Source organism: Bos indicus, chromosome 15 (assembly GCF_029378745.1).
Source record: "Bos indicus isolate NIAB-ARS_2022 breed Sahiwal x Tharparkar chromosome 15, NIAB-ARS_B.indTharparkar_mat_pri_1.0, whole genome shotgun sequence".
NCBI classification, from domain to species: domain Eukaryota; kingdom Metazoa; phylum Chordata; class Mammalia; order Artiodactyla; family Bovidae; genus Bos; species Bos indicus.
In genome coordinates this window covers 3,614,158-3,686,246 of record NC_091774.1, presented here as the reverse complement: position 1 = coordinate 3,686,246, position 72,089 = coordinate 3,614,158, and the positions used below count along the sequence as shown (strand labels likewise).

The window sequence follows — 72,089 nt, the reverse complement described above, 5'->3', positions numbered from 1 at the left end:
TGATTCGTTTATAGACTTGGATTACTGTGATATTGAATGGTTTGCCTTGGTAATGAACACAGGTCATTCTATCATTTTTTAGATTGCATCCAAATACTGCATTTCGGACTCTTTTTTTGACCATGATGGCTACTCCCTTTCTTCTGATGGATTCCTGCCCGTAGTAGTAGATATAATGGTCATCTGCATTAAATTCACCCATTCCAGTCCATTTTAGTTCGCTGATTCCTAGCATGTCAATATTCACTCTTGCCATCTCCTGTTTGACCACTTCCAACTTGAAGTTTAAGTTCATTTGTTTGTAGGTCACCCAGTCTGTGGTATCCTGTTACAGCAGCACAAATGTTAAAATGCATATCGTGTTCTAAACTCAACTATAAATCATTTCTATCACCACACTTGCCCTTGCCAGAATCCTAGCTTTGTAAGTTATTTCCTTCTATTTCCTCTTCTGACATGAAATTAGTCACAAAATCTGCCAAATTTCTGTGTCATTTCCAAATTTGTTTTGTCTTCCTGTAGTCACTCTGACCAGTTCATGTCAAACCCTCTTTATTTTTCATTTGAAATACCACCTAGATGCATACTGGCCAACATAAATTCATATTTGTCTTTCTCTAATATATTAGACTATCATTAGAGAGATTGCTCTAAAATGAATGCCATTCATCATTTTACCAGTTTCCTATTCTTTTCAGAGAAAAATACAAACATATTATCATAACTTGAAAACTCTATTGTGTGCTTACCTTCAGCTTTCCTCTTCTATTTTGAATCCCAGCTATGCTAGAATATACTTACAAGTCTCCATGCCATATTCTATGTGCCTCTACATGCCTTTCTGGGTATTAATCTTGCTTCTCTGGAAAAACTACATTCTCCAACCCTAGACCTTTATCTATTAATCTCTGGTCTTTTCTCATTATAGTATTTTGAGTAATAGCACCAGTAGTAGCAACAAAAATAGTGGCAGCATGAGTCACATGAGAAATATTCATTTTAAATATTATATTTATATCAGAAAACATTTTAAAAATATTTTCTTATTGAAGGTTCAGTTCCTCAGGGAAATTTTCTTTGTGTGTGTGTGTGTGTTTTTTTTTTTTTTTTTTTTTTTTTTACCAGTTCTTCAGTCATTTCAGTTCAGTTCAGTCGCTCAGTCGTGTCTGATTCTTTGAGACCCCATGAATCGCAGCATGCCAGGCCTCCCTGTCCATCACCAACTCCCGGAGTTCACTCAGACTCACGTCCATCGAGTCAGTGATGCTATCCAGCCATCTCATCCTCTGTCGTCCCCTTCTCCTCTTGTCCCCAATCCCTCCCAGCATCAGAATCTTTTCCAATGAGTCAACTCTTCGCATGAGGTGGCCAAAGTACTGGAGTTTCAGCTTTAGCATCATTACTTCCAAAGAACACCCAGGGATGATCTCCTTTATTTTTTATTTATTTTATTTATTTATTTATTTTTATTTTTAAACTTTACAAAATTGTATTAGTTTTGCCAAATATCAAAATGAATCCGCCACAGGTATACATGTGTTCCCCATCCTGAACTCTCTTCCCTCCTCCCTCCCCATACCATCCCTCTGGGTCGTCCCAGTGCACTAGCCCCAAACATCCAGTATCGTGCATTGAACCTGGACTGGCAACTCATTTCATACATGATATTTTAAATGTTTCAATGCCATTCTCCCAAATCTTCCCACCCTCTCCCTCTCCCACAGAGTCCATAAGACTGTTCTATACATCAGTGTCTCTTTTGCTGACTCGTACACAGGGTTATTGTTACCATCTTTCTAAATTCCATATATATGTGTTAGTTTACTGTATTGGTGTTTTTCTTTCTGGCTTACTTCGCTCTGTATAATAGGCTCCAGTGGACTGGTTGGATCTCCTTGCAGTCCAAGGGACTCTCAAGACTCTTCTCCAACACCACAGTTCAAAAGCAGCAATTCTTTGGTGCTCAACTTTCTTCACAGTCCAACTCTCACATCCATACATGACCACAGGAAAAACCATAACCTTGACTAGCTGGACCTTTGTTGACAAAGTAATGTCTCTGCTTTTGAATATGCTATCTAGGTTGGTCACAACTTTCCTTCCAAGCAGTAAGCGTCTTTTAATTTCATGGCTGCAGTCACCATCTGCAGTGATTTTGGAGCCCCAAAAATAAAGTCCGACACTGTTTCCACTGTTTCCCCATCTATTTCCCATGAAGTGATGGGACCAGATGCCATGATCTTCGTTTTCTAAATGTTGAGCTTTAAGCCATCCTTTTCACTCTCCTCTTTCACTTTCATCAAGAGGCTTTTTAGTTCCTCTTCACTTTCTGCCATAAAGGTGGTGTCATGTACATATCTGAGGTTATTGATATTTCTCCCGGCAATCTTGATTCCAGCTTGTGCTTCATCCAGCCCATCATTTCTCATGATGTACTCTGCATATAAGTTAAATAAGCCGGGTGACAATATACAGCCTTGACGTACTCCTTTTCCTATTTGGAACCAGTCTGTTGTTCCATGTCCAATCATTATTTTCAAGTTAGGTCAAAATCAAAGTAAATGGATAAATTCACATTCGTTAGTCTAACACATGTATTTATTTATTTATTTATTCTTAATTAGAGGACAGTTGCTTTACAATATTGTTTTGGTTTCTGCCATACATCAACATGAATCTGTCATAGGTATACATACATCCCCTCTTTCTTGAACCTATCTCCCACATCCTAACCCATCCCTCTAGGCTGTCACATAGTACTGGTTTGAGCCCAGCTATCTACTTTGCAAATGGTAATGTATAAATGTCCATGCTACTCTCTCAATTCATCCCACCCTTTCCTTCCCCTACTATGTTCACAAGACTGCTCTCTATGTCTGCATTCCCACTACTGTCTTACAATTAGGTTCATTAGTAGCATCTTTCCAGATTCCATATATATTCATTAATATAAATTTTTTTTTCCTGTTTCTGACTTACTTCACTCTGTATAATAGGCCTTGGTTCATCAACTTCTTTAGAAATGACTCAAATGTGTTTTCAAATGTAAGACCAGAAACTATAAAATTCTTAGAGGAAAACAAGCAGAACATTCTTTAACATAAATCACAGCAAGATCCTCTATGATCCATCTTCTAGAGTAACTGAAATAAAAAGAAAAATAAACAAATGGGGCCTAAGTACACTTAAAAGCTTTGGCACAATAAAGGAAATGATAAGGTGAAAAGATAATCCTCAGAATGAGAGAAAATAATGGCAAATGAAAAAACTGACAAATGATTAATCTCCAAAATATACAAGCAGCTCATGTAGGTCAATACCAGAAAAACAAACAGCCCATATATTCTTTTTTTTTTTTTTTATTGGCTAACCATTTAATGATTCAAATATAAAAATAATGTCTCATATATAATATAATTTTAGGCATATATTCACAATTATACTAATTCCACTCCTACTTAGAAAACTCAAGAAAATAATTTTTAACATCTGTAATCCATCTGTGGATCATGTGGTTCTCTGATTTCCTCTGCTAATTTATCATATCAGCTGAGGATCCATTTAATAGGTAAGTGTTGTTGTTGTTGTTCAGTCACTGAGTCATATGCAACTCCTTGCAACCCCATGGACTCCAGCACGCCAGGCTTCCCTGTCCTTCACCATCTCTTGGAGCTTGCTCAGACTCATGTCCCTTGAGTTGATGATGCCATCCAACCATCTCATCCTCGGTTGTCCCCTTCTCTTCTTGCCTTCAATCTTTCCTAGTATCAAGGTCTTTTCCAATGAGTCAATTATTTGCAACAGGTGACCAAAGGATTGGAGCTTCAGCCCATATATTCTTTAGAGGAAATTTAAGACACTTAAATCTCATGTGTTTGCCCTTGAGTAATCTGAGAAGAATTTATCTTTAAGTTTTACTGGTGGAGAGAATGAAAAAGATTTCTTAGTTGAAGTGAGTGGATCCCCTGCCTTTAATCAGAGTAACCAACCTTAGTCTGAAGAAGCCTCCATTAACATCAATCCAATCAGTCTGAGGCACCAGAATTTGGAAGATCCAGAAAAGAAAAGGGAATCTGGGATCTTTTGAGAGTTTAAGGACGGCAAGTAGGAGCAATGCTCTCATTAAAGAAGATCTAAAAACCTTTTAAAGAAGACCTTTGGACGGCCCAGAGGGATGGTATGGGAAGGGAGGTGGGAGGAGGGTTCAGGATGGGGAACACATGTATACCTGTGGCGGATTCATTTTGATATAAGGCAAAACCAATACAATACTGTAAAGTTAAAAAATGAAATTAAATTAAATTAAAAATAAATAAATAAAAAAGATCCAAGTTTTGAAGATTAAAAAGAAATTATATGTGATATTTGCATAGAACATATGTAGTTTCCCTAAAGTACTGTGCACATATACACATACACATACAGAGGAGGAAGAACACCTCTCTCATCTTCCACTATGTCTTGTTTTGGTATGTTTCTATAGCCCTTTCATTTCAGAAGTATTCAATCCTCTACTACCTTTGAATGTATCTTTGGTCTGACATAACAGATCTCAGGAAGAATCACTCTAATTTCTAAAAACTTTAGAACTGGAAAAGTAGAGTAACGATCGTCTTACCTATCTAAAGAAAACTATACAGAGAGATGGCCCCTGAGCATTATAAACCAGCAGAACAATTTTCCTGATCTTTCTTCATTCAGATCAGATCAGATCAGTCGCTCAGTCGTGTCCAGCTCTTTGCGACCCCATGAATCGCAGCACGCCAGGCCTCCCTGTCCATCACCAACTCCTGGAGTTCACTCAGACTCACGTCCATCGAGTCAGTGATGCTATCCAGCCATCTCATCCTCTGCCGTCTCCTTCTCCTCTTGCCCCCAATCCCTCCCAGCATCAGAGTCTTTTCCAATGAGTCAACTCTTTGCATGAGGTGGCCAAAGTACTGGAGTTTCAGCTTTAGCATCATTCCTTCCAAAGAAATTCCAGGGCTGATCTCCTTCAGAATGGACTGGTTGGATCTCCTTGCAGTCCAAGGGACTCTCAAGAGTCTTCTCCAACACCACAGTTCAAAAGCATCGATTCCTCAGTGTTCAGCATTATTTATAGTCCAACTCTCACATCCATATATGACTACTGGGAAAACTATAGCTTTAACTAGATGGACCTTTTCTGGCAAAGTAATGTCTCTGCTTTTTAATATGCTGTTTAGGTTGGACTTAACTTTCCTTCCAAGCAGTAAGTGTCTTTTAATTTCATGGCTGCAGTCACCATCTGCAGTGATTTTGGAGCCCAGAAAAATAAAGTCTGACACTGTTTCCACTGTTTCCCCATCTATTTCCCATGAAGTGATGGGACCAGATGCCATGATCTTCGTTTTCTGAATGTTGAGCTTTAAGCCAACTTTTTCACTCTCCACTTTCACTTTCATCAAGAGGCTTTTTAGTTCCTCATCACCTTCTGCCATAAGGGTGGTGTCATCTGCATATCTGAGGTTATTGATATTTCTCCTGGCAATCTTGATTCCAGCTTGTGATTCTTCCAGTCCAGCGTTTCTCATAATGTACTCTGCATATAAGTTAAATAAGCAGGGTGACAATATACAGTCTTGACATACTCCTTTTCCTGTTTGGAACCAGTCTGTTGTTCCATGTCCAGTTCTACCTGTTGCTTCCTGACCTGCATACAAGTTTTTCAAGAGGCAGATCAGGTGGTCTGATACTCCCATCTCTTTCAGAATTTTCCACAGTTTATTATAATCCACACATTCAAAGGCTTTGGCATAGTCAATAAAGCAGAAATAGATGTTTTTCTGGAACTCTTTTGCATTTTCCGTGATCCAGCGGATGTTAGCAATTTGATCTCTGGTTCCTCTGCCTTTTCTAAAACCAGCTTGAACATCAGGAAGTTCACGGTTCACGTATTGCTGAAGACTGGCTTGGAGAATTTTGAACATTACTTTACTAGCATGTGAGATGAGTGCAATTGTGCGGTAGTTTGAGCATTCTTTGGCATTGCCTTTCTTTGGGATTGGAATGAAAACTGACCTTTTTTAGTCCTGTGGCCACTGCTGAGTTTTCCAAATTTGCTAGCATATTGAGTGCAGTACTTTCACAGTATCATCTTTCAGGATTTGAAATAGCTCAACTGGAATTCCATCACCTCCACTAGCTTTGTTCCTAGTGATGCTTTCTAAGGCCCACTTGACCTCACACTCCCGATGTCTGGCTCTAGGTCAGTGATCACACCATCATGATTATCTGGGTCGTGAAGATCTTTTTTGTACAATTCTGTGTATTCTTGCCATCTCTTCTTAATATCTTCTGCTTCTGTTAGGTCCATACAATTTCTGTCCTTTATCAAGCCCATCTTTGCATGAAATGTTCCTTTGGTATCTGATTTTCTTGAAGGGATCCCTAGTCTTTCCCATTCTGTTGTTTTCCTCTATTTCTTTGCATTGATCGCTGAAGAAGGCTTTCTTATCTCTTCTTGCTATTCTTTGGATCTCTGCATTCAGATGTTTATATCTTTCCTTTTCCCCTTTGCTTTTCGCTTCTCTTCTTTTCACAGCTATTTGTAAGGCCTCCCCAGACAGCCATTTTGCTTTTTTGCATTTCTTTTCCATGGGAATGGTCTTGATCCCTGTCTCCTGTACAATGTCACAAACCTCATTCCATAGTTCATCAGGCAGTCTATCTATCAGATCTAGGCCCTTACATCTATTTCTCACTTCCATTGTATTATCATAAAGGATTTGATTTAGGTCATACCTGAATGGTCTAGTGGTTTTCCCTACTTTCTTAAATTTAAGTCTTCATTAAGCCATATGTAATATCTTCATAAGATTAAAAATGATAAAATTAAAAAGGCCTGCTATATTAAGCTCATGTTAAATAGCCCTGTTTCTTTTTTTTGCATTCTTCCTACTCTCATCCTTCTTTCTAACTTTTCCTTATTCAAATAATAGCCTGAGTAATCTTAAATTGAAATACAAAATCCTTAACAGAACTTCCTGATTCTCTAGTGAATACTGTTCATTTTACAATGATTTTTGTTGCTGCTTTTGTTTGTTTATTTTAGATTCTTTTCCCACATATCCCATTACAGAGTATTGACTAGAGTTCCCAATGTTATAGAGCAGGATTTTATTAGTTATCTGGTTTATATACACTTGTAGAAGGAAATAGCAACTCACTCCAGTACTCTTGCCTGGAGAATCCCATGGATGGAGGAGCCTGGTAGGCTACAGTCCCTGGGGTTGCAAAGAGTTGGACACGACTGAGCAACTTCACTTTCACTATCACTTATTTACAGCAGTGTGTGTATGTCAGTCCCAATTTCCCAATTTATCCCTCCCCCATGCTTATCTTCCAGTAACCATGTTTGTTTTCTACATCCAGAATTCTGCTTTTGTTTTATAAATGAATACTATGTACCTGTTTTCAGATTTCACATCTAAGTGACATCATATGATATTTATCTTTCGTGTCTGAATGTCACTCAGTATGAAAATCTCTAAAGTCCATCCCTGCTGTGACATATGGTGTTATTTTGCTCTTTTTTATGACTGAGTAATATTCCATTGTATATATATGCACCACATATTCTTTATCTGCTGATGAACATTTAGGTGGTTTACATGTCCTGGCTACTTTAAGTAGTGCTGTAATGAACACTGAGGCACATGTATCTTTTTCAATTATGGTTTTCTCCAGGTATATGCCCAGAAGAAGGACAGATGTGCCAGAACGTAGTTCTATTTTTAGTGTTTTTTAAGGAAACTCCATACTGTTCTCCACAGTGGCTATACCAATTTACGTTCTCACCAAGAGTATAGGAGGGTTCCCTTTTCTCCACACCCCTTACAGCATTTATTCTTTGGTGATTTTTTGATGATGGCCTTTCTGAATGATGGGAGATGATACCTCACTGTAGTTTTGTTTTGCATTTCTCTAATAATTAGTGATGTTATTTTTTTTCTTTTATATGCTTTTTAGCCTGTATCTTTAATCCAATTTTAGCCTGTATCTTTAATCCAATTTTCTGTTGATGCACATGGCTGTGTTTCCTCCCTGTTGTTTGACCTGGGGCCAAACTATGGTGCAGGTAATGAAGATAATGGTGATCTCCCTCAAAATGCCCCATGCATGCACTGCTGCATTCAGTGCACCCAAACCTGCAGCAGGCCACTGCTGACCCACACCTCTCCTGGAGACTCCTGGACAAGTCTGGGTCAGTCTCTGTTGGGGGTTACTTCTCCTTTCTCTTTGGTCCTGGTGTACACACAGTTTTGTTTGTGCCCTCCAAGAGTCTGTTTTCCCAGTCCTGTGTTGGTGGCTTCATGGTGGGGTTAATGGCGACCTCCTCCAAGAGGGCTTATGCCATACCCAGGTCTACTGAACCCAGAGTCCTTGCCCCTGCAGCAGTCCACTACTGGCCTGTACCTCCACAGGAGACATTCAGACACAGTTCTTGCTCAGTTTCTGTTGGGTCTCTGGATCCTGGTGCACACAAGGTTTGTTTGAGCACTCCAAGCATCTCTGGCATGTATGGGTTTTGATTCTAAATGCAATTTCGCCCCTCCTACCATCTGTCTGGGGCTTCTCCTTTGCCTTTGGATATGGGGTATCTTTTTTTGGTGGGATCCAACATTCTCCTTTCTACAGTTGCTCAGCAAAGAGTTGTAATTTTGGACTTCTCACTCAGCAGTATCCCAATTCTTTGTGGGCTCTTTGTAGCCCACCAGACTCTTCTGTCCATGGATTTCTCCAGGCAAGAATACTGGAATGGGTTGCTGTTTCCTCTTCCAGGGGATCTTCCTGACCTAGGAATTGAATTCACCTTCTTGTGTCTCCTTCACTGCATGCAGATTCTTCACCACTGAGCCACCAAGCTTCCCAGGTGGCTCAGTGGTGAAGAATCTTCCTGCTCAAAAGCTTACCACATAGTGCAGAATCTTTCTGCCAATGCAGGAGGCATAGAAGACATGGATTTGATGCCTGGGTCAGGAAGATGTCCTGGAGGAACTAATGACAACCCACCCCAATATTTTTCCTGGGCAAATCCTATGGATAGAGAAGCCAGGTAGGCTACAGTCCAATGAGTCACAAAGAGCCAGAACACTACTGAGCACACACACATGCACACTGAATTATAACTAAGCAGGAAGATGTCTTTAATCTCTGTATTCCCAATATCTAGAGTGATACCTGGTAGATTTAAAATACATAACACCTCATTAATGAATATTTTCACATACTTGAAGATAGCTGCCAACTATTTTCTGGTTTTACATTTTCCCCTAGGCAAGCAACCTTCTCCTCTTCCTAATATTTTTGCATAAGAATTTCATCATTGGAGATCAAAATGGTGGAAGAGTAGAAAAACTGGGGCATGGAGCTCATTTCTGCCCACAAATACAACAAAGATACATCTACTAATCGAACAATTCTCACAGAGGACCAGCTAAACACTTGTAGAGGACCTTGGACACCTAAAAGGAAAAAAAAAAAAAAATCCCAGTAGGATGAAAGAAGGAAGAAGGGGAAAAGAAGAGGAGATGAAGAAGGATCAAAATGGCACCCCTGCAGAGGGAGGGTAGCTGAAGGTGAGGACAGCTTCCTGCATCAGAAGAAGCCCTTAACCCCTAACCGGATCAGTTGGGACAAAAGGGGAGCTTTGAGGGTTATCAGAAGAGAGGGAAACAACTTAGGTTGGGAGTCAGGACAGAGTGATACCTACACAGATGGTCTGCACTACAGTCCTGCACACCCCAACCTTTAGACGTGTCTACCTGTGCATGTAAGACTGGGTGTTGGAATGTGTGGTTTAGAGATTAAACCCAGGAAAGGAACTGCTGTCGGCTGGAAGAATACAGTCTGAGGTGACAGAAGTGAGGAAATCTACAACCAGGAATGTTCCTGGAGAAAACCCAGACAACCATAGATGCAAAGTTCCATTATTGAATGACACATAAGGAAGATAACTGTCATTGCAGCCTGTCTTTCCACATACTGGCCTGTTACTTCTCAGGCACTAGGAAGTGCCCACACCAGAGTTGACTCTTGCATGCCCATGACCACTGGCTCCTCAGGTGACCGTCACCACCAGGGCTCCTAAAACATGGGCTGTTATGCTGTTTCCAAGCATTCAAAGAAATTGACAGATTCTTAGAAAGTTACAACCTTTCAAGACAACCAGGAAGAAACAGAAGGTGGGATCAGACAAATCACAAATACTGAAATTGAAATTGTGATTAAAAACTTCCAATAAACTAACATCCAGGACCAGATGGCTTCATAGGTGAATTCTATCAACATTTAGAAAAGAGTTAACACCTAACTTCTTCAAACTATTTCAAAAATTGCAGGAGAAAGAACACTCCCAAGCTTATTCAACAAGGCTACCATCACCTTGATCTCAAAACCAGAAAAAGATATCACATACACAGAAAAAAAATTACAAGCCAATATCACTGATTAACATGGACCCAAAAAATTCCAAAAAATAATACTAATGAACCAAATCCAGTAGCACATTAAAATGATCATACACTGGGGCCAATTCAGATGTATCCCCGGGATGCATGGATTCTTCAACATACATAAGTCAATGAATGTGCACCACCATATTAATAAACTGAAGAATAAAAAACAATCATCTCAATAGGTGTATGAAAATCTTTTGAGAAAATCCAAACCCACTAGGAATTAAAAACTCTCAAGAAAATGGACATAGAGGGAGCCTACCACAACAAAACAAAAGCCATATATGAAAAACTCATGGAAAATATCATTCTCAATCATGACAAACTGAAAGCATTTCCTGTAGGATCAGGAACAAGGCATGAATATCCACTGTCTCCACTTGTGTTTAACATAGTTTTGGTGTTCCTAGCCATAGCAATCAGAAAATAAAAATAAATTTAAAAAAATCCAAATTGGAAAAGAAGCAAAAGTGTCATTGTTTGCAGATGATATGGTACTATATAGAGAAAATCCTAAACATGCTCCAAGAAAGGTACTAGACATCATCAATGAATTTGGTAAAGTTTTAGAATACAAAATTTATACACAGAAACCCCTTGTATTTCTACACACTAACTACAAAAGATTAGAAAGATAAATTAAGGAAATGATCCCATTTACTGACAAATCAAGAAGAGTAAAATATCTAGGAATAATCCTATCTAAGGAGGCAAAATACTTAAACTCAGAAAAATATAGACACTAATGAAATAAATCAAAGACAACACACACATATGGAGAGACAGACCATGTTCTTGAATTGGAAGAATCAATATTGTCAAAATGACTACACTACCCAAAGTAATCTATAGATTCAATGTAATCCCTATCAAATTACCAACAGCATTTTTCACAGAATTAGAACAACAACAAAAATTGCAACTTATATGGAAACAAAAAAGACATGGCCAAGGCAATCTTAAGGAAAAACAAAAACAAAAAAAAAAAGAAAGAGCTGGATAAATCAAACCCTTGACTTCAGACTATACTAGAGATCTTTGTAATCAAAGTAGTATGGTACTGGCATAAAAAATAGAAATATAGATCAGCAAAATAGGATAGAAATTTCAGAAATAAACACATGCACATTCAGCCACCTAATCTATGACAAGGAGGCAAGAACATATTACAGGAAAATGACAGTCTCTTCAATAAGTGGTGCTGGGAAAATTGGATAGTTACATGTAAAGGAATACAATTAGAATATTCTCCGACACCATTCACAAAAATACATTCAAATGGATTAAAGACCTAAATGCAAGACCAGATACTATAAAACTCATAGAGAAAAATATAGGCAGAACACTCTTGGACATAAATCATGAGATCTTTTTTTGATTCCCTTTGAGACTGAAAATAACAAAAAAAATAAACAAGTGTGATCTAATTAAACTTAGCTTTTGTACAGTAAACAAAACCATCAACAAAGGAAAAAAAAATGAAAACCCAGAGATTATGAGAGAAAATCTTTGAAGAGGAAGCAACTGAGTGATTAATCTGCAAAATATAAAAACAGCAGATGAAGTTCAATAAAAAAAAAAAAAAAACAGAAAGTGAGCAGAACACTTTAATGGACACTTCTCCAAAGAAGACATATAGATGGCCAAAAGACACATGAAAAGATGTTCAATATCACTATAGAAAGGCAAATCAAAACTTGATTTTGATTTGCAATGAAATATCACTTTACACCAGTTGAGATGGCTATCATTAAAGAATCTACAAACAATAAATTCTGGAGAGGTTGTGGAGATAAGAGAACCCTCCTACACCATTGGTGGGAATGTACATTGGCAGAGTCACTATGGAGAATAGTATTGAGATTTCTTCAAACACTAAAAACAGAACTGTCATATGATCCAATAATCCCAAATCTGAAGATATATTTGGAGAAAACAATAATTCAGAAGTGTTCAGTGCAACACTATTTTCAATGGTGAGAACATGGAAGCAACCTAAATGTCTGTGGATAGAGTATGGATAAAGAAGTTGTGATACATATATAGAATGGAATATTACTCAGCCATAAAAAAGAATTAATTCAATTTTGAATGACAATGGATATATCTAGAAATTGTCATATTGAGTGAAGTAAGTCAGACAGAGATAGACACATATATGATATCACTTATATGTACAATCTAAAGACATGGTACAAATGAACCTATTTACAAAACAGTTATTGAATCACAGATGTATATAAAAACTTGTGATTCCCAGAAGGGAAAGGTAGGGAGTGATAAATTGGGAGATTGGGATTGACATATACACAGTACTATATATAGAAGAGATAACTAATGCAATAACTATAATACTGCATACAGCACAGGGAACTCTACTCAATATTCTGTAATGACCTATATGGGAATAGAATCTAAAAAAGTGTGGATATATATGAATGCATAACTGACTCACCTTGTTGTACAGTGAAACTAACACAACACTGCAAATCAACTATACTCCACAAAGTTAAAAATAAACAAGTAAACATTAGAGAATGAACTCTTGATTAATGGGAGTTGAGGGGAAGGGTGGTGGGAGATTGTGACTAACATGCACACATTGGTATATTGTAAGTGGATAACCAAAAAGGAGAGGGAACTCTGCTCAACAAAGAAAATGGGAAAAGATTTTTTTTAAAAGAATAGATAAATGTATATATAATAAATTAATATCACATCAAAAAAGAATGATTCCATTCTTTTAATCAAAAAATTCATCAAGTTATCTATGTCTCTACCCACCTAGTTGTTTGTCCCCTCCTACTGAAAAGAAAGGTAATTCTTCCTCTGATCTGAGGGTGATACCACCGCTTACACTCTGAGTCCCATTCTGTCTCACACACAGAAATTTTACTCAAGCATTTATTCCACCACGCTTTCTACAGTGTCAGTTTCTCTCTCTCTCCCTTCTGTGTCATTCCCATTGGCATATCAACATGCTCTAGTGTTAATTTTATCCTTTGAAAGCACTTTCCCTTGACTATGTTTTCCCTCCAGTTATTTCCCATTGCTCTGCTCCTCTTCTTAACACAAGTCCTTAAAGGCATTTTCTGTTTTCACAGTTTTCGTTTTTCCAAGTCTTATTTTTTTTTTTAATGCAAAAGAATGACCATTATCTTCACCAGTTAAATAAAAATACTTGCTATAAAGGTTACCACTGACTACTTTTTGCTTTCTTAGCATTTAACATGGTGGGACACATCTTTCTCGAAAAATGCTCTCTTTTTTCAACCAAAATACACTTCTGTGATGCTGCATTTTTAAGCCATTCTTTCTAAATCTGTCTACATTGCTGGCTTTTCCTCTTCTGTCAGACATCTAAAAGTGAGATTACTTATATTGGAGCCTCTGTTTTTCTTTATCAACCTCTCCTTAGGTGGCCTCTTTTAGGTGGTACCATCATCTTAATATTACCTACATGCTGATTCCTCTGTGATTTCACTAGTTGTATATCATTTGTTTATTCAACATTTTCTCTTGGATGTACCATTTTCTAAACTAAAGATACATAGAAGGACTTCTGATATCATCTTCTATAAATCTGATTTTCCTAAGGTTTCTCTCACCACAAGTTTGCTCTGCCTCAGTAATTAATACATTTCACCCAGTTGCCAAGCCAAAAACCTAGAATTATTCTTGATTCCTTCATCTCTTTGTTAGCCCACATCCAATCCATCTGTAGTTTCTATTGACTCTTTTTTTTTGGGGGGGGGGTGGAGATATTCTCTTTAATTTTTTTAAGCTGAAATATAGTTGGTTTACAATGTTGTCTTAGTTTCTGCTGCATAGCAAAGTGATTCGGTTACACATCTATATATTTTTTTCACTTTCTATTCCATTATGGCATATCACTCTTATCTCCAATAACTACTTGCTATCATCTTTATTACTACAACCCCAACCTAAAAGCTGTTATCTCTTAACTGAAACATTTAAATAGCTTAGAAGTAGACTTTCTGATTCTATGCATATCACTACTTTGCTTAAATAATTTTAATGGATTTCTATTGCAAATAAAATCCAAATTCTTTCTCATTCTCTGCTGTGCTGCTCCTGCTGCTAAGTCGCTTCAGTCGTGTCCGACTCTGTGTGACCCCGTAGATGGCAGCCCACGAGGCTCCCCCATCCTTGGGATTCTCCAGGCAAGAACACTGGAGTGGGTTGCCATTTCCTTGCCCCAAATAGTATGGCAGTCTTTCTCTGACTTTTTAACAGATCCTCCACCCAGTTCCCCCTCATTTCCTGGTCTCCAGAAAAACCAGCTTTTCCTGGCTCATAGCCTTTGTTCTTGCTTTCTCTTTCCACGGAATGCTTTTACTTTAAAACTTGACACAATTCCCTCTCTGTTATTCAGGTATATATACTGAAATATCACCCCAAAAAGTTCTCATAACTGTTCACTCTGACTCATGTGAGTGCTTCCCCCCAACAGTATCTGTTTCTATGGTCTAATCCTCTTTCTTGTGTACATTCCCTCAAAATATACTGTTTACTTTTGCATGTTGATTGGATAGCTACATCCACTACACTGTATGAAAGCAGGAAATTTATCTTGCTTACTGCTATAAACCTACTTTATAGATTTTCATTTAGTATATAAATATATAATGTATCAGTACTGTTCAGTTCAGTCACTCAGTCAAGTCTGACTCTTTGAGACCCCATGGACTGCAGCATGTCAGGCCTCCCTGTCCATCACAAACTACCGGAGTTTACCCAAACTCATGTCCATTGAGTCGGTGATGTCATCCAACCATTTCATCCTCTGTTATCCCCTTCTCCTACCAACTTCAATCTTTCCCAGAAGCAGGGTCTTTTCAAATGAATCAGTTTTTTGAATGAGGTGGCCAAAGTATTGGAGTTTCAGCTTCAACATCAGCCCTTCCAATCAATATTTAGGACTGACTTCCTTTAGGATGGACTCGTTGGATCTCCTTGGAGTCCAAGGGCCTCTCAAAAGTCATCTCCAACACAACAGTTCAAAAGCATCAATTCTTTGGCACTCAGCTTTGTTTATAGTCCAACTCTCACATTCATACATGACTACTGGAAAAACCATAGACTTGACTAGACAGACCTTTGTTGGCAAAGTAATGTCTCTGCTTTTTAATATGCTGTCTAGGTTGGTCATAACTTTTCTTCCAAGGAGCAAGAGTCTTTTAGTGTCATGGCTGCAATCACAATCTGCAGTGATTTTGGAGCCCCCCCCAAAATAGTCTGTCACTTTTTCCACTGTTTGTCCATTTGCCATGAAATGATGGGACCGGATGCCATGATTTTAGTTTTTTGAATGCTGAGTTTTAAGCCAGTTTTTTCACTCTCCTCTTTCACTTTCATCAAGAAGCTCTTCAGTTCCTCTTCACTTTCTGCCTTAAGGGTGGTGTCATCTACATATCTGAAGTTATTTATATATCTGTCTGCAAACTTGATTCCACCTTGTGCTTCATTCAGCCCAGCATTTCACATAATGTACTCTGCACATAAATAAGCAGAGTGACAATATGCAGCCTTGATGTGCTCCTTTCCTGATTTGGAACCAATTTGTTTTTCCATGTACAATTTTACTTGACCTGCATATAGATTTCTTAGGAGGCAGGTAAGGTGATCTGGTATTCCCATCTCTTTAAGAATTTTCCAGTTTGTTGTGGTCCACACAGTCAAAGGCTCTAGCATAGTCAATAAAACAGAAGTAGATGTTTTTTTGGAACTCTTTCACTTTTTCAATGATCCATTGGATGTTGGCAATTTGATCTCTGGTTCCTCTGCCTTTTCTAAAAGCAGCTTGAACATCTGGGAGTTCACGGTTCACATATTGCTGAAGCCTGGCTTGGAAAATTTTGAGCATTACTTTACTAGTGTGTGAGATGAGTGCAACTGTATAGTAGTTCAAGCATTCTTTAGCATTGTCTTATTTTGGGATTGAAATGAAAACTGACCTTTGCCAGTTCTGTGGCCGCTGTTGAGTTTTCCAAATTTGCTGGCATACTGAGTGCAGCACTTTCACAGTATAATCTTTTAGGACTTAAAATAGCTCAACTGAAATTCCATTATGTCCAGTAGCTTTGTTTTTATTGATGCTTCCTAAGGCAGTTTGACTTCACATTACAGGATGTCTGGCTCTAGGTGAGTAATGACACCATCGTGATTATTTGGGTCATGAAAATCTTTTTTGTGTAATTCTTCTGTGTATTCCTGCCACCACTTCTTAATATCTTCTGCTTCAGTGTCACTATAAATCCAAAGAAAAATCTAAAATCACCAAGAAACTTAAGATCATATGTCCAGATTTTCTATATTTTCCCATTCTCCAATAAGTTGTAATATATTATCTAAAGCACTTTGTTACTGCTGGTGGTGCTAAGTTGCTTCAGTGTGTCCTACTCCATGCAACCCCATAGATGGCACCCCACCAAGATCTTCTGTCCCTGGGATTCTCCTGGCAAGAATACTGGAGTGGGTTGCCATTTTCTCCAAAAGCACTTTGTTAGCATACTCATTACTGTGCTCCAAGGTGCCATCCTTTATGATCTGAGTAAATTAGTCATTTCTGATGTGTGCTTCTTTCATGGCTCCTTCTCTTTTCTGCTACACTTTCCTCCTGAGCTGTTACTGAAGCATAGTCATAAACAACAGAAAAACTGGAACAACTCCCCAGCAACTTCCTGGGCAGTGAAAATGAAAGCAGTTGCTTTCTTTATTCTCAGTGGACTAGTATGCTGATATTAACATAGCAGTAAACTTAACTGCTCAAATTCCCTTGCTCCTTGCTTGAATAAAATATGATTTTTTCCTCTCATATTTAGCTTCTCTCCTTTAGAAAACAGAAAGTGAATACTTTCTTTTCTCCTTACTGTAACAAAGTTACCAGAATGAAATATATACATGCATATTTACAAACAGGCATAAATACACACACAGAGGCATAAACTTAAGTTTCTATATTCTGCCCTCCAGTTTACTTTTAACACAATAAGTCAAATCAACCCTTATTTGTCACTATGCCACCTCTTTGCCACTAAATGGTAGGGATGCCTCACTTTACTGATGCCTGCTCAACCCCAGAAGTGAAGTATGAATTTGGAAGACTTTGTGGGGGAAGGGGAGTGGGCGGGCAAGAAACTGACTGAACTGCCAAACAGTTTTAAAACTTCAGATAAAGAATCTCTTTACTTCTCTCCTCATCTGCTATTTGTTAGTTCTAGTTATTGTTTATCCATGAGATTCGTGTGTATATTTTTATTTACTAAATACACAAAGGACCCTTTAAAATTTCTTAGAATAATTGATAGATGTTTATTTGAAAATTAAGCAATAAAAATATTGTGAAATGCAGTAGATACAACTTTCTTAATTTCATGCTACAAATATATAATACTATAAACATATAGTACAATAATATGTTCAGTTTGCATCTTTGTGAATATTTTCTATAATTTTAAAAAACACATAATACAATACCAATTTTATTGATAGCTGCAATCATTGGCTTCTTTGTATCCATGTCTTTTGCTCTGACTCCAGACTGGCCTTGTAACTTGGTTTTGGCCAGCATGATGTAGCAGAGGGACACTGTACGATTCTGAGCCCAGGTCTTCAGAAGCATTGTGCACTTCTCCATCTTGGATACCTGAACCTCCATTTGAATAAATCTGGCCTAGATTAGTAGAGAATAAGAAACATGATGTGGCAGAGAACACACTTGTCTCAGCCAAGGTCATGTTAGACCAACTTTAAACTTTCCAAAATCATATGCTTTCCAAAAATATAAGTGGTCCCACCAGTGTCAGTAGACATGCTTGCACTATGTGCAAATGATTTCAGACACATGAATAATCCCAGAGACTGGAAACACCCAGTTAACTGGTCAACTCTTGAATAATAGTCAGTGCTTATTGTTTTAAGCCACTGAGTTTTGGGGTAGTTTGTTACTCAGCAATAGATAGCTGACAAACATATATTCACCCATAACTTCCTTTCCATATTATTAATAATTGTTTTTTAAAAATTTGACAGTGTATGAAAAAACCTTAAAAAAGTCAATTCATTAAGAACTATCTCATTTTTTATGGCTATACCGTATTTAAGTGTGGATAAATTATCATTATAAAATGTTTTATCAAATTAAAGAATACCTAAGGCAACTATCCCAGTAGTATAGGGTTAAATAAAAACTATATTCTCCAGTACATCTCTCATCTCTCCCCATCTTATATCTGTATCCTATATGTCACTTTCTTAGATTATGTGTTTTGTTATTTCCTAGTGATAATCTTCAGAATTCTCTATAACATGAGAATTTTTGTTTATCTGTTTTATCATCTGTTTTCTTATAAATCAAATACAAAAAATGATGTAGATTTCCTCATGAAAACTGAGATGCAGCTCACTCATACCTCCCCATTCATTGTCTATTCTACCGAATATGTGATGATACCATAACTTCAGTTCTTTTAATTCATTTTATATTAAATTATATATTAACCCTCACTTCCACTTTCATCAGTACCACTTCGTTCTCTTCTACGTAAATTGAAGATAGTTGCCCTCATACAATTTCCTACATCTTTTCTCACCTCCAGTCATACCAGTATCTTTAACCCAGATTTTTATTTAATATTATCAACTTCTTAATATTTTCATTTTCTTCAACATCGACAACCAAATCTTCTGAGCTTTGTCCATATGATATTAATAACTTAATGTTAAAGAACCAATGAAAAATATTTGCATTATTTTTGGCTATATACACATTATAATCTATCTGGAAAAGTGGTATGCTAGAACAACATTTCCTTCTCTTTGGGCCCAATCTCCCAAATAATTTCACCCCAAAGAATGAAGATCTACTGACTTACAATTACCTAGTATTCTATACTTGGCCTTTACTTCTATAATTCTATCTAATGCTAAGCCATCACTTTTTTCATTCTATTTTCTCACTCTTACCTACTGAAGTATATTGTTTAACAATAGTGCCATTGCTTTCTTATATCATTGATTTTCCCACTTAATCATATCATTACCTATGTGTGCTGAATTTCTCAGTCATGTCTGACTCTTTGTGGCCTCATGGACTAAAGCCTGCCAGACTCCTCTGCCTATGGAATTTTCCAGGCAAGAATAATGGAGTGGGGTTCCATACCCTCCTCCAGGGAATCTTCCTAACCCAGGGATTGAACCCTCATATCTTACACTTCTGCCTTAGTAGGCATATTCCTTATCAGTAGCACTGCCTGGGAAGCCCAATCATCATCACTCTATCTATAAAAATGCATTATAATATCTTTTATTAAAAAGAATCCTCTCGATCCTAATTGCCTATAGCTCCTCTAAAAACATTGCCTGTCTTTGAGATCTCCAAATGTACTTTATTCTATCTTGAACCAACTCCAATCACCCTTTTGTCTCTAGCTCCCTACCAAACAGTTCCTGTTAATTTAACCAGTGATTTTTCAAATTAAATGTTTAATCCCCAGTAGCTTTTTTAACCTATAGAAGCATTTCAGAGTAACATTTGAAGATATTCTAGAAACTCTTCATTCATTTACCTTTCAAATAGCAACCCTATCTTGATTCTCCTGCTACTTCACAGGCTGGCTACTTTTCCTAGTAACCCTTGCAAAGTTAACTAATATCTTTAGTCTTTGCTCTGTTTTTTCTCACTTATTTAGCAGCCTCCTCTAGTGCCTTGGTTTTCATTGCTATTTTAAATAGGAAAGCTCTAGAAATTTTGATGTTCAGCCTATGCTTGTTCCCTGAATATCACATAGCCAGTATCAGCAGGTATCCATTTGAATGCTGGGTAAATACCCAAATATTTTGTTTTTAAACTTTTTGTTTTATATTGGGATATATATAGTTAACAGTGTTGTGATAGTTTCAGGTGGATAACAAAGGGCCTCCACCATACATATATATGTATCCATTCTCTCCCAAACTGCCCTCCCAATCAGGCTACCAAATAACATTGAACAGAATTCCTTGTGCTATTCAGTAGGATCTTGTTAATTATCTATTTTAAATATAGCAGTGTGTACCTGCCCATCCCTAACTCCCTAACTATCTCTTCCCATGTTTCCCTCATGGCAACCATAATTTTCCCCCCTGCCTCTGTGTCTGTGAGTCTATTTCTGTTTTGCAAACAAATTTAGCTCACATGCTCGTGCAACCCACATCAAGTAGGGGCTGAGTGCCCAGGTGATGGCTGCATTGGTGGTCCTTATGGAGAGGACTGGGTTGAAAGCCATGAGGACACTCTGAGGGGACTAATACAACATATCACAGGCAGAACGGGAGAAACCCAAGCTATGGGGATGCTAGAGAAACAAGAGCAAAGGACCTTCCCCCTGGGAAGGCTCTCACACAGCACTCTGACCCCTGGCACACTTACAGAACAAAGGGTCATGTCCTAGCAAATACCAAAGGAGAGTGAGTCCGCTGCCATTTACAGCCCTCCCTGGAGGCAGAGAGGCAGACGTGAAACACCCAGGGGTGGAAGGCAAGGAGCTGCTACAAACTCAGCCCTAGAGACTGTATGTCCCGCCAAACTGTGAGCAGGCTGCCAGTTGTAACCACATCTTATTGGGATCTTTGACAGTTTATATCTACTGAGAGTGTCACAGACTGAGACCTTGAGGAGATGCACAGCCCACCTGTGCCCTTTTAGCATACCTGGGAGCCTGAGGGGCTTGGACCTGGGAGGTTCATGCTGCCCTGGGCTGTGGCCACTCCTGTGTGTTCCATCCACTTCAGGCACTTCCTACACATGCCAGAGGTGTTTGTTTGCAGTTTCTCTCCTTCTCCACAGCACACCTGAGAAAGTGAGCCCAAGTAAGTGATCATTCCCCCAACCCCCCCTTGGTATCAGGGCACAGATCAGAAACTGGAGACTTGCAAGCAGAGGACAACCCAACCGAAAAAGAGGAGGGGGAATGGCCCCAGAAGCAGCAGGTGCAACAGATTAAAATCCTTCAGTTGAGCTGAGACTGTGCATTTGAGGAGCAACTGTAGACACTGAGAACAAGTACATGCCAGAACAAGAATATATCTGACACTGAACCGACCCCACACTGCCCACAATAGCTCCAGAGATTTTCTTAGGTATATATATTTCATTATCATTATTTTTTAATTTTATTGTTTTTAATTTTTATTCCATTTTTTCTCTTTGCTTTTTTCCCCTTTTTCACCTCCACTTTTTCTTTTTTCCCTCATACTGTTCTAATATGGTTTTCTATTACTCCTTTAACTTTTATTTTTATAGCCTACTTTTATCTTTCTTACTATTTTTAAGTAAATTTCATATATATATATATATTTATTTTTGTGTCCAAGTTATTTTATATTGTACTTCTGAGAGTCTAATTTTCATTGTAGGTTTTTAATTTTTGCTTTTTTATCTTCTGTTATTAATTTTGTATCTTTAAGAGTTTAATTTTTATTATCTTTTTTTACTTAGGGATTTGATTACTGGCTTGATTGTTGTCTTCACTTTTGACTCTCCCTTTTCTCCTCCTGGTCACCTCTATCCCCTTCCTCCTTCTTCTCATCTCTATATAACTGTATGAATCTTTTTAGGCATTCCTGGCTATGAAGAGTTATTTCACCATTAACCTATGGGTTTTGTCTTCTGTGTTGTGTGGATGGAGAAGTCTTGATGGAACTGTAAGTGGTTTGAACTGAAACTCAGGTACAGGAAGCTCAACTCCAGAACTTCATATAATTACAGAACTCCTGACCCAGGGAATATTAACATATACAAGAGCCAATCCAAAATCCTCCATGCCTACACTGAGACCAAACACCATCCAAGAGCCAGCAAGCTCCAGTGCAAAACACCCCATGCTAATCCTCCAGTAAAAAGAGAAACACAACCCTGGACATTAAAAGAAAGGATTCCCAAAACCACAGCAAACCCAGAGACACTCCAAAACTCTCTACTGGACTCTACACTTCCCTGCAAAGAGATGAGATCCAGCTCCGTCCACCAGAACACAGAAACAAGTTCCCCTTAACAAGCCACTGGTCAAACGCTAAACACAGGGAACAGCCTCTACAATTAAGAGGAACTACAAGCTTCTAGCCTGCAGAAAGGAGACTCTAAGCATAGAAAACTAAACAAAATGAAAAGGTAGAGAAATACCCAGCATGTGAAGGAACATGATAAAGCCCCCCAAACCAAACTAAAGAGGAGGAGATAGGGAGTCTACCTGAAAACAGTATTCAGAACAATGAGAGTAGACATGATCTAAAATCTTGAAAACAAAAGGAGAGAAAGATAAATGAACTAGAATCATGGATTGAGAAGATGCAAGAAATGTTTAAAAAGGATCCAGAAAAAATAAAGAATAGTCAGTCAGTAATGAACAATGCAATAACTGAGATTAAAAACACTCTTGAGGGAACCAATAGTAGAGGAACTGAGACAGAAAAAGGATAAGTGAGCTGGAAGATAAAATGGTGGAAATAAATGAAGCAGAGTGGAGAAAAGAATAAAAATAAAAGAGGACAGCCTTAGAGACTTCTGGGACAATGTTAAGCACCCCAATATTCGAATTGTAGGCATTCCAGAAGAAGAAGACAAAAGGAAAAGGCATAAGAATATATTTGAGAAGATAATAGTCAAAATTTTCCCTAAAATGGGGATGGAAACAGCTGCCTAAATCCAAGAAGCCCAGAGAATCCCATACAGGATAAACCCAAGGAGAAACATGCCAAAACACATATTAATCAAAATAGCAAAAATTAAACACAAAGAACAAATATTAAAATCGGCAAGGGAATAGTAACAAATAACATATATAGGGATCCCCATAGGGAAAACAGCTGATCTTTCAACAGAAACCCTGCAGGCCAGAAGGGAATGGCTGCTGCTGCTGCTACGTTGCTTCAGTCGTGTCCGACTCTGTGTGATCCCATAGACGGCAGCCCACTAGTCTCCTCTGTCTCTGGGATTCTCCAGGCAAGAATACTGGAGTGGGTTGCCATTTCCTTCTCCAATGCATGAAAGTGAAAAGTGAAAGTGAGGTCACTCAGTCGTGTCTGACTCTTAGCGACCCCATGGACTGGAGCCTACCAGGCTCCTCCGTCCATGGGATTTTCCAGGCAAGAGTACTGGGGTGGGGTGCCATTGCCTTCCCCGGAAGGGAATGGCAAGATACACTAAAAGTGAAGAAAGGGAAAAACCAACAATCAAGATTACTCTACCCAGCAAGGATCTCATTCAGAGTCAAAGGAGAAACCCAAAGCTTTATAGACAAGCAAAACCTAAGAGAATTAAGCACTACCAAAACAGCTCTTCACCAAATGCTAAAGAATCTTCTCTAGACAGGAAACACAGAAAAGTTTTATAAAAAGAATCCAAAACAATAAATTAAATGGTAACAGGATTATACATATCAATAATCACTTTAAATACAAATGGGTTAAACTATAAACACACCAACTATAAGACAAAAAATGGGTGAATGGATACAAAAACTAAGCTCCTATATATGCTGTCTACAAGCAACCTACCTCAGACTTAGGGACACATACAGCCTAAAAATATGGCTAGCAAAAGATATTTCATGCAAGTGGAGACCAAAAGAAAGTTGGAGTATCAGTATTCATCAGATAAAATAGACTTTAAAATAAACACCATTATAAGAGACAAAGAAAAAACACAAAATAATCCAGACATCAATCAAGAAGATAGCTATTATAAACATATACGTACCCAACATAGGAGCACCTAGGTATGTAAGGCAAGTGCTAACAAATATTAAAGGGAAAATGACAGTAATACAATAATAGTGGGGGGCTTTATTTAATACACCATTCACATTAATGGACAGATCATACAGACAGAAAATTAACAATGAAACACAAGTTTTAAAAAATATATTGAACCAGTTAGACCTGGGCATAATTGAAATCTCTGGGCATTTCAAAAAATAATGGATTTCAATTTTTCTCAAGCACACATGGAACATTCTCCAGAATAGATCACATTCTAGGCCACAAATCTACCCTTCATTGTTGTTGTTTAGTTGCTCAGTCATGTCCAACTCTTGAGACCCCATGGACTGCAGCATGCAAGGCTTCACTGTCCTTCACCATCTCCTGGAGCGTGCTCAAACTCATGTCCATTGAGTTGGTGATGCCATCCAACCATCTCATACTCAGGTGTCCCCTTCCCCGCTTGCCTTCAATCTTCCCCAGCATCCAGATCTTTTATAACGAGTTTGCTTTCGAAAACTGTGACTTAAGCATTAGAGCTTTAGCTTTAGCATCAGTCCTTCCAAAGAATACTCAGGACTGATTTCCTTTAAGATAGACAAATTTAATCTCCTTGCTGTCCAAGGGACTCTCAAGAGTCTTCTCCAACACCACAGTTCAAAAGCATCAATTCTTTGGCACTCAACCTTCTTTATGGTCCAGTTGCCACATCCATACATGACAACTTGAAAAACTATAGCTTTGACTATACAGACTTTTATTGGCAAAGTGATATCTCTGCTTTTTAATATACTGTTTAGGTTTATCATAGCTGTTCTTCCAAGGACAAGCATCTTTTAATTTCATGGATACAATCACCATCTACAGTGATTTTGAAGCCCAGGAAAATAAAGCCTGTCACTGTTTCCATTGTTTCACCATCTATTTGCCATGGAGTGATGGGACCAGAAACCATGATCTTCACTTTTTGAATGTTGAGTTTTAAGTCAGCTTTTTCATTCTCCTCTTTCACCTTCATCAAGAGACTCTTTAGTTACTCTTCCCTTTCTGAAACAAGGTTAGAGTCATCTGCATACCTGAGGTTATTGATATGTCTCCTGGCAAACTTAATTCCCTTGTGCTTTATACAGTCTGGCATTTCTCATGATGTACTCTGCATATAAATTAAATAAGCAGAATGAAAATATACATATTTTACATACTCCTTTCCCAATTTGGAACCAGTCCTTTTTTCCATGCCTGGTTGTAACTGTTGCTTTTTGACCTGTATACAGATTTCTCAGAAGGCAAATAAGGCATCCTGGTAGTCTCATCTCTAAAATTTTTCCACAATTTGTTCTGATCCACACAGTCAAAGGCTTTAGTGTAGTCAATGAAGCAGAAGTAGATGTTTTTCTGGAATTATCTTGCTTTTTCTATTATCCAAAGGATGTTGGCAATTTGATCTCTGATAAATCTATGGTATTTTTTTTTAATGAAATAATTTCAAGCATCTATTCTGATAAGAATTCTGTAAGCTTAGATATCAACTACACACACACACACAAATACTGTAATAAACACAAACATATGAAAGCTAGACAACACGATTCTGAATAACCAACAGATCACTGAAGAAATCAAAAAAGAAAATAAAAAATATTCATGGAAACAAATGATAATGAAAACAAGATGACCCCAAATCTGTTGGATTCAACAAGCAGTCATAAGAGGGAAGTTCATAGCAATACATGTCTACCTCAAGAAACAAGAGAAACATCAAATGAAAACCTAACCTTAAATTAAAAGCAACTAGAGAAAGAACAACAACAAAAAATAAACTTAGTAGAAGGAAAGAAATAATAAAAATCAGAGCAGAATTCAATGACCAAGAAATGAAGGAGACTATAGCAAAGGTCAGTAAAGCTAAAAGATGGTTCTTTGAGAAGTTAAACAAAATAGACAAACTGCCAGAATCACCAACAAGAAAAAGGGAGAAGACTCAAATCAATAAAATTAGAAATGAAAAAGGAGAAATTACAACAGCCAACACACAAATACAATCATAAGAGACTACTATGGGCAACTATATGCTAATATTATGGGCAACTTGGGAGAAATGGAGAAATTCTTAGAAAATTATAACTTTCCAGAACTAAAACAAGAAGAAATAGAATATGTGAACAGACCAATCACAAGCATGGGAATCAAAACTATACTCAAAAATTTTCCAACAAACAAAATCCCAGAACCAGATGGCTTCACAGGTGAATCCTACCAAAAATTTAGAAAAGTGCTAACACCTATTCTACTCAAACTCTTCTAGAATATTGCAGACTAAGGAAAAATCCTAAACTCATTCTATGAGACCATCATCATATTGATTCCTAAATCAGACAAAAATGCTATAAAAAAGGAAAACTGCAGGCCAATATCACTCATGAACTTAGATGTCTCAAAAAATTCAAAACGTCAAAAAATTATAGTAGACAGAATCCAAGTACATATTAAAAAGCTCATATATCATGACCAATAGCTTTATTCCAGGGATACAAAGATTCTTCAATATTCACAAATCAATCAATGTGATACTGCATGTTAACAAATTGAGGGATAAAAGCCGTGATTATTTGAATAGATGCATAGAAAGCCTTTGACAAAATCCAACACCCATTTATGATACAAAATTCTATGAGAAAGTAGGTGTAGAAGGAACATAACTCAACGTAATGAAAGCCATATATGACAAACCCAACAGCAAACATTATTCTCAATTGCAAAAACTCAAAGCATTTCCTCCAAAATCAGGAACAAGACAAGGGTGACCATTCTCACCACTACTGTTCAACATAGTTTTAAATGTCCTAACCAGGGAAGAAAAAAAAATAGTAAAATGAATCTAGATTGGAAAAGAAGTAAAACTCACTGTTTCCAGATGAGATATTCTTTACACAGAAACCCCCAAACATGCCACAAGAAAACCAATGAATACATTAAAGTTGCAGGATTAAATGAGTACACAGAAATCCCTTGAATTTCTATATGCTAACAATGAAATATCAGAAAGAGAAATTAAGGAAACAATCACATTCACCATTGCAAAGAAAAGAATAAAATATTTTGGAATAAATTTACCTATGGAAACAAAAGATCTGTATCAGAAAACTATAAAACGCTGATGAATGAAGTCAAAGATGACACAAATAGATGGAGAAATATACGATTTTCTTGGATTGGAAGAATAAGCAAAATGAGTATTCTACTCAAAGCGATTTATAAATTCAATGCAATCCCTATCAAATAATCAATGATACTTTTCACAGAACTAGAAAAAATAGTTTCACAGTTTATATGGAAACACAACAGACCCTGAATAGCCAAAATAATCTTGAAAAAGAAGAATGCAACTGAAGGGAAACAATCTTCCCTATTTCAGGCTATAATGCAAAGCTATGGTCATCAAGACCATATGTTACTGGCACAAAGACAAAAAAATATGGGCAAACGGAACAAAGTAGAAAGCCCAGAGATAGGTTCAAACACCTATGGACACTTTATCTTTCACAAAAGAGGCAAAAATATTCAATGGGAAAAGACAGTCTCTTCAACAAGTGGTGCTGGGCAAACTAGTCAACCATGTGTAAAAGAATGAAACTAGAACACTATCTAAAACCATACACAAAAATAAACTCAAAATGGATTAAGGACTTAAATGTATGACCCAAAACTATAATTGTTAGGAAAAAACAGGCAGAACACTCTGAAATAAATCACATCACTATCATCTATGATCTACCTCCCAGAGTAATGGAAATAAAAACAAAAGTAAGTAAATAGGACCTAATTAAACATAAAATTTTTGCACAACTATAAGCAAGGTGAAAAAAACAGGCCTTGGAATGGGAGAAAATAATAGCAAACAAAACAGCTGACAAAGCATTAATCTCCAAAATATATGAACAGCTCGTACATCTAAATACCAGAAAAGCAAACAACCCACTCAAAAAAAGGGCAAAAGGCCTAAACAGACATTTCTCCAAAGAAGAAATACAGGTGACTAATAGGGACACAAAAAAATTATCAATATCACTCATTATTATAGAAATGTAAATCAAAACTCCAGTGAGGTATCATCTTGCATCAGTCAGAATGGCTGCTATCTCATCAAAAAGTCTACAAACAATAAATGCTGGAGAGGGTGTGGAGAAAAGGGAACCCTCTTACACTGTTGGTGGGAATGCAAATTGGTGCAGCCACTATGGAGAACAGTGTGAAAGTTGCTTTTAAAAAACTGGGAATAGAACTGCCATATGACCCAGCAATCACACTGCTGGGCATATACCCTGAGGAAACCTGAATTAAAAGAAACACATGTTCCTTCTATTCCTGCTTTCTGGAGAGTTTTTATCATAAATGGATGTTGAATTTTGTCAAAGGCTTTCTCTGCATCTATTGAGATAATCATATGGTTTTTATTTTTCAATTTGTTAATGTGGTGTATTACATTGATTGATTTGCAGATATTGAAGAATCCTTGCATCCCTGGGATAAAGCCCACTTGATCATGGTGTATGATCTTTTTAATGTGTTGTTGGATTCTGATTGCTAGAATTTTGTTAAGGATTTTTAAGATGTAACAATAACCTGGTGTACGAGACAGCAAAAGAGACACTGATGTATAGAACAGTCTTATGGACTCTGTGGGAGAGGGAGAGGGTGGGAAGATTTGGGAGAATGACATTGAAACATGTAAAATATCATGTAAGAAACGAGTTGCCAGTCCAGGTTCGATGCACGATACTGGATGCTTGGGGCTGGTGCACTGGGACGACCCAGAGGGATGGTATGGGGAGGGAGGAGGGAGGAGGGTTCAGGATGGGGAACACATGAGTTCTGTGGCAGACTCATTTTGATGTTTGGCAAAACTAATACAATTATGTAAAGTTTAAAAATAAAATAAAATTAAAAAAAAAAAAAGAAACACATGTACCTCAATGTTCATTGCAGTACTGTTTACAAAAGTTACGACATGGAAGCAACCTCGATGTCTATCAGCAGTTGAGTGGATAAGGAAGTTATGGTACAAATACACAATGGAATATCACTCAGATACAAAAATAAGTGTATTTGAGTCAATTCTAATAAGTTGGATGAATCTGTAGCCTATTATACACAGTAAAGCAGGTCAGAAAGGAAAAGACAAATACTGTATATTAACACATATAAATGGAATTTAGAAAGATGATACTACTGATTCCACATTCAGGGCAGCAGAGGAGACATAGATAAAAAGAACGGATTTTTGGACTCAACTGGAGAAGGTGAGGTTGGAATGATTTGAGAGAATAGTATTGAAACATAAACAGTACCATATGTAAAATAGATGACCAGTGTGAGTTTGATGCATGAAGTAGAGCAGCCAAAGCTGGTATACTGTGGCAACTTAAAGGGAAAAGGTGGGTAGAGAGGTGGGAAAGGGGTTCAAGATGAGAGGGACACATGTATACCTATGGCTGATTCATGTTTATGTATAGCAAAAACCATCACAATATTGTAAAGTAATTATCCTCCAATTAAAATAAACAAATTAATTTTAAAAAGTATTTGGTTGTGTTTTGAAAACAAGATTGCTATTAAATGTTGTATATTGATCTCAGTTCTTGCAAATTAGAGGTTTATATTATTCCTTTAAAACATTTTCAATGAATAAAATCATATTTTCAGAAACAGTGATGGCTTTGTTTCTTGAGCTTCAAAAAGTTTTAGTTTATATTTTTAGCTTGCATTTTATTATCTTGAAATCTAGTGCAAAATTGAATAGAATTTTTTAATCTCTTATTTTGATGAATGCTTCCATATATATTTTTATTAAACTATAACTTCATTCCCAGAGTAATTACTAGCTTATTAAAAAAATATCAGCAATGTTTCCTATTTGACTGGAATTGCTTTGCTAACATGTTGTTTATAATATTTACATCAATGCACCTGAAAAATCAGCTTGTATTTTTCTAAGTTTGCCTCTACTTCTCTGGTTTTGTATCAGTTTTGTTAGTTAGTTAGTTTAGTTGCTAAGTTGTGTCCGACTCTTTGGACCCTATAGACTGTAGCCTGTCAGGCTCCTCTGTCTATGGGATTCTTCAGGCAAGAATATTGGAGTGGGTTGCCATTTCCTTCTCCAGTCAATTTTGTACTAGCTCTGAAAAAAACTTAAGAAGTTTATTTCTCTTTTTATTATTTGGAAGTATTTATATAAAATTGAGCTTATCAATTCTTAAAAGCTTTGTAAGACACTTCTCTACAATCCTTTGGGTCTGTTCTTCTTCTTTTTTTTTTTTTCCAGTAGATATAGCAAAGAAAATTCACTGAATTTATTATTTATTGATTTATTTGTCTTTTCATTTCTTTATGTCTTCATTTGCTAATTTACTTTTTCTAGAATTCCATCACTGTTATGTACTATATTTTCTTGTGATTTTTCTGTGTTTATGTTGATCCCTATTTATTATATCTCTTTATCACTAATACTGTCTTTGTGCTTATTCTATTTTTTCATACTCAATCCTGGTGAATGTCTGCTATTTAATGAGTCCATTTTAAAGGAAGAGGTGTGCTTAGTGGCTCAGATTGTAACAATCTTCCTGCAATGCAGGGACCCGTGTTCAATCCCTGGATCAGGAAGATTCCCTAGAGAAGGAAATGGAAGTACATTCCAGTATTCTTGCCTGGAAAATTCCATGGACAGAGGAGACTTGCAAGCTACTGTCCATGGGGTCACAAAGAGTTGAATAGGACTGAGTGATTAACACTTTTACTTCATTTTTAAAGGAAAAGTTTTTTTCTTTCTTTTCTAAGAATCTGCTCAAAATTTGTGTTTTGTTCTGTTACTGTCTCATTATATATATATTTTTCTTTTTAATCTTTATAATTTACTCTTCTATTTTCTTAATGGTTCAGCATTTTTCTGACTTCTCAAGTTGAGTACTTAGTTCATACTTTTTCCTTTCTTATTTTACATCTGTATGTATATTTATGTTTATATATGCATATACTATGTGCATGTGTTTTTATTTCTAATTATGTAGAAATTTGTTGCAGTCTTTATGTTACTGGGGTTTTAACATCATCATGGAGTAGTCAGAGAAGAAAGTTTGTCTCTGTATATTTTTGGATCATTGTGATGCGTTTTTGTATGTTTTTGGGTCTTTGGTTCCAAGTGGAGAAGTGAGGGACAGAAATATATACATCACAAGTCTTTGTACTGTTAGTTAACCATTACAATTCAAATTTCAGTTAACCCTTATAACTGAAAACCTGTACAATTTCAGTCTCTCCTTTTTTAGAGAGGTAGTGTGGTGCAGTGGTTAACAATCCAGATTTCAGAATAAATCTGGTTGCACTCAAATCCTGGTGTGGCCACCTACTTTATGTGTCACTTTAGGGACATCATTTAGGCTCTATTTTCTTTTGTTTCATTATTTATAAAATAGAAATATTAATAGTGATTACTTCATAAGATGGTTGTGAGGATTAAAGTAGTGACTTAAATATACAATATGCCTTACAATAATCAAAATCTTTCAAATAATTCTGACAAACAATAACAAATATTACTTATCATGGTAGTATTTGATATCTAGAGAATCATTTTATTTGTAATACAGTTCAGCATGTCCTGATATATCTATTCAGCATTCTGCATGTATGTAATTGAAGTGGTACATCTCCTTAGTCAGTGGCTCAGATGGCCATGTTGCTAAAATTCCTCTACTGACATTCACTTTCCAGAAAATTTAACATTTTCTTTCCCATTGCTGACATTTCCCACACTCTTGGATGTTCTGTATCTAATAATGTCTGTCTTTCTATACAAGCACACCCAATTATACCATCTTAAATCAAAGGCCCAATTTATTTTAGACAATTACCAAGTGTTTGCTAAATAACAAAATTTTCCTGAAGCTTGGAAATCTGGAATGAAAAATCATCAACAAGAAAGCAAATTAATTTATGGATAAGAAGAAAGATGCATAGGTACCATAACAACTTTCTGAAAAAAAATTGAACTTGACCTATGATGTTGGTTAAATAATAAATTAGAAATATTCTTCCAAATAATTCTAGTTGCAAGGTTTGATGAGTGATCAAAGGAGCAGGTGACCCAGTTTTTGGTCCTTGTCTCCAGATGTGCACCATCTCCTTTCACCCTGCTGCTGAGGGCAAGTCATGACTAGTTCTCTTCACTCAGTAAAGTGCAGGCATTATATGCAATATAACAAGAAAATCCAGTTTTCTTCTTCTACTTTATTTCCATCCATCCATTGTTTTAATTGAAATTCTATTCTTTCTTAGAGGACCCCAAAGAACAGTTCATATGTTTTCACTTTAATTGAAAGACAAAAGGTTAAACATGGATGCTGTGCTGATAAAAATGCTTCTTGAAGCTGATAAATGGTTGAATTTCCTGTGATTTTCTGGAAAAGAGAAAAAGAACAGAAAATCAATATAGTAATCCCTGGAAGCCTTCAATTGAATTCTTACTGTGATTCTTTCTCTTATTTTCTTCCATATGCTTTTGCTATTTCCCCTACTTTCTGTTGGTGACCTTTGTAGCTATTTAGCAATAAGCAATCAGAGTGATCTTTGTAAAGTCTGAGTGAGATTTTACCATTTTCCTGAATTTCACTCTGCCATTTCTCCCACTCACGTTCTCTAGCCAGCTGTCTTTTTGCAGCATCTAACCAGCTTAAGCACATATCTGCCTCAGGAGCTTGCTTCCTGTTTCTGCTGTTGGGACGCATTTTCCACATAGAACCATGAGGTTCGTCCCCTACTCTATTCGTTCTGATTTCAAATCATTTCATCACTCCAAACCAGCCTTTTCAAAATGACCTATCTATAACAGTACAGGATCTATCTTTTTATGTCTTTTTAGCCTTTTTTATTTATTTATTTTCCCTTAGCTCATATCACTCTCTGACATATATCTACTTGCTTGTGTATTTAGAGTCTGTCTCCACTCACTAGAGTATGAGCTTTCTGAGAACAAGGATCCCATTTATCTTGTTCACTGGTATATTCTAAGCATCTATAATAGAACTTGGAACATAGTAAGTGCTTGATAAATATTAGTCAAATAAATAATTCAATCCCCAAATGTGGTTCCTAAAGGCTAATTAGAAACTAAAAGTTATTCTGCTGAAGTATCCATGGATTTATGTAACCAGAATGTCAGAAACCAGGAGTAGAAGATGGTAGGTAAATATTTCTAGCATTGAGATGAAGTTTACAATAAAATACAAGCTTTTTAAAACTTTATTTATTTATTTTAATTGGAGGCTAATTATTTTGCGATATTGTGGTGGTTTTTGCCATACATTGAGATGAATCAGCGACAGGTGTACAAGTGTCCCCCAATCCTGAACCATCCTCTCACTTACCTCCCCACCCCACCCCAGAGTTGTCCCAGAGCATGAGTTTTGAGTGTTCTGCTTCATGTATTAAAGTTACATTGGTCATCCTTTTTACCTATGGTAATGTGCATGTCTCAATGCTATTCTCTCTTATCATCCCACCCTTGCCTTTTCCCACAGAGGCCAAATATCTGTTCTTTACAACTGTGTCTCTTTTGCTGTTTGCATTTAGGGTCATCATTACCATATTTATAATTCCATTTATCTGCATTAACACACTGTATTGGTGTTTCTTTTTCTGACTTACTTCATTCTGTATAATAGGATCCAGTTTCATCCACCTCATTAGACCTGACTCAAATGTGTCCTTTTTTATAGCTGAGTAATATTCCATTGTGCACATGTACCACAACTTGCTTATCCATTTGTCTGCTGATGGACATCTAGGTTGCTTCCATGTCCTGGCTACTATAAACAGTGCTGTGATGAACATTGGGGTGCATGTCTCTTTCAATTCTGGTTTCCTTGCCGTATAAACCCAAAAGTGGGATTGCTGAGTCACATGGCACTTCTATTTCCAGTTTTTTTAAGGAATATCAACACTGTTCTCCATAGTGGCTGTACTAGTTTGCATTCCCACTAACAGTGTAAGAGGGTTCCCTTTTCTCCACACCCTCTCCAGCATTTATTGTTTGTAGCCTTTTGATGATGACCATTCTGACTGGCGCAAGATGATACCTCATTGTGGTTTAGATTTGCATTTCTCTGATAATGAGTGATGTTGAGCATCTTTTCATGTGTTTTTTATCTATCTGTATGGCTTCTTTGGGGAGATGTCTGTTTAATTCTTTGGCATATTTTTTGATTGCGTCATTTATTTTTCTGGTATATAGCTTCATGAGCTGCTTGTATATTTTGGAGGTTATTTCTTTGTCAGTTGCTTCATTTGCTATTATTTTCTCCCACTCTGATGGCTGCCTTTTCACCTTGCTTATTCATTCCTTTATTGTGCAAAAACTTTTAAGTTTATTTAGGTCCCATTTGTTTATTTTTATTTCCATTACTCTTGGAGGTGAATCATAGAGGATCTTGATGTGATTTATATCAGAGAGTGTTCGCCTATGTTTTCCTCTAAGAGTTTTATAGTTTCCAGTCTTACCTTTAGATCTTCAATCCATTTTGAGTTTATTTTTATGTATGGTGTTAGCAAGTGTCCTAGTTTCATTCTTTTACATATGGTTGGTCAGTTTTCCCAGCACCACTTGTTAAAGAGATTGTCTTTTCTCAATTGTATATTTTTGCCTCCTTTATCAAAGATAAGGTCTTCACAGATGAGTGGACTTATCTGTGGGATTTCTATTTTGTTCTATTGATCTATATTTCTGACTTCGTGCCAGTACCATACTCTCTTGATACCTGTAGCTTTGTAGTATAGTATGAAGTCAGGCAGATTGATTCCTCCAGTTCCATTCTTCTTTCTCAAGATTACTTTGGCTACTTGAGGTTTTTTGGTGTTACCATACAAACTGTGACATCATTTGTTCTATTTCTGTAGCTTGATAGGGATTGCACTGAATCTGTAGATTGCTTCAGGTAGTATGCTCATTTTCACTATATTTATTCTTCCAATCCATGAACATATATACCATTTATATAGTGGTTTTCCCTAATTTCTTCAGTTTAACTCTGAATTTTGCAATAAGAGGCTCATGATCTGAGGTACAGTCAACTCCTAGTCTTGTTTTTGCTGACTGTATAGAGCTTCTCCATCTTTGGCTGCAACGAATATAATCAATCTGATTTTGGTATTGACCATCTGGTGATGTCCACATGTAGAGTCTCTTGTGTTGCTAGAAGAGGGTGTTTTCTATGACCAGTGCATTCTCTTGGCAAAACTCTGTTAGCCTTTGCCCTGCTTCATTTTGTGCTCCAAGGTCAAACTTGCCTGTTACTCCAGGGATCTCTTGACTCCCTACTTTTGCATTCCAGTCCCCTCTGATGAAAATGACATCTTTTTTTCGTGTGTTAGTTCTAGAAGTGTAACTAACTAACACTTCAACTTCACCTTCTTTGGCATTAGTGATTGGAGCATAGACTTGGATTACTGTGATATTGAATTGTTTGCCTTGGAAGCATATATAGATCATTCTATCATTTTTGTGATTGCACCCAATACTGGATTTTGGACTCTTTTTGTTGTCTATGAGAGGAGGATCCAAATGCATATATAGAGAGTAAACAAATAACAACATGTTACCAAATTACATCAACAAGGAATACCAACTTACTAATTGGCAACTAAAGCAATGAGCTGTCTTTGGTCCTCACTATTAATATCATTCTCCTATTTCTTTTGCCTGCCAACAACATCTCTTGACACTTACTATTTTCAGTTGCCAGGAAAGAGGTAGAAATATCTTGTCATAGAGAGTCGTTCAACAGTGGGCATCTGGGCTTTAACATTTGGTTTTTCAAATGATTGTTGTACCTAAAAACAAAAAGAGATTCTAGATGATACCTATCTCTTATGCATCCCAGAAAATGTTTTGCAAAATAAGCCAAAGATTTTTTTGGAATGAAGGGTGCTCCTAGGATTGATGGAACCAAGCCCTTGGATATTTTAACTCCTTGTTGCTGCTATTCTACCTCTTAGATATGACACCCAATGTCAGAATAGTCTCTTTATCTCAAAATACATACCTAAGTCTCTCAGTCATGTCAGACTCTTGGTGGCCCCACAAAATTTTTGTCCATGGAATTTGCTAAGGGAGAATGTGAGAAGTGCTATTCCCTTCTCCAGGGGATCTTCCTGACCTAGGGATGGAACCTGGGTCTCCTGCATTGCAAGCAGATTCTTTACCCTCTGAGCCATCAAGGAAGCCCTATGCCTAACCTAAGTATTTTCAAATTTAATTTTCTCTACTTTCCATTTCTGATCTATAGATTTGATGATTAATTATCCCTTGGTGTTTTTTTCATGAGAACTGAAGCTCAGAGATCCTCTATCTTCTACCTCCAATAAGTCTAACTCTTCAATTTAATATTGCAGGGTTTTGTCCTTAAGGTCTGAATGATGAGCAAGATTCACAGTCTGAACACTAAGTTGATATTTGAGCCTTTTTTTTTCCCCAATAGATTTATCAGTGAAATCCTACTTACTTAGATCCACTATTTCTAATCTTTTCTAAGGAATTCCCTTGAAAATGTACTGTTTAAATCTTATTCTTTCAATAGGACTTAACTTCCTATGTTCCTATTCACTGAGACCCTAACTCATTTTATGTTACAATTTTCTCCAATTCATGAAAGGTATATTCTTTTTTTTTTCCCCACAGAAGTATTATTATTCTCTATGGTTTTAGTTTAAAAACAACCACAGTTTCCCATGTTTGTACCAATAACTTTCTTACTGAAAAAAGAGGAACATTTATTCACACACTCATGCATTTATTTCTTCAATGACTATTAATTCCTACCTGCTAGCATGTTGAGTATTCAATAAATCCCAGATTTCATGAGCTTGCATTCAAGTAAGTAAATTAAGATAGCAAACAAACAAATATATATTATTTGGGTGGTGGTAAGAGTTATGGAGAAAAATAAGTTAGGAAGGAGGGAGGAAATAGGGAATGTCCTGAGTTGGGGAATGAGTATCAAGCGTTCCCTTTTGGACCACTATATTCAAATAATTTTTTTCACCTCTGTTCTCTTTCAAATGTCCTTAATGTTCAGTCACTAAGTCATTGATATTCTTTGCAATGTGTTCACATTTCCTAGGACCTTCTCCTCATGGATCCTATCACACTTGCATTACACAGTGTGTTTGTTGGAATATTTTTTAACGCCCATCTCTCTCATAAGAATGTAAGTTCTAGGTAGCCTTATATCACATGAGTCTCACTTACACCTGTGTCACAAAGATATAACCCATTACTAAGTAAACCACTATATATATATATATATATATATATATATATATACTACATATATATTATATATATAATATATATTTAAATGAAGCAGTGAAAATTAATCCAATATACTTTCCATTCTTTGAATTATAAGAAACTTATAGCCCATAAGATAAAAGCTCATATTTTGTAGCATTTTGTTCTTCTGTGGTGCATTAATGCAGTCTTTTTGTAAATTGTATATTAAATACCTGAATTACAGAAACCAAGTGCTACTCTACTTTTGTGTGCCTGAAAAAATCTTTTATTGTCACTTGAAAGGCAAATAATATTTAAGTTTTCCTTAACGAATTAATGATTAGAAAAGATGAACTTACCTTCCTAAATACTTCCTCAAGATGACAGCACCAAGCATATTTTTGGAAGCATGTGATGAGTCGTGTAATGAAGAGAGAACCTTTTTTTATGTCTCTCCAGGACACATTATCTATGATGATAAGAAGTGGTAAGCCTTGGGCTGTGGTGTTCATAATTTTTTTTTTCTTTTAAAACAAAAATGTATCTTGGGAATTATCCTGACATATTTAGGAGAAGAACTCACAACTTTCCATTAACTCATTTTCCAAAAGAAGTTCAACTAAAGAAGCAGATCATCACAACTGAAGTTCATTTCATAGAGATTGCATTGTCTTTTGGAGACTGACTCTCTACTATGTGTTTATGTTTATCCACTTGGCTTTGAAAAGAGGCTTGAGAGATGATTGTAATTATCCTATTTTACAGAGGAAGGAATACAGGTTCAGAAGGAAGAATTTCTCCATATTCATACAGGTGGTTGTTTACAGATTATAAATCATGATGTCTTTCACAATATAGTGAACAAAATAAATGAATGCTGCTGCTGCTGCTAAGTCACTTCAGTCGTGTCCGACTCTGTGACCCCATAGACGGCAGCCCACCAGGCTGCCCCATCCCTGGGATTCTCCAGGCAAGAACACTGGAGTGGGTTGCCATTTCTTTCTCCAATGCATGAAAGTGAAAAGTGAAAGTGAAGTCGCTCTGTCATGCCCGACTCTTAGCGACCCCATGGACTGCAGCCTACCAGGCTCCTCCATCCATGGGATTTTCCAGGCAAGAGTACTGGAGTGGGTTGCCATTGCCTTCTCCTAAATAAATCAATAGATCTAATGAAACTTTTGGAAGGGAGGAATATGTTTTTGGTATAGATAGCGGTAACAGATAGTGGTATAGATAGTGGTATATACTTATCTCCTAACTCATTAAACTATATACATTAAACATGTACAGTTTTTTGTATGTTAATTATGCTTCAATAAAGTGATGAATGATTAAAATCTTCAAGTTAGAAATGCTCAGATACAAGGCCTCTCAAGATGATTATGTAGATTTGAAGAAATAAACGCTCTTCTCTTACTAGTAATAAGCCCCATTTTATCATTTGCTTCTTCCTCTAAAAGGATATGCACCTACTTGCTAGTGCATGTTTATGGTGCTGTTCTAAGAAGCACCAGATGAGAAATAATAGAGAACATGAGTTGGAGTTGATAGTTTTTCAGAAAGGGCAGTCAGTCCTTAGATCCCAAAAACACTATACTCAAAATGTTACACGAATTTAATAGAAAACTGAATCAATAATCTGTTTGTAACCAGTGTGATAGTAATGGGATTATTTTGTATTAGGTTGTTCTAATGGTTATGATACTTTTGGCTATAAAGTACAACAGATAATAAAAATAAATTTTTAAAAGTGAAGAAAAAGTAAAACATATTGACAGTATTCAAAATTTGTATCAAATCATTCTTACTCTTTTTTTTTTTTTTTTTAGGAATCATTCAGAGATAGCCTTAGACCCACAAATCCCTGTCTGCAACTGAAAGATACATACGTGGAGTTGAGGAACAGAAAGCAATGAAGTCCTTCTCTACATGGGTCTTGTAAACAGCATCCTCTTCCAGGTTCTCGGATGACTGTGAAAAGCTGTCTGCCAAGGCTGGTGGAGAGTCACTGACCCACAATTCCCCACGATTTGCTGTAGAGACATCAACTTTCTTCACACTGTCTCCCTCAGTGTGACTACTGCAATTACCTCATTATTTTACAATGTTTATTCTAACTAGTATTATACACAGAAGTACACACACAAATACACACAAGTGAGTGCATCTCTACCCAACACTGTCTTTTTCTTATGTCATTGAGCAATGTGCCAATTAATAGTAAAAACATGGTAAAACTGGAGGAATACATTTGCTGAGAGTAACAGAGGAGTTAAAGCCTTATCTGCATAATCTCAGAGCATATTTATCATTTTATAGCTAAATTATTTCTACTTTTCATCTTTAAAAACTGCTCTAAAAGTTAAAATGGCAATTGGGAGTCAGAAAAAAAGAAGAAGAAGAAAACAAAAACATTTCCCTGAAATCCCAAGTTCCCTCATCTCCCAAGTCATTTCCATTTCAATAATCTATGAGGAAAAAAAGAAAAATATATTGCTATTATTAATATCCCAACTTTCAAATGAAGTTCCTCTCAAGCCAGAGAACATCAAAATGTCTGTAAAAATTTACAAGCAAAGCAATCATTTAAATGATTTCATTCCAAGGTTAGAATATTTATGTCTAATTTTTTGAGGATTCTAGTGATCTCCTTAATCACTTACTTTAGATTGAATTTATCAGTTAATTTATCAGAAATTTATCATCCAACAAGTCTCATGAGATCAACCCCCTAAATGGAATTTCCTAATAATTCAATTTAGTTTAAGATTATTTCCCCTAGAAATAAAACATGCACTACAAACACCTTTATGATCTTTATGAACTTTGGATTTTCATCTCACAACTCACCACCTCTGCAGGCCTGGACAATGATGACTTTAGGTTTGTCCTTTAGACTGAGGCAATTACGGTTGTTGAATGTCCGGAAGATGGTATCATAAGGTAACACATCTGGTTCTTCCTCACTGTGCATAGTCCCACAGATCCCATCCAGGATGCCATGAGACATGAACACCAAGAATGTACTGTCTGAGGATTTGTGCTCTTCACGTGCAGCAAATTTCCACAGCACTGATTCCATGTCCTGAAAAGACCACAAAGTCTTATTTCAATGGGACAAGCATTAAAATTAAACTGACCTCCTATTTATTATGATCAGTATAAGAAAGGTCTGCAACATTTCAGTCACAGTACCTTTACATAGTGGATACTCAATGATAATTTTATTTTTGTTTCTATAATGGATCAGTAGATTCAAATTTTGGTCCTGATATAACCTGTCCTCTTAATACATTTTACATTTGTTTATTGTCACTATATACTTTCCCTTTCAACTCTTTCCTTTCTCTCACTACTTAATAAGAAACTTGAATAATAAATGTATCAAACCATTTTCCTTCTAAAACACTCCCCATCATACTTAGAATAAAATAAAACTTCTGACATGAGCATACTTCTCCTTCTGACATTCTTCCTCCTCCTCTGGTTACACTGATCTTTTCCTACTTTTCATGTAACAGTTTCAAATTCAGTTCAGACTTTTCATTTGTAGTCATGCCTTCTTGGAATATATTTAATTCACATCTTTCTAGAGCTATCTTGTCTCTGATAGTCATGTGTCCAACAGCATATTATCTCTTCACAGATGTTTTTCTTGGTCAAGATGGAAACATTATTACTTATTATTATGTTATCAATAAAACAATCAAACATTATTACTCCCCATTCACCAATGTATTATTTTGTTTCCTTTTTTTCCTTTTCACTTTCTTTTCAATCTCAAAGACATACAGATACATCAAATTTCTGAAGTGTTCTGTTTTGCTTATGGTTTGATCATTCCCTGCCACCCAGCAAGTTAACCTCCATCAGTGTGAGCTGGGAACCTTCTGTCTCATTTACTGACCCATCCCCCATGCCAGCATAGCCTTTGCCAGAGTCAGGATTCAGCATTTATGTGAATGCTGTAAATAGCAGTTCACTCCTGCTAGCATTCTTTACTCTAGAATTTTCTGGGAAATACTAGGGCTGAATCTCAACCTTCACACTTCAGAATTGTGTGGGTATACATGCCCATCAGTTTTTTTGTCAGGTTTTATGGAATTAAGGATATTTGAAACTCTAAAGAGACACAGATTTCACCTGTCTTAATATTTACTTTACAACACACATTCACATACTTAGACACACACATGCACATAAATGAGACCTATGATTATTAAAGCATTTGCTTGTATTGTAAAGTTCCCTTGCTAGTAGGAGGATCCATATGTATTGGATATGTGTTGAATATGTGTGTGTCAGGGTAGGTGAGGGACCCTTACCCTGGCTGTGAGTTTCTCTTCCACTTCCACAGTGTAGCCAAGACCCTCAAGCAGCTGCTTCATTCCAAGGATGTCAAGGGCAGCCCCATTCCTGGGAGGCATATGATCAAACTCTGTGTTGCATATGATGAGAGCCAGACGAGTGCGGTCCTTTCTCTCCTTTATTGGATAGATCTACAGAAAATTGATATGCAATGAGTTTGATTTACCTAAATCTCTCTTAAACCTTCATATACCAATCACTGTTGCTATTAAGGGCTTGCATAGTTGTCTCCTCTCCTATCCTATACCAGAAGACACTGTCCTTCCTCTTTCTTACTTAATGGATTAAATTGACAATAGAAAAAAGTACAAATTGGAAGTGAATTGTCTTTCAAAAGCCCAGAACAGGATCCAAACATATTTGTAATGTTTACTCAAGAATCTTGAGGAGACTAGAACAACTCCTACCCTCTCCTTCTCGTCTTTCTTCTACACCTAGTCAAATCTTTCTAAACGTTCAAGATTCAGGTCAAATTTTGTAAAAACTAGGAGATATTTGCCATTGGCTCCAGCTAAAAATAAATACACCAGAGATTATTTGCCTTAGGTAACATTATTTTGTTACTATTTTTAATACTAATTTATTATGTTTTGCAGATGTTAACATTTTTTTTAACTAGAATGCAACCAATTATTACTCAGTCATGTTATTTCATAAATATTTTGATTCTGTGACTACAGCTAAAATTCTAATAAATCCCAAATATATTTGACAACAAATAAATGAAAAAATGACAGACATATTTTATCATAGGGAAAGAGAACTGGAATTTGTGTGAGGCCATGTGATTTCCTCCTGCTCAAAGTATTTATAAACAAAATTACCACTGTCCCCACCCTGCTGTTCTGTAACTAGCGCTTTAAGAAATTATGTAATTAGTGAAAGCAGTTGCTTCTCTTCCTCCCTTTCATGTACAGAACACAGCACCTCTCCAGCCCTTTCTTTACACAGTTTCAGGAATTCTTCATGAGGGCAAAGCTTGAGGGTAGCTGCAGATCCCACTGACTCATCTGGTCCAGCCACAGTTTCCTCAGGAGCTGCAGGATACATCACATGATATAATTGGTAATATATGTCCTTGTGACCCAGTTATCACCAAAGAAGACTGACAGAGAGGGGACAGTCTGGGGAAAAGATTTTAACACATTTGGTGATAGGAGATAGATGTATTATCACTGGAAAAGAAAGGAGAAATACTTGGTAGTAAAAGCAGAGCTACTAACAAATGCAATAACATATTCTGATATTGTGAAAAAAATAACCTTGATGATTTGGGATCAAATAACTTTGTTCCTTACTGAACAAAACAATTTTATTTTTCAAATAGTTTTATTCTAAGGTATTAATTATCTATGTGGACTTTCTGTTGTCTCTGAGCAAGAGCACATTGACTAAATATGCATCAGTATTATCTATTATAAATATAATTGAATCACATGTGCAATTTTAAATTTTCTAATGCCCACATTAAATAAATATAGTATCAATTAATTTAAAAATTAACATAATATATCAACATTTTATCATTTTAATGTGTTACTAGACACAATTTATGCACATAAAAGCTAAGTCCGATATCCCAAGTCCATTCCTAATTCACACAACAAATAGAGACACATACACCCCCAAATACTTAAAGGAATCTTGAATCTTGTATCACCCAGGTATTTTTTTTTCAACCTCAGCATGAGTTCTTAACCTTTCCAGAGAAAGTGAGCCTCAAGGATTCCTCATCAAGCTGTGAATTCAACTATTTAAAAGAGAAATGCTGTCTATTAACCATAGTACTGTACCCAGTGTCAAAAGGACAAATTTGTCAGAGATTCTACATTCTACATACTCTGAATGTCTGCCTCCAAATGCTGAATAACCAGCACTAGGTTTTCAACCCATATAGAGGAAATAACTTCTCCCTCTTGGAAATGTTTGTTTCTGACTCATTCTGCCTTAATCCTTTGAGAAATGTAATATTTTCGGAAACTGGTTGGCCTCATTTGACTAAGATTGTGCAAGAGACTGGGAAAGTCCAAAGCCCTTCCTTTGAGAGGGAAGGAAGAGTGTCCTCATAAGCAAAAACCCGAAGAGAAATTTATCAAGAACTAATATAACAAGGTTTTTGTCTATGAAAGGAATAAACCTCTATGTTCATATACATGAACTAATCAATTTTTTTCTTATTAATTTGATTTACATTAGAAAGCCAATATCATCTTCTATAATTATTTCATTTATTTTTTCCATTACTTTTTAAATACTGTTTTTTAAAATGTCTTTCTAAAAAGTATGCTAAAAATCTAAGCTCTGGAGAGGAAGCAAAGGGTACCAAACTCTCTGAACATTTATTTTCATAGATTATGTGAACATATCTACCTATTTCAGAAGATTCTGCCAATGTGAAGATGTCTGGGGTCCTGGGATAGTCTCTGGTCAGAAGGCATGTTTTGTCATTGAAAGTCTCCTGTTTTCAGGTAACTTACAGGTTTGGTGTACTCTCGAATTTAACAAATGTTATCTCCTAATGGCCATTATGTGTCTACATATAGAGGCAGCATTTACAAATAAAACTGAAAATTAGACTTTCTTATATCTAATAGTAAAATTAGCATGAATCATTTCAATACAGTGTAATAAATATAGTGTAGCCTGCTGTCCAAAGCCCATGGGCCTGACAGAACAGCAAAAAAAAAAAAGAAAAAGAAAAAAAAAATTAGGAGTTTAGATAAAAAATTTTAATATCTCAGTTTTATCTGTTATCTAATGGTGTGCTGAGGAAATCTCTTAAACTTAAACAAAAATAAAGATACTGATACTAGATAAGACAAGGCCATCTCCCTTGGCAAGTTAAGAATTTGAAAAAAAAAAAAAGAATCTGAATAATTATCTTCCTGACTAAATAGCAGTTCCTGGTACTTAGTCTGTATGAAAGTGAAAGTGTCACTCAGTTGTGTCCAACTCTTTACTACCCCATGGACTGTAGCCCACAAGGCTCCTCTGTCCATGGAATTCTCCAGAAAAGAAAATTAGAGTAGGTAGCCATTCTCTTCTCCAGGGGATCTTCCTGATCCAGGGATCAAACCCCAGGTCTCCTGCATTGCAGGCAGATTAAGATAAAATAAAATAAAACAAAATAGGAGATAATTCAACAAATGGAAATCAGAATTGAAGTAATGGGAACTTCAAGATAATTTTAGCAATTGCAGGATCCAGAACAAATCTTCAACTGAAATAACATATCCTCTCAGAAAAGTCTGTGGCAGACAGGAGGCAAGTATAGACCTATTTGTTAAAACAAATAGCTTGGATTCTTCTTATCTCCCAACCTGTTTCCTCAATACTATGCTAAGAACCCTCCATGCCCCAAAGGCCTAATATTCTAATATTGCACATTCTAATTGCCCAACTTACCCAGCTTCCTGATCTCCTAGACCAGGGTACTCTAGGTGTCCTAGGACTCTTCTGGAGGTTCCATGTACAGATAGAACTCAGGGGATGACTGGATACTTCATGAAAGGGTCTGCACCTGCCTCCTGCCTGCCACGGATTCTGCTGACAGGTTATTTCAATTTAAGATTCATTCTTGTTTCTGGGATTGCTAAAATCATTTTGAAGTTCCCATTATTTCAACTCTGATTCGTATTTGTTGAATTATCTCTGATTTTGTGTTGCCTTATTTTATCTTATATTTTCTATTCTTTTCCATCCTGGCTTATTACAGGATTTGAGTATAGTTCCCTGTGCTATACAGTAGGTCCTTGTTTATCCATTCTATATGTAATGGTTTGTATCTACTTAACCCCAAAATCCCAGTCAATCCTTCTCCCACACCTCTCCCCCTTGGAAATTACAAGTCTGCTCTCTGATTTTGTTTCTAAATCCAAATCATTTTTATCCCATCCCAGTTTAAGAGAAAATAATAAACTTGCACAAGGACCAACTTAAATATTAATGATAACATCTTGGATATCTATTAGAATAGTATGTACTTCCTGCTGGTGGTAGCATCCCTTCTACACAGTGAAAAGTTAAGTTAGGTCGCTCAGTCACGTCCAACTCTTTGCGACCAGGTGGACTGTAGCCCACCAGGCTCCTCCGTCAATGGAATTCTCCAGGCAAGAATACTGGAGTGGGTTGCCATTTCCATCTCCAGGGGATCTTCCCAACCCAGGGATAGAACCCAGGTCTCCCGCATTGCAGGCAGACACTTTAACCTCTGAGCCACCAGGGAAGGGCTTATTAAAAATACTTAGTTTCTCTAGTGAGGTCTCTACAATTGTGTGGCATTTCATTTATTACATCTTGATATTATTGATAAGCTCCAGTATTCTGGGCTGGAATTTCAGGTTAAATTATACCAAATTGAGTCCATCACTGGTGAACTTGGACCTGAGGATGTTTAGACTCTAGCGATATTTAGAATTCAACTAAAGTGAAGTTTTGAAAGAGGTTAAGATATTGGACACTTTATAGACATTCTATTTTGTATACTCACAGGAATACATAAGCCTTGTAAAGGTATAAACATTATAAGCTAGAGAATAATTATGATAATTACTATTTATTACATGGATGAATCCAACTTTTATTATATGCCTTATAATATGCTTTATATATATGGTATATCCTTGGTACTCTGCTAGGAGCTATTATTCATTGGTGAAAAAAAAAAAAAAGTGAGCTGGATTAAGAAACTCAGTGGATTGTAGTCTTATTTAATGAGATAGGGGATGGAAGTGGAACAGATTTGATGGGGAGAATTAAGTATTTCATTTTTTGTATCTTAGCTTGTGAAGTCCATGGAGCAGTCAAGTGGAAATGTTGAATATGAAGCTAGAGCTAATCATATCTGGAGCTCAGAGGAGAATTCCAGATGGGAGCTAAAATATTAGGAATTGTCAGCCCATACCTGCCATTATGTTCCTGGCCTTACAAAATCTGTGACAAGGTTAGTGAAATTCTTCCCATTTCACAGATACTCATATTGATGTTTATGAAGGATAAGAAACTTGAATGAAGACACATAGTGTCCAAAGTGACAGAAACCTAAGTTCAGGTTCAGATATTCCTTATTATAAAGTCTCTGTAGCTATCTCAATGAACAACCTAAACAGAAGACTCAGCTTCCCAGCTAATTGGAAATTGGACGCCCTCCCACAAGTGACAAAGTGGCCTCTAAAAGGGCAATGATAGATTTAATGAAAATTATACGTTAGTAATAGGAGGATGAGGGAACTATAAACGACAGTGGAACAGCCTTAGAGTCAAGTAGATTCTAAAAAAATTAAGATATCCTTTGTAAAGAATTTCAGTCTTACCTTTTATACTGGTGGAATTTTTGTCTATGTTTAGGAAAGTTTGAACAAAGACTTGACCTGCCTCTTGGTTTTTCTGTCGTATAGAATCAACCAAGACCCGGGCTTTGTCTTGAAGTTTGGCATCATAAATTTTTTTCTTCTCCTCTTCCTCCAATTTCAGGACATTTTTTTCCACAAAGTCATCCAAAAGGCCAGAAATGAGTTCTTTGCCCAAAGATTCCAACATCTTAAGTGGGTTTTTGTTGTGTTTGTCTTCTGTTAGAAATACAAAGCTTCAACTTGATCTTGTCTCAAAATATTCAGAACTGAAAACAATCTGGTGGTTGATCTTTCAATATTATAGATTAGCCTGACACCAGGTTAATTTATTACTGTCTGGGATAATTTGAATTTTTGTCGGGAAATAAAGAAGTCAAATTACTAAATATTTTGTTGTAACACCATAGATATTATTCGAACATGTAGTGTATAGGAAGACAGGATATCTCACCAATCCTTAATTAAACCTACAAGAGAGTTATACAATCCATCTAGAAATAAAGCTAACCTTGACACAAAATGACATAGTCTAAAAAAATTCACCAAGACATTGAACAAGAACTTTGGCCCAGAAGCATCAGCCTCATTGTTTATGTTAGCTTCAGGTATTCTTTCAATAAATGTATATTGGACAACTTTTATGAGAAAGAAACATGGAAATTAACAAAACATGAATAAAAAGTTTCCTAAAATCTGTTCATTTAATAATAGCTAACATCTCTTAAAAGATAAGTATAAAGCAATAGAAAATATTATTTACAAGTATACTAAGTAATTTATGAATATGAATATGATAGACACTCATAATCATCCAAAGAGATGGTTAATACTTTCCCTATTTTACAGATCATTTAAATAAAATGCTGGATCACATTTCTGTTCTTATGCCATATTCTATAAATTTAACCATAGCACAGCTTCAATAAATACAATTGATATTAATTAAGTCCCATTGGTCTCAAGTGCTTCATATGAATCTTCTCAAAGGTAATAAAAATTTCATGTAATAAATATTTTAAAATTTATATTATATGGTAAAAGAAACAAGCACAGAGCAGTTAGTTAAATATTTGACCAAAATTGTGTGAAGAGTAGCCATGTTAGTAAGAGGGCAGAGAGGGATTCAAAACTCAGAGGTTCAGAATCCAGAATCACCACTCTTAAATCATCAAACTACTTTACATGGTACTTGGGAAAGTGAAAGTGAAAGTTACTCAGTCATGTCCAGTGTCTGACTCTTTGCGACCCCATAGACTGTATAGTACATGGAATTCTCCAGGCCAGAACACTGGAGTGGGTAGCCTTTCCTTCTCCAGGGGATCTTCCCAACCCTGGATTGAACTTGGTAAAGAGGTATTTAAGAGAACAGAAAGTAATTCAGGGACTCAGAAAAGACTGGACAAATTTCTTCAGGTGAGGGCGCAAAAGGCTGCTTCTCAGAAAAAGTCACAGTAACATTGGTCTTAGAGTACAGCAGACAGGTCATAACAGAGAATTTGAAGAATTACAAACAACATACAATTAATGTATGAGATGTTTACTCTGATGGGTTTCTGGGATTCTATTTCATTTATTTCTGCCCTCAACAAGGTTGAATGTTGACTGAATGAGTGGTACTAGGAGAAATACAGTAAACGATTAAAGATTTGTATAATTTTGGCATTACATCCACTTATTATCTACAAGTACTCATGGCTTCAGTTATTGGCTTTAAATAATAAATTAATTATTCAAATAAATAATTTCTGAATTTATAGACCAGCCCAAAGATGGATCTCAATATTAAGGCTCATATAGTTATTTTTTCTCTGTATACCACAAACTCATAACTTCAACTTTTAAAAGCTGAACTGTTCATTTTTCATCACCTATACATACTAGTAAATGATATCTTACAGTCCAGTATACCAAATCAGTAAAAACTGGTGATATTGAACCTCTTCTACCATCTGTATTTTATTTTCCATCTCACATCAAACTGTATTGATTTTATGTACTAAGTATTTGAAGAATCTGATGGCTTTTCCTTTTCTAATAGTTCAGTACTCCAGTTCAGGCCAATATCTTTTCTTTTTAAATTACTCTAAGAATCAGATAAGTCTACTCTTGGACCTTTCTAATCAGTTCTTCACAATGAAGCAGAGTCAAAGTTCTAAAGATCATTTGAATAGATTTCACTGTGAAATGTCTCAGCTTAATGTAATCTAGGTTTTCTTGTTCAGCCTCATCCTCTGCGACCATACCCAACTTGCTCATTATATTTTGAACACTTTGCTCTTCATTCAGGTTCTAGAAAGTTATGTACAGTTTCTCACACCCAACATTCCTTATTCCTTTCTTTTTATCTTCAGGTCTCAAATGACATGCCATTTCCTTTTGGAAATTCTCCCTAATGCTTCAAACTAGATGGAGTGTCAGAGCTATATGCTCCCAGAGAAACTTGTTTCAACTTAAAGTAGCATATTTTTCCCCTATAGTTGTGTACTATTTAACAATGGCAACCAAACTCATTAGTGTATTGAATCACTCTACTAGTTTTTTTTTCAGTTTCTCATGTCTATTATCTAATGATGTCCTGATTCCAATTCAATATCCAGTGAAGTCATCCTGCCTAGCTAAAGATGCAGCCATGAGCGTGAATTTAAAATACTACTCCCCAGCCAAATGCTGTATTAGTATCCTGAAGAAGACACTAAGAAGATACTAGAAAACAGTCAATTCTCACATTTTAGGAGCTTAAATTAAACATGTGAAATGAGACAGAAACCTGGAAATAATTACCCTACAGGGAAAATGAAAGAAATAAAGAAACACAGTAGCAAGAAAGTATGAGTGGGGTGAATGCAATAAACATTTTTTAAGGAAACTGAAATCTTGCTTTAGAGAGATTAATGGAAGGGTGAATAAATATTAATATATTTTGAAAGGTACGAAAACCTGCCTGACAAGTTCAGACATTTTTGTTTGTTTGTTTGTTTTAATGGTAGTAAGGATCATTGCAATTAACTGAGTAAGAAAATCTAAGTTTAGATATCTAGAGCATAAGAACTGAAAGATAATGATCTGTTCTTTCCTAACAATGCTAATCTGCAGACAAACCTAATGCAGATACATAAGAATCATTTGTAGATCTTTAAAATATTATAAATTACAGCCTATTCATGATTGAGTAATTCAAGGTTGGGGGGGGATAATCTAAATGTGTTAATGTCTACAGATTATTTAGATTTATTGTAAAGTTTAGAAATCATTGAATTAATTGAACCTCTTCCTTTTCAAATGAAGAAAATAAAGCAAAGAAATGATTTAAAGTACTTGAATATTAGCTGCATAAATAGCATAAATAATAGCTTCATAGATAGTCTCCATTTCTTACACTCTCCAGCTTCTGTGTGTAAGATATGTGACCTGAAAGCAATATGCAAGACGGATTAGAAGATTAAATTCTGGAGAGAAGGAGACCAGTTAAAAACTGTGATAACAGTCCAAGAAATAGTGTGCTAGAGTAGTTAGCACCAGAGCTAGAAATGAGGAAAAAATTGAGTCACTTAATAAAGACCAAGAGCATAATTCAATATAGGAGATGGCAAGGGAAGGTGGGAATTCAAAGACTCACTTATCTGATCATGGAGAGAGTTTTATGGAATCAAGAGGAAGCCTAGAAAATATCATAAAGTGTTTAAGAATTTTCAGAGTTTTCTCACATATAAAAATGTACTGTATTTGTCTTTTCCCACCCCTCATTTTGATTATCAGAAGCTGTAAAAACAGAATTAACTGCTTCCTGGCTCTGGGCTATCTGGAGATCATACTCTCCTTCTGTCTCTGAGGCAGAGTTCCCAGTTTAAGCTACACAGACCTAACAGGAAGAATGTAACTTTCACGGAATCTGCTCACTTCTCTTTTGTATATTTCTGTCTGTCACAGAGCAATTAATAAAGTGTTTTCTAAGACTCAAGTGTCTGACCCCTAGCTAGGAAAAAGACCCCTACTCACCAGCCATAGATAATAAGCTTAGTATCTTCCTACTGCCTTGAAGGAGCACAGTCTCGAAAATGAAAGTTACTGGGCATTTCCTCAGTACAAGGGGCTGGGACTTATAACCACAGATTGAGAAATTCTTGTTCGGAACTTCCGGGTTCACTGTCGGGAAATCCCCTGTAGTCAGCAAATGAATCTCCCAACCCTTTGGGAAGAAATGTTTATTCATTTTGGAAGAAAAAAATTGAAATGACCAAACATTTTCTGACCTATGTTGGCACCTCTGTTTTGTTTTGTTTTCCCTTTCCTCAGTCCCCTACATCTTGTTTTCTTTGTTTTTCTCTCTCAGATATCTCAGTGTTTAAAGGACTTAAAACTAACAAGTCCCATTTCGTTTCAGGATAAGGATTATCTGAATAACTTTTGCTTCCTTTTTAACTGTGCTAATAATGGCAATATCATCTCCTCTCTGTCTCCCTTTCCTTTTAAGCATTTATTGGAAATAAATTCTGAATGCTTGTCTTGATTTCATGCTTTTTTTTTACTGCCTAAGCTTCCCTAACATTTAATTTTTACTGAAAGTGAGAGTTCCTCTTTTTGTTATATGTGAACAAAGACTGACCACAGAAGCACTGCCAAGATGTAGTACAATGATCCTGTGATGACACAAAAGAGATAGATTCAGTTAGTGAAAGAAAAGAAAAATTGTGACGTGCTCAACTTTGAAGATTTTTAAAAGGTCAGAAGTTCTAGGCCCATCCATGTTGCTGCAAATCATACTACAGAAATAAGTCAGATAAGAAATACAAATATCATGTGATAACACTAATATTTGGAATTGAAAGACAGTGATAGAAACAAATTTTTTTATGAAACAGAAACAGAGTCACAGATGTAGAAAATAAACTTATGCTTACCAAAAGCAAGTGGGGGGAGGGAAAATTAGGAGACTGAGATTAACATATACATAACTATACAAAAAATAGATAATTAGTACAAACCTTTTTATAGCACAGGGAACTCTATGCAATATTCTGTAATAACCTATGTGGGAAAATAATCTAAAAAGAGTAACTATATTATGTGTATAACTGATTAATTTTGCTGTACACCTGAAACTGACAGAACATTGTAAGTCAACTATACTCCATATATATGTGGAGCCTGTTAGGCTGCAGTCCATGGGGTCGCTAAGAGTCGGACACGACTGAGCGACTTCACTTTCACTTTTCACTTTCATGCGTTGGAGAAGGAAATGGCAACCCACTCCAGTGTTCTTGCCTGGAGAATCCCAGGGACGGGGGAGCCTGGTGGGCTGCTGTCTATGGGGTCACACAGAGTCGGACACGACTGAAGTGACTTAGCATAGCATAGCATGGCATACTAATAAAAGTTGGAAAAAAAAATCCCATTAAGTATATATTTGACAAGTCCAAATAAAACAAATGGTCAGAAATTAATCTTCACTTTTAATGGGTTAGGATTAGAAAGGGCTCATATTTGCAAGTGAAAGAGTAGTTTTTCCAGTCATTTGTGGGTATAACCTTGCTAAGTGAAAATATTATCCCAAACTCATAGGAATACTTTTGCATGCATCTCACCCTAGCATTTATTTATAGGGTGTCATGCACTACATGCTGATTGTTTCATGTTTGTTGACTGTCTTGTCTTCTCAATGAGACTGTAAACTACTAGGTACCTAGATATACAATTATTTTGTGTTATGAAATGCCTTAAGGAAGGGCTAGAATTGTGTACAGTAGTCATGACTTTGTCAGTGATAAACTCTGAGATTTTGGATAAGTTACTTATCACATTACCTTCTCTGAATATCTCCTGTTAAGCTCAAAATTTGTTGAGGTCAGGTACATACTGTAATTTATATCTGTATCCCTAAAGCAGAAGATCTAGCAAATGTTTTCTAGAAAGAATGATGTGAGTAGCAAGTTCAATTCTTATGAAATCTGAAGACTTCAAATCTATTACTTTCTCCAAATTCCACCTCCCTACCTTCTCAGAGTGGTAAAAAAGAAACTGATGACCTTTCATTTCTATTTCTAATTTATTGAAATGTTTAAAGAAATGTCTGTTTTCTGCCAACAGGATTCCGAAGCAGTTATAGAATGACAGAACTCCTGGCTTCCTATGGAAAAGGAAGAGAAAGTAAAACAAGCATTAAAAAAGAATTCTGCTAAAATAAATGCAAGTTATAAAATGACTCCACCAAGTGATTACACACACTCCTAAGAATGAAGAGCCCATGTTATGTCTCAATATTGCCCTGCTGAGGCAAAGGAGAGGAATGTCTAAAACTGAGCTTTCATCATCTTCTGGCCAAATCTCAATCTATATCAACTAACCTTGAGAAATGGCCATCTACCTCTGCAGAACCTTGAGGGAAGTGCAGTGTGCCCTGTACTAACCAGCAGAAAGGCTTTCAATATCCTTCCATTATCCCCTGTTTATTATACTAGACCTTGAGATCTTCACTAGGGGGTAGTTCAGCACTCATCCCGCAATTTTGCCCCACCCCTACCACATACACATCTATCCTTACAACTTACTTACTTTAATATCCTGGAAAGAGGTAGAAACATCTTGTCAAAGTCACTCTTTCAGCAGTGGGCATCTGTACCTTACCATCTGGCAGCTCAAATGAAAATCGAACCTAAAAGGAAAATAAGTTCTATAGATTCCACCTCTCCCCCGCCCCCGCCCCGAGTGAAAGGATTTTCACTTACGTTGGAAAAATAGTAGCAAAATAAATGATTAAAACAAAAAGATTTTCCTTTATACAAACCAGTAATATGCATGTCAAAGGATGGACTGACATGCTTTAAAATCTACTAAATCTAATAGTTTTGGACATTAGTAAATTAGAGTCCACTCATTTGTCTATTCAGGAAAAAGAGATGTTAAAATAAATGATTTTCTAGGGGTTGTTTTCTAGATCATAATAGCTTGGAACTGGCTTCCAGGTTGGCTGACTCACCAAAGAAAACCTCAAAACTCATTTGAAAAGAAGGACATTTTTAGAAGAAAACATATCCAGAGCTGCTCCTTAGGTTGCCTGTTAGAATAGATAGGGAGGTAGCATTTCAGAAGTATCTAGCACATACCTTTCGGAAAATTTCCTCCAGGTCACAGGACCAGGCATATTCTTGAAAAGTTTCGATGAGTTTAATAATAAAAAGAGAGCCGAATATGGGATGTCTCCAGGAAACATTATCTATGAAGAAAACACATTTCACATTTCATGCAAGCTCTCTCACTTGGCTACAGAAATGGAGTCCTAGGATTTCTGTTTCAGCTAAAGCAGACTGTTGAGTTTATGCTATTTCTTACAGGCTGTATGCCATCATTAAGTGACTCTATTCAACATTCAGTGTGTATATTTTCAGTGACACTTGACAGTTTTTAAAGCCATATGAAGAATGCTGTATATGGTACAGACGTTATGCAGGATAATCTTTGAGGTTCAAAGAACCACAAATATAGTAGAGAAGGAGAGAAAGGCAGGTTGGAATGGAAGGGAGTGACTGGGCCTTGAGGAACAAATACCAGAGTGTGGACCCCAAGAGTGCCACTGACATACTTGATTTAAGTTAATTATACACTCTGAAATGCAGGCCTCAACTGTAATAGGGAAGGTAATAATTTCTGCCCCCAACATACATTTGCATATTAGATGTAATATGCATTACAAGGATCTGGAAGAATATACAAATGTAGTACCCAGTTTCGGAGAAGGCAATGGCACTCCACTCCAGTACTCTTGCCTGGAAAATCCCATGGACAGAGGAGCCTGGTAGGCTGTAGTCCATGGGGTCGCTAAGAGTCGGACATGACTGAGCGACGTCACTCTCACTTTTCACTTTCATGCATTGGAGAAGGAAATGGCAACCCACTCCAGTGTTCTTGCCTGGAGAATCCCAGGGATGGGGGAGCCTGGTGGGCTGCTGTCTATGGAGTCGCACAGAGTCGGACACAACTGAAGCGACTTAGCAGCAGCAGCAGCAGTACCCAGTTTATACAAGGAATTCATATTAATAAAATTTCTTTAAATTTATCTACCTTGTGATTTAATTAAAATCAAATAATATTGGTCATAAAGCATTTAGACAAAGAAATTACTAATTAAATATGAAAATGTTACCAACAGAAAAGAAGTCCATACTGAGAAAAGGTTTAAGAGGGAAAGATCATAAGACAAAACACTCTCATAGAAAAGATATATTAAAAAAAAAGAAAAGATATATTAAAAAAATAGTTATACAAAATAGTAGGACTTAGATGTTATAAAGCCATTTTTAAATTATGCAAAGGAACATATAGGAAAATTATCAAAACATTTTAGCCAATAGAAATGGTAATAAAATGCATAATAGTAATAGATTAAAATCCTATCTAAAACTACAGCTGTCTTAATGAAGATGGCTTCAATTAAAGGAAGTAGGTGGGAGAGAATTGCAGGCCAATATATCTTCAAGTTCTTAGTGAAATTAGTTAGAGAATGGTTACTTTTCTTCATAAGAGTACTACAATGTAATTGGAATTAATACCAGAGGATAAAAAGCTAGATTTACTCATAGAAACTCAAGGAAATTAACTGGAGTTTCTATGAATCATGTGGAAAGGAGTATGAGGAAAGTGAAAGAAAGTGAGACAAAAATCAACAAGATAGATGTCAAGAAGCCAAGGGGCCTATAAAGATTATAACACCTAGATGTAAATCTCTGTGGAAGACTGGGATCATTTTTTTTTTAATAGCTACATCTAGTAACGATAACCCTGTATGTGAGACAACAAAAGAGACACAGATGTATAGAACAGTTTTTTGGACTCTGTGGGAGAGGGAGAGGGTGGGATGATTTGAGAGAATGGCATTGAAACATGTATAATATCATATATGAAAAGAATCGCCAGTCCAAGTTCAATGCATGATACTGGTTGCTTGGGCTTGGTGCACTGGGACAACCCAGAGGGATGGTACGAGGAGGGAGGAGGGAGGAGGGTTCGGAATGGGGAACATGTGTATACCTGTGGTGGATTCACGTCGATGTATGGCAAAATCAATACAATATTGCAAAGTAATTAACCTCCAATTAAAATAAATAAATTTATATTTAAAAAAAAGTCTGTTAAATACACTCAAATTATAAATGTATGGAGGCTTTCCCTAGTGTCATTGTTTTCACTTTTGAAAAAAAAATTGATTTCTATTCTTTTCTTTTTTTTTTAATTTTAATTCTAATTTTAAAATGAATCCACCACAGGTATACATGTGTTCCCCATCCTGAACCCTCCTCCCTCCTCCCACCCCATACCATCCCTCTGGGTCGTCCCAGTGCACCTGCCCCAAGCATCCAGTATCGTGCATTGAACCTGGACTGGCATCTCGTTTCATACATGATATTTTACATGTTTCAATGCCATTCTCCCAAATCTTCCCACCCTCTCCCTCTCCCACAGAGTCCATAAGACTGTTCTATACATCAGTGTCTCTTTTGCTGTCTTGCATACAGGGTTATCATTACCATCTTTCTAAATTCCATATATATGCGTTAGTATACTGTATTGGTGTTCTTCCTTCTGGCTTACTTCATTCTGTATAATAGGCTCCAGTTTCATCCACTTCATTAGAACTGATTCAAATGTATTCTTTTTAATGGCTGAGTAATACTCCATTGTGTATATGTACCAAAGCTTTCTTATCCATTCATCTGCTGATGGACATCTAGGTTGCTTCCATGTCCTGACTATTATAAACAGTGCTGCGATGAACATTGATTTCTTTTTCATGAAAAATTGATTTCTATATCAATATATGGTCAACACAATGCAAAAGCATGCTGTCTCCTGAGAGATGGTAACTCATTATAGAAAAAAATCTGTAGGTTAAACTATTTTATCAGGGGCAAATCTTTAGGCTGGAAGTAATCAAGAGAATCTTAATGTCCAAGAAATTCCAAACTATAGTGGATGACTTTTATTCAAACCTGGATATGGAAAGTAACTCAAGGTAAAAGCTTGAATTTAAGCTACAACTATTAATAAAACATCATTAATAGTGGCAATAATTTAAAGTGTGCTTTATTCTATGTCATGCTTACTTAACATTCTGTATTTATTATTAAAATGCTTTCAGACTTATGACAATGACACATGTATTCATATATATTAGTGAGGAATTCAAAGAAAGCCCAGAGAAGCTAAATAATTGGAACTAATTTACAAAGTACTAAGGGACAGATTCATGATATAATTGACAGTACTCATAATCCAAAAACTTCTCCAAGCTAGGCTTCAGCAATATGTGAACCGTGAACTTCCAGATGTTCAAGTTGGTTTTAGAAAAGGCAGAGGAACCAGAGATCAAATTGTCAACATCTGCTGCATCATGGAAAAAGCAAGAGAGTTCCAGAAAAACATCTATTTCTGCTTCATTGACTATGCCAAAGCCTTTGACTGTGTGGATTATAATAAACTGTGGAAAATTCTGAAAGAGATGGGAATACCAGACCACCTGACCTGCCTCTTGAGAAACCTATATGCAGGTCAGGAAGCAACAGTTAGAACTGGACATGGAACAACAGACAGGTTCCAAATAGGAAAAGGAGTACGTCAAGGCTGTATATTGTCACCCTGCTTATTTAACTTATATGCAGAGTACATCATGAGAAACACTGGGCTGGAAGAAGCACAATCTGGAATCAAGATTGCCAGGAGAAATATCAATAATCTCAGATACACAGATGATACCACCCTTATGGCAGAAAGTGAAGAGGAACTAAAAAGCCTCTTGATGAAAGTGAAAGAGGAGAGTGAAAAAGTTGGCTTAAAGCTCAACATTCAGAAAACGAATATCATGGTATCTGGTCCCATCACTTCATGGCAAATAGATGGGGAAACAATGGAAACAGTGTCAGACTTTATTTTTCTGGGCTCCAAAATCCCTGCAGATGGTGATAGCAGCCATGAAATTAGAAGATGCTTACTCTTTGGAAGGGAAGTTATGACCAACCTAGATAGCATATTGAAAAGCAGAGACATTACTTTGCCAACAAAGGTCCGTCTAGTCAAGGCTATGGTTTTTCCAGTGGTCATGTATGGGTGTGAGAGTTGGACTGTGAAGAAAGCTGAGCACCGAAGAATTGATGCTTTTGAACTGTGGTGTTGGAGAAGACTCTTGAGAGTCCCCTGGACTGCAAGGAGATCCAACAAGTCCATTCTAAAGGAGATCGGTCCTGGGTGTTCATTGGAAGGACTGATGCTAAAGCTGAAAGTCCAGTACTTTGGCCACCTCATGAGAAGAGTTGACTCACTGGAAAAGACTCTGATGCTGGGAGGGATTGGCAGTAGGAGGACAAGGGAACAACAGAGGATGAAATGGCTGGATGGCATCACTGACTTGATGGAAATGAGTTTGAGTGAACTCCGGGAGTTGGTGTTGGACCAGGAAGCCTGGCATGCTGCAATTCATGGGGTTGCAGAGCGACTGAACTTAACTGAACTGATAATCCAAAATCTAGGTTTAGAATCATTCAGTTTTTTCCTGTTTCATAAACTCCACACTTCTGTTTAAAATACCTTTACCACAGGGACTCAGTATACTTGGTTTGCTTTCCTGCCTCTCCCCTTTTATAAATATTCTTCTATAAATACATGTCTAGGAAAATTGAAATGTTAAGTGATATCAACATGTGGACCTATCTATTTATTCCACAGAGTACAAAAATAATTTTGCAACATGGGAGTTTACTAAAATAAATGTATATTTACTTGGTTTCCATGGATAAGGAGAAATGAAGGTGTAACTGAGAGAAGACTTGAATTAGTCTTCAAAAGTCTTATGAAAATTTTACCTGTGGTGGATTCATGTTGATATATGGCAAAACCAATACAATATTGTAAAGTTAAAAAATAAAATAAATATATTAATTTAAAAAAAGAAAAATTTAACACAGATATCCATTCTCTAATGTATTGATGCAAATTTCTGCATTGGTAATGCTCATAAAGGTGTTTTACACAGATACTCATTACCTGGTGTTGAAGAGCAGAAAGCAATAAAATCCTTCTCTATGTGGGCTTTCTTAATGGCATCAGACTCAAAATCTTCTGGGGCCACTAAGGAACAGTTTCCAGAAGCTGCTACTGAATCGTTTACCCATACCATCCCTTGCTTCTCTGAAAAGACAAGATTTGGTTTCTTGTTACTGCCAATAGCCAAGAAAACTTTCTCCACTAAACATCTGTTGAACCATTTACTGATTTGTCAATAACTGTAATTCAGATACAGATGCACATATATATCTCAAAAACTATCTTAACAACTCTTGTCTCTCCTAACCCTCAAATTAATTCTTACAACATCAAAGTCTTAAGATTAAAAGTGATATTTCAGTTGAAAAAGGAACAAACATCTACCAACCAGTCATATAATTCACAGAAGCTATAATCCCTTTTGTAATGTCAAAGAATATCTACTTTTACCAAACAGGATGGTAGCTTTTCTTTGACATTGAAGAGTAAACTCAAAGGAATGGAAAAATACTGGACACACACACAGATAATGAAATCAATACTTCAGGGCCCTGTGTTCTGACAGACATCAGCACTCACCACCACGGCAGGCCTGGATAATGATCACCTTGGGTTTGTCCTTCAAAGCTGGGCAGTTCCCGGTGTTCAAAATGTGAAAGATGTCATCAACTTTTAATATGTCTGGGACTTCTTCAGAGTATTTCTTCCCACAAATGCCAGCCCGAATTCCATGAGACATGAATACCAGAAAAGTACTGTCAGAGGTCCGGTGCTCTGAGTGAGCAGCAAATGCCTTCAGTTCTAAAATCATTTCCTGGAAGAGACATATTAATACCACTGGTGTTGAACTATGTGACTGGTTATCATGGCAGCTTGGAATCCAAAAAAGAGACACTCCTGAATGATATGAAAATCGATGGAATACAAAAGGAACATTTAATTTTCAATTCATGGAAAGGTGAAAAAAGAGTTTCGGGGTGTAATTAAGGGATTTCTAGTGCAGAGAAAGGGACATTGCTTATTTATTTATTTTTGTGGCCATAGACATATAATTGAATTAATGGAACATTTTCCAGGTAAAGGTTTCACCAGACTCTTGCTAAAAGATTCTAGGATAGAAGCATGAAATACCCTACAAGAACAAATTTGAATTTTAGACTATCAAGAGATTAAATTTCTGGTGCTACAACCAATCTTTCTAACATTCTTTAGGAGTAAAGGCCATGACCACTGTCTCTACATTATGACAAAATTTACCGAAGCAGTGAGATTTTCTTTCACATCCACCTTGTATCCCAGACCTTCTAGTAGCACCTTCATATTTCTGGTATCAACATCAGCTCCATCTCTTCTGGTAAGATTTTCAAACTCTGTGTTGCAGATAATAAGGGCAAGACGTGTGCGGTTCGACCTTTCCATTATTGGGTAAATCTGTAAGAAACACAGGTTGAACAAATAGCCTTGTCCTCTCTAATTAAATATTCATCTTGAGGATTTAACAGCTTCTCTTCCCTTATTTCGCTACAGAAACCCAAGCTCTTGAACCATAGGTAAAAATAAAGAGGGGAGAATGAGTCCTACCATAGGAGTGGAATGAAATCTGCGAATGTCCAGATGTCAGCTGAGCACTTGATTTTAATTACTTTTGAGAGGTAGGACTGAGGGAAATGAGCAGAATTAGGGCTACAATGACTCAATTTTAAAACTGATTCCTTGACTTACTGCTTAAGACACATTATTTCACAACTATTGCCTCAGTGTTATGATCTTTAAAATGGGCTATTTTGAGGGTTCAAGGTGTTATTATATGCAATATCCTCCGAACAGTGCCTGCCTCATATTAAGTAGCTGTTTTTATTATTTTAACTGTTTTGTTTTTACTATTATAACTATTTTCTCAGGGGATCAGACTAAACTTGAAAATCTCTAAATAAACCAGGGAAATAGGAATTCTTTATGTAAGGGAAGAAGCAGGATGGTTTTCCAGAACCTGTCAAAGAAATTAGCTCTAAGAAAGAACCACTGCAGTTTAGAATTTTCTCCAGTGTGTCTTTCACCCAGATCCTTATGTTCCAAGCATAGCACCTCTCCTGATTTTTCTTTCCGTATTCTTTGGGCTGTTTCTGGGGGGCAAAGCTTGAGGTTCCCTCTTGGTCCTGAAGATGCAAGCTTAACTGGGTTATCCAGCATTGCCTGAGGAGCTGCAAGAGACAAAAAACATTATGAATAATGGCATTCCTGAGTATCCCATTTAGCGTACCTCCCAGAATCACCTGTGCATGAAGCCATGGAGGAAGGCATTAATCCTTAAGAAGATGATCCTGGTTACTCCTTACACCATTGAAAGCAACTCTGCTAAAGAAATATATTCCAAGTCGGAGATTTCCAGGGTGTGATACAGGCATCACATCCCTTCATCACTTAGAATTAGCATTTTACAAATGCTTTTAATTAAAAAGCAAAAGGGAGTTTTTCAAGACCATGCATTATAACACTCCCAGAAAACAGTATGTTAGATAAAAGAATTAAGCTATAAATATATTTCAAATAATTGAAATCTGAGATAATTGAAGCTGGCCTTAATGAATATATTTCAATGATTTGAAAATTCATGTTTATATATCTATTTATTTTCTTAACAGTTGAGAAAGTAGTCATTAGAGACTGCAAGGAATGAAGGAAGGTAAGAAGGAAAAGCCTTTGTCCTATACTTTAGGATCTCATTACTGTGTGTACATATAGGGAGAAAAAGAAGATATTGATACATGGACAAAAATGAATATGAAATAGAGTAATAAATCAAGGTGTACACCTAGAGGAATCCATAGCACTAAATATTGATTGCACAAATATATGAGGAAGAATTCTCACAGTGGCTTATGTGAGAAAAGACTTGGGAGTTTATTTGATCACAAATTCAACATCATCCAATAATGTTACACATTTTCTAAATAAATTAATGTAATCTTTGCTTCAAAATAGAAATAATTTTTATTTATGTTGAGATATTTTAGAAGCTAAACTGTCAAACAAGAAAATTATATTCAATTTTGACAAAGAACTTGTAGAAACTGTAGTATATTCAGTTAGGTAAACTGATGTAGCATGAAGTTCATTGACTACGGAGAAAGTAAGAGATAATTAGAATGGATATAGTTGGGAAAAAAACTATAGAAATCATTATCACGTGGAAAAAATATTGCATTTCTTAAAAAAGGAGCCTGAAGAACAATAGAAAAATTATATAAATATTTGGACTATATTAGAGCTATATTATTGGAGAAGGAAATGGCAACCCACTCCAGTGTTCTTGCCTGGAGAATCCCATGGATGGAGAAGCCTGGTAGGCTGCAGTCCATGAGGTTGCACAGAGTCAGACACGACTGAAGTGACACAGCAGCAGAGCTATATTATATTATATATATTAGACTATATTATAGCATTTGGTTATATAATGAGTGTCCCAGATGACAAGAACTTTCTTGTCATCTGCGACCAAGGCATTCCTTGTGCTACCTTCAGTGCTATGTTGAATGAAAAGTTTTGTGTTTAAATTTTGTGGCTGAGACTGGTTAAATCTTCAATAAGACAATTCATTCTTTTTCCTGAAAACACAGCTAATCTATATAGCTAACAAGTCCAGTGATTAGGTATGGCCATATAACTAAGTTCTAGATTATAGGATGAAAGCTGATATACTATGTTATTCATCCAGACCAAGCCTAACAAAATCTCTTACAAATGATCCTACATATTCCTTCCAATGCCATTAATTTGATTGTTATTACCTCAATCATTTTGGCATTGTATGCTGCAGATATCAGAGCCATAGCCTGAAAGAGACCTAGATATCTAATTACCACCTGAAGGAAAGCTAAATCTGAAGAAAAACAAATGCCCATTTTAGAAATTCCTTGAATTGGAACAAAAGTTTCTATCATATCTAGCTATTATAAATATTTATCTCTGTTATAATATCATGTCACTGCCAGAGATATGTGTAGTGTCATTTTCATCCCCAAATTTTTGGCTGGCTTTATTTTGATGGTGGAGTTTCTTAAATGCCTATCCACTCACTATTCATATATTCAAGTAGTTTTAAGAAAAGAAGAAATCTTGCTTGTTTTATTCATTACTTTCTAAATAGTCCATAGAACAGGGTCTGTAGCACAATTGACACATGCAAATATTTTCTAATGATTCTGCCCAAATTATTCAGTGAAATAGTCTTAACAAATATTAGTTGCATATATATTACAGGTTTACAGGTGAAATTCTATTAGAGGTGATCTATAAGCAAACATGTATGTTCAATTTCCTCATAAAGCTGAAAGTGCTATGAGGGAAAATAATGCATTTATTTTTAAAATTACAAGAAAAATATAGTGAAGTTATGACTGGAGAATTATGAAACACTCTTGGAATAGGGGCTCTGAAATCTAATAGTAGAAGTAGAAATGCAGAAACCAATCAGAATTTGTGAGAGGAAAATAAAATCTGGGTGCCGCTTAAATGTTGGAAGTCAGGGAGAAGAAATGGTCTAAGATAATTTCAGGTTTCTGGTTTGAATAACTCTGTGCTAGTGGTACCATTAATCAAGACAGAGGAAAGTGGAGGAGAGCCGAGGTCGGGGACACATGGCAAGCTATCTCAGTTCACATGATTGAAACTGACTGCAGGAGATGAATGCACATGTTCAGTGGATGCTTGAATAGCAAAATGTGGCACTCAAGTGGTTATTCAGGATTTGAGATACAGATTCAGAACTGTTAACATGATAGTGAAGCTGTAGAAACAACTCCTGCTAAAGCAGAATAGATAAAGAAGAGAAAAATGTATAGAATAAATCTGTAAATAAACCCATGGTCCTCTCATCCTGATTCATCCCATTAATCTGTAGTTGACGTCAAGGAAGGTGGCATTCAAAGAATGCTATTACCTTGAGAGTACCATTACCTGGAAAAGGAGGGACCACTGCTTGGGGTTTTTGTCTAAGATAATTTTCAGACTGTGAACCTGAGGAAAGACAAAGGACATTAAAATAGTTACAATCTCTAAAGATTCTTACCCCAGTGTACTGGCTGCTCATTACTAAAGATACCTTCTATAGGTTTTAATCCTGCGCAAGATGTGACTCACCTGGAGCCATACTTATCACTGGGAAACAAAAGCTTCTACACATGAACGACTGGACTTGTTAACTTAAGTAGTGGTAGAACAAAAGTGTCTGGAAGTGACTTCTTTAATTTATACTTTCTATGATGAAAATAAAATTGAAACAGCATCAGCTATAGAATCACATATATCTTAAGGTGGCTCCTGAGGTAATCAGTACTGCCTAATGAATGTGTATTCAAAGTGAAGTTGTCTAATTCAGAGTTGACCTGGACTTTGGAGAAAACTAACACTAAAAGGCATCTGTGCTTGGACACTTAGCCATGCCAAGATTTATCACAACAAAATGAGAAGGAAATTGAGGCCTATCCCCAATCAGTGTTAAGTGAATTTCCTAAGTCATATAACAAGAAGGTGGTAGAGCCAAGATTTGAATACAAAAATGTCTTGATTATCAATACTGGCCTCTTAATCACTAAGCTACTCTCTAGCCCACAAAGGGTTTTATACAATTATGCATATGACTGGAGCCCTGACCACAACCTGTAATCTGCACTTGTCTTACTCAATCAAATCTATCAATATGTTGTCTGAGGTTGCTAGACATTATGATTGTCAATTTCAAGCACAAGAATTGAAATTAACTTTATGTAAGGTTTTATAAATATCTCAATGTAGCACAACCCACCTCAGAAACATATTCTAGAAACTTAAGTATCAGCATGAACCAATACTACTCCAAGTCATAGTACCTACTAAAGACAAGATTTCCATAGACAAATAATGGGCCATGTCTCTCCTGTGAATGGAGGAGAGCCTTAGGCATCCCACAATACTGCAAGTCCAAGACATAGGCTAAAATTTGTCCCATCCTTCCCATCTAGACTGCTGGACTAAATTAACCATTGATAAATTCAAGAACATTTTCTGGAGGAGGGCTTGTTATTGCCATAGTTTATATGTCAAGAAATGTTTTTAGGTGTGTCCTCTTAGAGCAAATTTAAATATTATATCCAATTATCATACACTTGGGTCCTGAAGCAACTGCCAAATAGATGAGGAGGAACCAAAGCCTTTACAACCTTGACTGAGGAGGTATCATCCAACATCTGGAGAAACAGATTCCAGGAATTAGAGTTATCACAATGAGTTGCACAAGTGCTTCTAGGGTTCAAGGACTGTGAGTTAAATATGATAAGGAAGAAAAAGTTTTGACAATTATATAGATATTCTAAACCCTTATTTTTATTGACTGTCTTTAATTCTTGGAGGTGGGAGTTAATCTAAAAAATGTTTAAAAAAAAATCAACAACAACAAAAGAAACACGTTTGCTGTTACTGAGAGGGGCACAGGCTCCTCTCAGTTCCTGAGGGACAAGTGATGTCTTGTTTTCAAATAACGTCTACTTTCCTTGAATGATTTTAGAAGCACAAAAGTGAAAGTTGCTCAGTCATGTCCGACTCCTTGCAACTCCATGGACTATACAGTGGGTAGATTTTCCCTTCTCCAGGGACTCTGAGCAGCTCAAAAGAAGCCAATAACTAGAAGCCCATCAGAGCTGCAGTCTTTTTTTGTGTGGAGAAGCTAGGGAACCATAGAAGGGGCAGCTCAGATGGCTGAGCCTGGACTGAGTCTTCAGGAGACAGAAAGAGAGGCGATGAGCCTCCCAGAATGGTGCACAGTAGAGTGCACAATCCTACTTGAAAGAAAATGCAAGGGGGCAGTGAAAAGCAAGAGTCCACTTAAAATCTCTACTTTTCTGTAAGCAATTAATTTATTCTCTGAGTGTTCCATTCTCCCTGAAATATATTTTATTTCTCTTGGAGAGCAAAATTTTGGAGCGACATTATGCAAAGTATTTGATTACAGAGTTTAAACCTGTCAAATGACTACACATAGGTTTCTAGGGACCTTTATTTTATTTTATTTTTTTTTCTAGGGACCTTTAGACTATAACTAACTTACTAGATAAATCAATAGAGTACCTTGCAAGGATGACTGGAGAATACAGTATGAAACTTTTCAAGGTTGTTCTCATGAATTTCAACAAATGAGCTACAACATACTCAGGATAGGAAATAAGCTTTAATCAAAAGAGAGACACTAAGGCCAAAAAACAGGACCAAAGAAGAAAAGAGACAGGGGGCATGCAATATGAGCACTGAAATACCTGAAGCCAGAGGTAAGGAAGTGGTCTGCTAGCTAATATGACCAATGAAGAAGTCAGATATTAGGTCTAATGACACAGGGCTTACATGAACTTCAGTCTGAGTCACAGACCCTTACCTGAAGTGAGCCCCAGTATTCCTGCCAGGTGGGAGTCTTCTTCACAAATATGGCTGATGCAGATTTGGCATGCCTGAGGTCCTTTACGAATAACAGTGTCTATCAAAACTCGGGCTCTATCCATAGCTGTATCATTTTCATCTCTTACTTTTTCCATCTCCTCCTGGTTCAGCACTCTTTTTTCTAATAGCTCATCCAGCAAGCCATTTATTGTACCCTTGCTCACTGAATGAACAAACAGCTTCCTCTTCTCTTTCAGAAGCTTGTCTGTTGGAAACAAAAGAATGCCTCAAGTCATGAAAACAACCTCACTTTCCTTTCATCTCAGCAACTCAGAATAGCCTCGTTCAGATTTAATCAATAAAATGTGCCTTCCCACACAGTGTGGTAATCCTGAGGACGCTCACACCTCATTCCTCCTTCAGTATCATCCGTGTGCTGACAGAGTGGCCCAAAGAATGAGATTTACTACCGTCAAGATAGTACTTGAAAATCCTATGTTAACATGCTTCATGTTGATACAACTGTGCATAATAAAATAATGAAACAGTGATTTTCCATTTCCTTTGGGGAGAGCTGCTGGAACCCATTCTGTGCCAATTCTGCACCCTCTGTCAGAATTCAGTTAAGATTGCAAAATGACAGCCAGAGAGCAGCCAGTGAAGTTTGGTTCCTTTCTGTCCCTTACTGTTCCGCACCCCTTTCATTCTCTTTGCCCCTACCCGTCCCTCTCTTTGCACAAACACTCCTTCTTTGCACACTCACAGAACTTAATTATGGTTTCTGTAAGAGCCAGCCCCTTCCAAAACTATTCTTTCAAGAAGCTGTTTTCAGTAAAAAAAAAAAAAAAAAACTCACCGGCCATGGCTTCCCCTTCTTAGCCTTGGTGTGTTATGAAACTGAAATCTTGTTCCACCTTCCTTTTCAACAGGGTGTGTACATATTGTGAAATACCCATGACGCATTTATATATATATGCATTTATTTTTGTTCTAAAGAGATTATCAGATAACTCCAACTTAGATCACATCAGGGATTGTATCCCTGGGAAATTTCCTTCACCACAATTTGAATCAGGTCAGGGTAGGCGGGAAATGAGGCTTACGGAATAAGAATATAATGAAGAAGTATATATATACAATTAAATTCACACAATAATTAAGTGTAATCTGCAAAGCTAACTCATCCTTTGGTATCGTCATTCATTTAGGCTGCTGTAACAAAAAGTCACAGACTGGATATCATATAAACAAGAGAAATCTATTTCTCCCACTTTCAGAGGCTAGAAGTAAAAGATCAGGGTGCCAGCAGGGTTGGATAGTGGTGAAGTTCCTTACTTGGGTTGCAGACTGCTAACTTCTCACCATATCCTCACATGGCAGAAAGGACAAAGTGTCTCTCTCTGATCTCTGACAGTGCACTGGTCTTGCCATGAAGGTTCTGCCCTTATGATCAATTCAACATCTAAAGATCCTGCCTCCTAATGCCATCAGCTTGGGCATTAGGTTTTGAACATGGGGATTTTGCACATTCATTATATAGTCTCTGGAGAAGTTAAACTACTATGACCCATTCCCCCCACTCCATGGCTCTGGATTGTGTCCTGGGGGCTATGTGTCCCTATGAGCTTTTAGGAAGGAAGCTTCCTAAAAGTTCTAATGAAAGAATTCCCTACATGTTCTGCTTTTAGGAAGGAAATATTTTTCACTGGAATCAAATGTAACACTCTTCCTTTTTAAGAGCCTCTGTTTTTAAGAACACTGTAGAGATAAAAGCACAAGCTCTGCACTTAGAATCTGAGACTTGGCATTTTAACTCTCTGTTCTTGGGTAAGGTATTGAACTTTTTCATGCCTTATTTCCTTTATTTGTAAAATACTTTAATTAATAGTGAATGCCTACATGGATTTGAGCATTAACTGAATGAAAGTGTGGAAACTTCATATGACATTTCCTGACACATGATAAGCAGACAATAAGTGGTGTTATTCTTTTTAATGTATTTCACACTAGAAAAATAGCCAAGCTTAATTATCTGCAGGTTTTCCTTTTAATTTTGTCTTTTGTACATCTCACTTATTCATCCATTTAGAAAATATATATGGATGGCCTTCATATCAAACTGTCATAGCTGCCAGAGTTGAGACAAAACAGACGATGGTCCCTTGCCCCTATGTCCTCACATTGAATATGAAAAGACAAACATGAAACTCAACATGTGTAACTAGGATGTTCAGAATGTTAGATGCAGTAAGTACTAAAGAGGATAAATTAATTAGGGAAGTAGGTTATGAGTTTTGGAAAACTAATCAATACTGAAAACAGTGGAGTCTGGAAAGGCACAAGAAGTCATTGCTTTTGTAAACACATGTACAAATAATTATCCCAGAAATAAACTCAATGTGGCCAGTTTGTTTTATATATATTTGATGAAAAAAGGGCTAGTAACAATACACAGATATTAAGCCTTCATGCTTATCACTTTACTTACTGAAAATACTTTCAGGGAATATAAATCGGTAGAACCACTATGGAGAACAGTATGGGGATTCTTAATAAAACTTAAACTAGAACTACCATATGATTTGGCATACAGTCCTGGGCGTATATCCAGAGAAAACCACAATTTAAAAAGTTACCTGCACTCCAATGTTCATTGCAGTGCTATTCACAATAGCTAAGATATGTAAACAACCTAAGGGGGGGAAAAAAAAAAAAGGATGGATAAAGAAGATGTGATACATATAAAGACATGCAGACAACCTAAACAAGAAATGGATAAAGATGTGGTACAAAGGTGATGAAATATCACTCAACCATAAAAGGAATGATATAGTGACATTTGCAGCAACAGGGATGGACCTAGAAGTTATCATACTATGTAAAGGAAATCAGACAGAGAAAGACAAATATCATTTGATACTACTTATGTGTGGAATCCGTAATGGGCCTTAGGAAGCATCGCTGCAAACAAAGCTAGTGGAGCAGATGGAATTCAGCTGAGTTATTTTAAATCCTAAAAGATGATGTTTTAAAGTGCTGCACTCAATAAGCCAGCAAATTTGAAAAACTTAACAGATGCCGCGGGACTGGAAAAGGTCAGTTTTCATTCCAATCCCAAGAAAGGCAATGACAAAGAATGTTCAAACTACTGCACAATTGCACTCATCTCACATGCTAGCAAAGTAATGCTCAAAATTCTCCAAGCCAGCCTTCAACAGTTCGTGAACCATGAGGTTCCAGACATTCAAGCTGGATTTAGAAAAGGCAGAGAAACCAGAGATCAAATTGCCAACATTTGATGGATCATAGATAAAACAAGAGAGTTCCAGAAAAACATCTACTTCTGCTTTATTGACTATGCCGATGACTTTGACTGTATGATTCACAACGAACTGTGGAAAATTCTTAAAGAGATGGGAATATCAGACTACCCTGCCTGCCTCCTGAGAAATCTGTATGCAGGTCAGGAAGAAATAGTTAACTAGATATGGAACAACAGACTGGTTCCAAATCAGGAAAGGAGTACATCAAGGCTCTATACTTTCACCCTGCTTATTTAACTTCTATGCAGAGTACATCATGAGAAACCCTGGGCTGGAAGAAGCACAAGCTGGAATCAAGATTGCCAGGAGAAATATCAATAACCTCAGATATGCAGATGATAGCACCCTTATGGCAGAAAGTGAAGAAGAACTAAAGACCCTCTTGAGGAAAGTGAAAGAGGAGAGTGAAAAAGTTGGCTTAAAGCTCAACATTCAGAAAAATAAGATCATGGCATCCTGTCTCATCACTTCATGGGAAATAGATGGGGAAACAGTGGAAGACTTTATTTTTCTGGGCTTCAAAATCACTGCACACGGTGATTGCAGCCATGAAATTAAAAGATGCTGACTCCTTGGAAGGAAAGTTATGACCAACCTGAACAGTATATTAAAAAGGAGAGACATAACGTTGCCAACAAAGGTCCATCTAGTCAAGGCTATGGTTTTTCCAATTGTCATGTATGGATGTAAGAGTTGGACTATAAAGAAAGCTGAATGCTGAAGAATTGATGCTTTTGAACTGTGGTATTAGGGAAGACTCTTCAGAGTCCCTTGGACTGCAAGGAGATCCAACCAGTCCATCCTAAAGGAGATCAGTCCTGGATGTTCATTGGAAGGACTGATATTGAAGCTGAAACTCCAATACTTTGGCCACCTGATGCAAAGAGCTGACTCACTTGAAAAGATCCTGATGCTGAGAAAGATTGAGGGCAGAGGGAGAAGTGGATGACAGAGGATGAGATGGCTGAATGAAATTACCAATGCAGAAAGCTGAACACTGAAGAATTGATGCTTTTGAACTGTAGTATTGGACAAGATGCTTGAGAAGCCCTTGGACTGCAAGGAGGTCCAATCTGTCAATCCTAAAGGAAATCACTCCTGAATATACATTGTATAGCCTGATGCTTAAGCTGAAACTCCAATATTTGGCCACCTGATGTAAAGAACTGACTCCTTGGAAAAGACCCTGATGCTGGGAAAGATTGAAGGCAGGAGGAGAAGGGGACAACAGAGGATGAGATGGTTGTTTGGCATCACCAACTCGATGCACACGAGTTTGAGTAAACCCCTTGAGTTGGTGATGGACAGGGAAGCCTAACGTGCTGCAGTCCATGGTGTCGCAAAGAGTCACACATGACTGAGCAACTGAACTGAACTGAACTGATATGTGGAATTTAAAACTGATACAAATAAACATTTCCAAAACAGAAACAGCTTGGAAAGTAAACTTATTGTTTATCAAAGGGGAAATATGAGGTGCAAGGATAAATTAGGAATCTGCTGTTATATGTATGTGTGTGTTTGTGTGTGTGTATGTGCGTGTGAAAGCTGCTCAGTCGTGTCTGACTCTTTGCTACTCCATGGACTGTAGCTTCCCAGGCTCTTCTGTCCATAGAATTCTCCAGGCAAGAATACTCAAGTGGTTTGCCATCCCCTTCTCCAGGGATTCTTCCAGGCCCAGGGATTGAACAAGGTCTTCAGCATTGCCGGCAGATTTGGCAGCTTCTTTACCTTTTGAGCCACCAGGGAATCCCAGATATATGTATGCTGCTGCTGCTGCTGCTGATGCTAAGTCGCTTCAGTCGTGTCCGACTCTGTGCAACTGCATAAACGGCAGCCCACCAGGCTCCCCAGTCCCTGGGCTTCTCCAGGCAAGAACACTGGAGTAGGTTGCCATTTCCTTCTCCAATGCAGGAAAGTGAAAAGTGAAGTCGCTCAGTCGTGTCCCGTGTCTGACTCTTAGCGACCCCGTGGACGGCAGCCTACCAGGCTTCTCTGTCCATGGGAGTTTCCAGGCAAGAGTACTGGAGTGGGGTGTCATTGCCTTCTCTGA

General features: G+C 36.8%; 1 protein-coding gene across 1 annotated transcript; it reads right to left on the bottom strand.

Moving 5' to 3' along the window:
- Positions 1-32,114: 32,114 nt before the first annotated feature.
- Positions 32,115-67,638, bottom strand: LOC109569831 (uncharacterized). Its single transcript, XM_019975565.2, has 18 exons — positions 67,570-67,638; positions 66,712-66,978; positions 64,266-64,325; positions 61,395-61,510; positions 60,567-60,740; positions 59,889-60,123; positions 59,310-59,453; positions 54,383-54,492; positions 53,836-53,931; positions 51,279-51,579; positions 47,244-47,498; positions 42,859-42,968; positions 41,889-42,062; positions 40,414-40,648; positions 39,453-39,596; positions 37,923-38,032; positions 36,019-36,122; positions 32,115-32,695 (listed from the first exon to the last, which is right to left on the bottom strand). The coding sequence occupies exons 1-17, from the start codon at positions 67,574-67,576 to the stop codon at positions 36,024-36,026; spliced, it is 2,637 nt and encodes an 878-aa protein (XP_019831124.2). The 5' UTR covers positions 67,577-67,638; the 3' UTR covers positions 32,115-32,695; positions 36,019-36,023.
- Between the last annotated feature and the right edge of the window lie 4,451 nt (positions 67,639-72,089).

Excerpts from the sequence above, each read along its gene's own strand:
- LOC109569831 (XM_019975565.2), bottom strand. Across the intron at positions 60,124-60,566 it reads AAGAAAATCTCACTGCTTCG|GAAATGATTTTAGAACTGAA; the intron begins GTAAATTTTGTC and ends TGTCTCTTCCAG. Across the intron at positions 36,123-37,922 it reads TTGAGGAAGTATTTAGGAAG|GTACAACAATCATTTGAAAA; the intron begins GTAAGTTCATCT and ends TTTTGTTTTTAG.